Below are 72089 nucleotides of genomic sequence, written 5' to 3' on the forward strand. Positions count from 1 at the left end.
TCTTCAAGTTCAGTATCTGAATTACTTAAATTAAGCTGAAACAATGTGACTTTTTTCTTTAACTCCTCCCTCCCATTTTACAATATGTAATTCATACTAAACTACTATATAATGAAGGGAGGAAGCCAGTAGAAAGTGAACAGTTAAAGAATAAGAAAGAGGAAGACGAAGGAGATGGTAAGGATGGGGAGATAATTATCTCATTTATACCCATATACATTGACCCTTGAACAACGAGGGGGAGAGATTAGGGGTGCTGACCTCCATGCATCAAAATGTGATATAATTTTTGAGTCCCCCAAAACTTAATTACTTATAGCCTACCATTGACTGGAAGCCTTATCAATAACATAAACAGTCGATTAACATATATTTCCTAATATATATGTGTATATATACATTATACATATGTGTATATAATTTATTATATATTATATATTATATATATTATATATATATTATATGGTATATTCTTATAATAAAGTAAGCTAGAGAAAAAAATGTTATTAAGAAAATCAGAAGGAAGAATGCCTAGGTGGCTCAGTGGTTGAGTGTCTGCCTTTGGCTCAGGTCATCATCCTGGGGTCCTGGGATCAAATCCCTTTTCAGGGTCCTCACAGGAAGCCTGCCACTCCCTCTGCCTGTGTCTCTGCCTCTCTGTGTGTCTTTCATGAATAAATAAATAAAATCTTCAAAAAAAGAAAAGAAATTCAGAAGGAAATGAAAATATATGTATAGTATTATACTGTATAAAAAAATCATGTATAAGTGGATCCACACAATTCCAACTGGTGTTGAAAAGTTTACTGTATATTGCTAAGTTTATTTTATTTATTTATTTTTTTAAAGATTTATTTATTCAGAGAGAGCGCGAGAGAGGCAGAGACACAGGCAGAGGGAGAAGCAGGCATCATACAGAGAGCCTGATGTGGGACTTGATCCAGGGTCTCCAGGATCACACCCCGGGCTGCAGGCGGCGCTAAACTGCTGCGCCACCAGGGCTGCCCGATTGCTAAGTTTAAACACAGCAAACAGAATTTTAAGTTAAAAAAAAAAAGTTTATTTGGGAACAGAAGAGAAATTACAATTCAGGACAGGAAGCTATGGTGAACCATAGGTAAGTCCAAAGAGACAAAGGGAAGGTCAGTTTTTATTAGGTTTTAGGAAGAAACTGGAATGGTGGTTTGAATAAAAGTTTATAGAAAGCATAAGCGTTTGAGGTTGTAGTGGTTTCTCATGGTCTACAAGCAATGGTTAGTGTGTTGTTGCTGGGGCGGGGAGGGATCTTCCTTCTTCTAAAAATCAGGAGATATAATGTCCACCCTTGTTAAAATAATTCTTATCTTCCTTCTTCCTGCTGGTTATGTAGACTATATTGAGGAGTACATGCTTGAGAGCTCCTCTTTCAGGACTTTCCAATTCCACTTGGAATTATTTCTGCAATATAAATAGAATTTTTTACTTGATGGCTTCTAAACTTCCATCTTCCTATCCAGACCTTACAATCCCAGATAGGCATATCCAGTAATCTTTGCCATTTCCAGTGGGATTATTTTATAAATATTATAAATTATGAAGCCTGCTATGGAATTTCTTTTCCTTTTATTTTTTACAAATTGAGATTTTCCTCATTCAATCTCAAGAAAAACTTTGATTTTTTCCCTTTGGCACATCTGAACTTTTTTTGCTGCTTCAGTTCAGCAGGCATTACCTTAAAATTACTTGGTATATATACTGCCATGAAATGCCTCTTCTCCATTATAGAAGTCACTATCTTGAATTTCTCCCTAAATCTGTTTTTGCCCAATCTTCCCCATTCTAATCAACAGCTGCACCTTCCATGTGTTGGCTCAGGTCAATGATCAAGGAGTCATTTTTCACTCCTTTCCCTTACCACATTTTCCTACTCAATCCATCAGCAAATGGGGATAATCCTATCCACAACATATCTCTCAAATCCCTATATTTATCTCTCTTCCCACTTCTAACATCACCATGTTAGTCCACAGTCATGGACTATCCACAATCACAATTCCTAGCCACAATCACCTCTTATCGACTCTTCCTCAACACTTTCCATCTAGTCTTTGTTCCTTCAAACTTGTCCTACTCCAGTCCATTTTTCTGTAGCATCAAGAGTCATTGTCATAAAATTCAAATTGTATCAAGTGACTTATTGTCAATTTTCTGATGGCTTCTCAATACAGTGCAGACTCCTTTCCTCTCTAGCTCCATGTGTTGCAGTTCTCTCTTGAGCTTACTAGAATCAGCTACTCTTTGTTCAGTCCTCAAACTTATCAAGTCTTCCCTTATCTTTGAAAAGGTTCTTCCATCACTCTGCCTTTTCCAAGGATTCTCTGCACTATTCATGATTGCTGTCATTTTAATTTTGACTTTTTCTTAAGCTCTATGAGGACCAGGAGTCAGAGTCCTTGACTGTCTTGCCCACTCTCTTATCCCCAGCTGCCTCTGCACTATTCCTAGGAGATAATTTCTTTTTTGTTATTGTTGGGTCATTTTTTTTTCTAATTTAAATTCAATTAGCCAGTGTAAAGTACATACTTAGTTTCAGATGGAGTGTGCAAGGATTTTTCAGTTGCATATAACACCCAGTGCTTCCTGGCAGATAATTTCTTAAATAATACCCTTTGAGCACAGAAACAGTTGAATCAATGTAAAACAAAACCCAATTAGAAGTATTATACTGGGGAAGGACATCTATTTCAATGCTACTGGAAAGAAAGAGGAAAGAGCTGGTCTGCAGAGGCGTATAGCTTTGGGCTATGAAGTTTCTTGAAGGGGTGATTTCCTCTCTGAATGAGGGTAGGTCGCCTGCCTAGAATTAATATGTGGATTGAGGGGGTGTAGGATTAGAAGGGAACTACTGAAAAAAAATTTTTAAGATTCTATTTACCTATTTATTTGAGAGAGAGAGAGAGAGAGAGAGAGAGAATGTAAGCAGAGGGAGTGAGAGGGATAAGAAGACTCTGCATGGAGCCCAGAGCCCAGAGCCCAAGGCAGGGCTGGATCTCACCACCCTGAGATCATAATCTGAGCCAAAATCAAGAGTTGATCACTTAATGGACTGAGCCACCCTGTGCCTCAGGAGCCAGTGAAATTTGAATAACTACTAAAAGGAGTGGGAGACTTATGAAAGAAACTCTAGAAAAAATGGCAAATGGTTCAGATGGTGTTGGAGACCATGAGCTAGTCATGATCCCTCTTACTAGAATTGAGAGTTTTCTGTAACACCACTCAGCAGTGTAGGCTTTGGGGAGAAATCAATTAGCTTCACTGAACCAATGTTTAAAGTTTTAAGGACAGGTATGAGGAAAGTAAAAAGGCATTTTAAAAAAAATCAAGAACAGTTGTGAAAGTGATTGCACTGATTAACAGACATCTTAGATTGAGTAGAGAAAGAGATGAAGCCAAACGAGTGCTAATATTCTGACAAAATGGGGAGGGGGTGGGTACAGGAATGCAAGATTCCCTGTATCTGAAGAGAGCAGGGAGGCAGAAGGGAGAAGTGGGGTTGAAAGATCTCTTTAGAATAAGATACTTATAGGAGGATTCTTTTTTTTTTTTTTTTTTTTGCAAGCTCTTTTTTCTACAGGGTGATGTTTTAACTTCCTCAAGACTGTGGTACCTTGAAGGATGAATGAGCCTAGAATATTTTATGGAATGTGTGATAATGAAGTGATTCATTTGGCAGTTGCAAAACAAGGCCACCACAGGGTCTATTAACGATTCATACATTTTAACAATTTCCAGAGGCAATTTGATAAATGACACAGGATAAATTCAGATTACCAGCAGGTTATACTCGATTAGAACATTTTCCGCCTTGGGCTGAGTGAGCATTCCAAGAATGTATTTAACGAGGTGCTATACTAATCAGCCATTACCTGGGTATATGTTTCTATAAGTGCTGAAGCTAACTGCTGAATAAACGAGTTTTCTAAAATATTCCTTACCTCTACATAGACCATTTTATTTATTTTTAATTTTATTTATTTTTTCATGAGAAACACACAGAGAAAGACAGAGACACAGGTAGAGGGAGAAGCAGGTTCCCTGTAGGAAGCCTGATGCGGGACTCCATCCCAGGACCCCGGGATCATGACCTGAGCCAAAGGCAGATGCTCAACCCCTGAGCCACCCAGGCGCCCCAAACACAGATCATTTTAAAAAGAATCACATATTTTCAGTTGTTAACTTCAATCAACAAATATTTATTGATGAAATGAAGTGACTGGGTGATTGGCAAAAGGACAAGTGAGAACACAATTCTCAGTAGAATCTTGACAGGTGAAAATTAGATATCAATAGTAAGAGTATCAAATACGTGTGCAAAATACTTTATAAATCTTGTCATGTATATTTACTTTATTTGATCCTCACAACAATCCTTGGAGGTGTTGTTACACCCTATTTTACAAGTGGGAAAATTGCTTTAAAGATTTTCAATGATTTATCTAAGGACATTGGCAAGTCATTTTTTCCCCGACACACTTCACTTCCTAATTGTCCAGCGGTATGTCAGGTGGACAGCTTAGCACTACAGGGCAGGATGGTGTGACTGGAAGGATCGCTCAAGAACTGAGTTCAGTTACTTGCTCCAGGAACAGAAGAGGGGTGCAGATAGGTTCAAACAGAATACATTTTCTACCATCGCTCCACTAGGTGGCAGTAAAGGCCGCCCCACTAGTGTGTGTCACCGGGCTTTAAGTGGCCAAAGCTAGAAAGACAAAAGAAGCAAAACAGTGCTATTCTTTTAGACTTAGAAAATACTGCATATGTATGTGTATGCGTGCACGCGTGCATGTGTGTGTGCCGTGCACGTGTGTTTGGAAGGCAGAACAACTGAAAAATCAATAGAAACTGTTACTGGACTCTATGCATGGATAGGGCCAGGGTGAAGGAAAGACCTTGGTATTTGACACCTCAGTACTATACCGTGTTCTCTTAGCCCATAACTACAATCTTACTCTTGCATCCTGGATGCTCACTAAGGTATTACATGGTGTCCAAGAGTATCATTGTCATTCAGTATAAAAGTGAACATTCTCTCAAGAAGAAGAATTCATGATTTTGGTGCATTAATGTCTGTGGCTGTGCCTATACTCTTTGTTTTTCTCCACAAGTGTATTACTATTTATTCTTGTATTATAGCTGGCAGAAAGAAAAACCACTTGCAGTATTCTATGGGTAAAGAAACTCAATAGCTAGAGGAGTTCAAGATACTTTTGATGCTTTCTGGGTTTAGTAGTAATAAGCATTGCTAAGAATAACTGCAAATTTTGGTCACTGGATAAAGAATTAGAGATCCCAATTAGAGCAATTCCATCTTAGAAAATACATATGGCTGGAAAGGAAGAATTGGAACTCATCCTTTCCACTGACTACTGTTTGTCATCCTAAACCTTCCAAAAATTAGAAAAAAAAAAAATTTTGTTTGTCTACCTGTAGCAACTCTGGGGAAACCCCCACCCCATTTATAAAACCAGAGTTCCCATCAGTTCGAAGAGCCTCCTGCTCTAGGAGACTCATCCACTGGCGGTGGCTGCTTCTCTTCTGGCACTGGGGGTAGATCAGGAGCTTTCTGTCCACACCTTGCAACAGTGAAGCGACTCATGTGAAGAGCTTCTTCATACCCTGGGAGGGTGTCCAAAGAGGAGGGCAACTGGGCCAGGGGGCTGTGAGAGTGAGCCACAGCCAGGATTCTTCGAGCTGCAGGGCCAAAGATTGACTGCAGGGCTGGTGGGGAAAGAAAGAAAAGAGCCAAAGTAAACGTGACATCCTCAGAAATGAGGGGCTTACAACACATTTCCCTTCCCTTCATTTTTAGCAAGTGTCTCGATCATTGTCATTCTTGGCCACAAATGTTATGAAAATCCTGTGAAGATTGTTTAGAAACCAACTTCACTCTGCTGGAAGATCCTGTATTCTCTGGGGTCCTCAGCTAATCTAATTGTGTCCCCATGTCTCACAACCCTGTCCTTCCCTTTTATGGACTTAGGGCCCTTTATGCCAACCTGCTGATAATGCAGACTCCTTAGAAATATTTATTGCTGTCTTATTTATCTTCCCTCAAAGGACAGTAAGTGAAGCACGAAAAGTGAACAGCAATGTCTTCTCTCTCTTTTTTAAATATTTTATTTATTTACTCATGAGAGATACAAAGGGAGAGGCAGAGACAAAAGCAGAGTGAGAAGCAGAGAGGCAGCCTGATGCGGGACTTGATCCCAGGACCGCAGGATCACAATCTGAGGCAAAGGCAGACGCTCAACCATTGAGCCATGTAGGCACCCCAATGTCTTCTCTTTTCAAAAGAAACATCACAATATGGTGCCACCTACTGTTTCAAAATAGTTTTTCTCCTCTCATTTCAGGAAAGAATATAATATAAAGAAGAGAAGAGAACACATAAAAGAAAGTGTTTTCTAATCATCGAAGGGGTGTTAGGCTAACATTTAACTGTATCAATAGGTACAAATAGAACAAAGAATTGAAAGTACACATGACTAATTTCTCCAAAGATATAAAATAATGTATAGGTAATAAAAAATAGAGGTTCTTACAAAATCCAAGACATGTTTCAAAAGAGATATATTCAGAGCTTAAAATAGTTTTATCAAAATAACTTCATAAAATTCTTCCTATAAAATATTTCCAATATTTTCTCCAATAGTCTACTTCCTTCTTCACCCTATCATTAGTCAAGTCAATCTTTGAGAATACAGTAACTGTGAGAGCCCAGGTCACGACACCATCAGGCTTCTGGAAATTAAAACCCTGAGTTCTAGAATCTTTGATACTTTTCAATCCATGTTTCTACATTATTTCATCATCCTAATGATTCTTTTGTCTTATTTTTTTAAAAGATTTTATTTTAAAGAAAAGATTTTATTTACTTATTCATGAGAGATGCAAAGAGAGAGGCAGAGACACAGGCAGAAGGAGAAGTAGGCTGCCTGCTGAGAGCCTGATGTGGGACTGGATACCAGGACCCTGGGATCACCCTTGAGCCAAAGGCAGATGCTCAACCTCTGAGCCACCCAGGTGCCCCCTGATCATCTTTAACCCTGTCTCAGGTTATAATGTCAGAGTACTCACAACTGATAGTGCTCTGGAGAGTGCTGTCATGATCGAAAGCAATGACAGTCACTTCATAGGGAGGCCGGCCTTGATCTTCCCCATTTTGCTGGCGACTCAGACAGCAGCGGAAGCACACAGAAGTCAGGCCACACAGGAGCAGCAGTGCACCAATTACCACCAGCAACCTGCAAGACCACCCACCAGTAAGAGCTCTGTGCTTTGGTTTTTTTCTCAACCCTGGCAATAAGTGGTCTTCAGTGTCTGCGTTTTGACTTTGTGTGAATATTTTATAGAATGTTCATAAGATTTTAATTTAAACATTTTCACTTCACATTTTTTAAAAGATTTATTTATTTGTTCATGAGAGACACAGATTGAGAGAGCGGCAGAGACATAGGCAGAGGGAGAAGCAGGCTCCTCGCAGGGAGCCTGATGTGGGACTTGATCCTCGGGACTCTGGGATCACCACCTGAGACGAAGGTAGGCGCTCAACGACTGAGCCACCCAAGCGTCCCTCACTTAACATTTATACTTATTTTGTCAGCAAGACTAAATCAGTTCATCAATTCAGTTCATCAGAGTTAACGTGGTTTGGAGAGTGTGCTTTCTACTTTATATTCTCCTCTCTGTACAAAGTTCTCGAACTGACCCTGAAAAAATACAAAATAATTGAGGAGATGGTATGGAAGTAGGAAACCCTTGCATATTGTCACATAGTTATTGATGATGAGGTAAATAAACTTTATGCCAGGAGATGCTGAGGTAAGTAGGATGGCGGTCTCATACATTTTTTTTTTCCTGCAGTCAAAATAGTTAAAAACTAAAATAATATAAATAAATGCCCCTGAGAAATATAAATTTCCTTTAAAATATCTTTCTGGGTATGATAGCTGGAACTTACCATATATACCAGAGATGTACCCAATCTGTGGTCAGGCAACTATGGAGAAAGAATAAAGGTTTTTTGCAATGAAAATACAGTCAGTGCCTGTTGTAGTTGCAGAATCAGGAATATGAGTTACAATATAATTTGCTACCTTGTTATAATAAAAGCATCACAACTTATATATTTTTTATGTTTGCATTTTGATTCCAGTTCATTAGCATACAACAAGTTATACTGACTTCAATATAACCAGCGGAATCTATTGTGAAATGAGATGCCTTAACGTGTTTTATACTACAGGTGGCGCTGTGTAAATAATTTGTGAATCACACGACAGACCACAGTAGTGTTTATGAAAAGAGTGTTAATAGTGAAGGCGAATGGAAGGAAAGGGAGAAGAAATTTGTGGGAAATATCAGAAAGGGAGACAGAATATGAAGACTCCTAACTCTGGGAAACAAACTAGGGGTGGTGGAAGGGGAGGAGGGCGGGGGTGGGGGTGAATGGGTGATGGGCACTGAGGGGGGCACTTGATGGGATGAGCACTGGGTGTTTATTCTGTATGTTGGCAAATTGAACACCAATAAAAAATAAATTTATTATGAAAAAAAGAGTGTTAATAGAAAATGTAACCACGCCCACTGTAAACAGTTATGATAACAATTACCAAGAAAGAATGTAAATAAATGTATGAAATTTTGAAAACATATAAAAATTAAGGTTTGTATACATATTTGAGGTCAATAAATTTAAGCATAAAGAAAATTTCAGCTATAAGCATGAAAGTAATACAATGAAGTCTGTAATTTATGTTTTGCAACTTTTTTTTTTAATTTTTTTATTTATTCATGATAGTCACACACATAGAGAGAGGCAGAGACACAGGCAGAGGGAGAAGCAGGCTCCATGCACCAGAAGCCCGACGTGGGATTCAATTCTGGGTCTCCAGGATCGCGCCCTGGGCCAAAGGCAGGCGCCAAACCGCTGCGCCACCCAGGGATCCCTATGTTTTGCAACTTGTTGCAAAAAGGGCCACCATTAAGCCATAAAAATTCTCACCATAAAAAAATACCCTAAACTTTCACTTCCAAAATCAAAACTGATATGCAACTGAAGCCAAACAAGGAGGAAAAATGTAGAAATCAACTTCACCATGTTGAAAGTTAATTAAATTAACTGGATTAACTATAGCAATTATAAATTTTCAAAAATATAGGTTGCACGGAAGAAGGAGTGTGGTGTAAGCTCAGAAGCCGGGAGGGGAGAGGAGGAAAATATTTATTTTTGAAGATGAGCAAATTTAATCGTGCTTTCTGATATATCGAGATATTGAAACCCATTGAAATTCACTTCTACATTCTCTTTGGTTGCATAGTTGTAGAACATACTGTTTGCTTTTTCAATAGACCAGTGTCTCCTGTAGGTTTTCTCACATTCCCCACTTATTTAAAATCTCTTTAAGTTCTACAATGTTATGATTTGGATTCTGTTAAAAGAGACTCTTCCCTGAGTGGTGGGTGTCTAAAACCTCAAACACTGTGACAAGCAACAGAGGCCACCACCATTTCCCGTGGGTTTAACAGACTTGGCTATTGAGAAACCCTTCCCCGTGGCTAAATATGTGTTTTCCTTCAGGCTGAGCAAGTGTTTTGTTCCAATTGGCCCTGTGTTTCAATAATTTACCTCCAAGTGGAATGAATCTCTTCTCCTTTTATGTCTTTGGTGTCTGTGTAAGACATAATTGTGATAGGTTTAAATTAAGTGGTAACGACCTCAAAGTGATAGCTGAATGAAGTCTGCAATAAATATTGCCATGCCCTAAAATATGGGATATGCTTGTCATATTTCAGGTGGTGATGCTACTTTGGAATTATCCAAATATATCTGCTCCCGATGAGATTTTTAAATCCAGTCTGTCTGATGAGTCACTGAGAAGCATGGGAAAGAAAGCCTTTTGCAGATCTCTGTGACTATTACAAATTGAGATCAATCCCACTGTTTTTAATAAGAAGACTCACTTTGGAAAAAATGCTGTCAGTGATGTTATTTTAAGTACTTAGGATGACATGAGGGCATGTCTTTATTTTTGCATAACTCATCTGTGAAATTAGTAGGTTGATGCCCACTTAAGTAAAAATAAAGGGAAGTCACAGATATCTAATCACCTCTTGACCCTGTGCACTAATTTTTTTGTGTGTTTTTCCTTCCTCCTAGTTTGGTCTCAGATACTTACTGTTCAGGATTCATGCAGTTCTCCTCACATCTTGCCTGAGGAAGCTGTAGGAAGGGAAATAGTCTCAGACAGGGAAATATCTCATCTGCTCTGCTCAGTAGTCTCAACTGCTCCTCATGACTCTGCTGTTAGATTACTTGGTGAGATCCGGGAAAATATGAGGACAAGGTCATAAGGTCAGCCATGTTTAGGACTGTTTGTTTTCATTGTTCCCATGCCTGTTGATTATTATATTTAAAGTAGGAGAAACTAAGAGAGCAAATATCTAATCTGTGGGAAGGATTTTGTTTGTTTTTTTTAATTTGTTTTGTTTTTTGTGTGTGTGTGAATGAGAGGCAGAGGTGGCATTTAAATCAATTTGTCCTAGAAATTTCCTGATCTGTCCCTCAGGATATTGTTATTGCCTTCTTGATTCTTTCCCAGTTACAAACTGGATTCTACTCCGCTCCCCTTTTTTATTCCCTGAGCATATCCAATAATACACCCTATAAAAAAGAAGGAGGAAAAGGAGGGGAAAAATTTTATTTATTGAATAGCTACTATATGCTAGTCAGGCTGCTAAGAATTTTCAATATGTCATAACATTTCATCACACTAATTATGTAGGCAGGTATATTTAACCTTATTTTGAAAGGTTAAGTGACAGAGGCAAAGGGGTTTAGGTTAACATGATTAACTGTATGTTCCTATCCATTTAGCCAGAATTCAGATCAAACTTTAACAAATATATGTTCAATGAAATAATAGAAAAAGGGCTAAATCTGCCTGAACAACTCCTTGATATTGCTATCAAATCTCTTCTGCTACTAATATTAAAAACCTTTACTCCTTCTTTTCTTTTTATTTCAGTTGATGTTCTCCCTCAAATGGAGAAACTTCTGTTTAGAAACTGCATCTCTCTTTCAGTAACTTGAATGACTTAATATTCTCTGGAAATCAACAACATCCACAAAGGTCTCCCACAGGGATTTATACTCATTGAAAGTTTATGGGAAGAAGAGAGAACACACAAACTCATGACACATCAGGTGAAAAGAATTTGTAAAAGCACTAGAGCTGTCCTCTGTAGACAACATTTGAGAAACTTTTTTTTTTTTTTTAATTTAAAATGGTAGGTCACTAAAGATGACAAAATGTGTTATTTCCTCAATCCAGCCCTGGTTCTTTGTTTCTCTTTTCTGACTGAAAGATAAGAAAAGCTTAAAGTGCTAAATAGATAATAGATAAAATACTTCTTTTGGGGACTATTGCCAAAAAGAAAAGCAAAGTAAGGAAAAAGAAGGAAAGGGAAAGGCAAGGAAAAGAAGAGGAAGCAAAAGGAAAATACAAGAAGAAGAAATGAATTTACAGACATTAATTTAATGGGATATAGAATGGGATATAGAATGCAAAACAGGCAGTCCATTTGCTGCTGGGAGATGTACAGGAGTCTGATACTAGCCAGTTGAGTCATTTGCTTTCTTTCTCTCTCTCTTTTTTTCTTTTAAAGTACGCTCCACACCCATTGTGGAGCCCAGTGTGGGGCTTGTACTCACAACCCTGAGATCAAGACCTAAGCTGAAATAAAGAGTTGGACTCTTAACCAACAGAGCCACCCAGACACCATTGCTTTTTCTCTCTACTAGAGTTCATAACTATATAAACTTCTGCTTGACAGTTGTCCAGAATCATCAGTCTAACGACCCTTTTTTCAGCTCGTTAGCTGAGTTACTCAGGGGCTTCTGATTTTTGGTGGAAAGAAACAAGAGTTGTGAGGTATTTTTAGAGTTTTCCCTCTTTTAGTTTATTTCTGATCTGGAGGGCACCTAAAATACTAGAATTGTATTGGGGCTGATCTGGAAACTCCATTTAGGGGAATTATGTAATTTGTTTTGATTATTTATTTGGGATTTTGAGGGATGGGTGATAAGATGTTAAAAGAGAAATACAGATAAGCGGCACTTCTAAATTAACATAGCTATTCTGCATTTATACCCCAATTTCTGTCCCCCCATTTCACTGATGCCACCAGCCACACATGGATTGTATAACCCCATAACATTAAGGAAACATTCTTGTTATTCTTTTCCCCACTACCTCTTTGATTCAATATATGTCTTTCTCCTCATTCATTCCCCCCGTGGTTCTTCTGAGAGTTCATTTATCTGTGAAATGAACAAACAAAAGTTTTGTTTCTGAATTTTCCCAACTCACCTGAATACAATACACCAGAGCAGAGGCTGTCACGGCCTGGCCTCGCATCCCCATGGGGCTGAACTGCTTCTCCAGGATCAGGTACACAGGGTTGGTTGCCTCCTTTCCATGCTCTGTGCTAGGTCTGGCTCCTTGACCTGGAGGGACTTAAGGAGACAAACTTTTCTCAGCAATAAATCTTTTGCTCTCCCTCTCCCCCTCCTCTTACTCCTTTGGGCATTTATTTTCTGTAGTTTTTCTCTCCCTTTTCATCCTGGCTTCTTTCTCTATTTCTATTCTGTTTTTATGGTCTCCACATTTGCTTCCTCTGCCTTCTTTCCTTCCTTTCTCCTAGCAATCCTTTCTATAAGTCTTTAACTTTCTCCCACTGCCCCCAAACATTCAGGGAGGACACATCAGTCCTCAGAATTAGCTATTTTTCTAGGCAGTGGCGAGAAACTTGATTTGAGGAGATTCAAAGGCATATTGTGAGTGACGGAACAACTTCTCTTGTCTCCATCAAAAAAGGAATAATACTCATGGTCCTTCACTGCAGCACTTCAGGGGGACCGTTGAATAACTACCAATCTCCATTCACTTCCCTCTCCATGTGATTAGCCCTCCTCTCTTGCTTTTTGAAACCCTCCCTTTCACTGTGTTGATAATCAACTCTCCTGGTTCTGGGTCATTTACTCATAACCATTGCTGTAGGACTAAAAGGTTGATAAATGGACTGGAAAGTGCTCTCATCTTTGAGGAAAGTAGGTCCCCTCCACCCTGACTTCAGTTCTCATTGAAACAGATAAGTCAGACACACATATTTTTTTTTAATTGGGCTCCAAAAAATAAAAAATAAACTGGGTTCCAAGATCTATAGGTCTCTAGGTTTCCCTCTCTCTTTTTCTCTTTTTTTAAAAAGATTTTATTTATTTATTCATGAGAGACAGAGAGAGACAGAGACATTGGCAGAGGGAGAAGCAAGCTCCCTGCTGGGAGCCCAACACAGGACTCAATCCCAGGCCCCCAGGATCACAACCTGGTTGAGATGCTCAACCACTGAGCCACCCAGATACCCCCTGCCCCCCGTAAGTAAAATCTAAGGTCAGAGTAAAAATAAGCACACATGGAAAGAGAATGTTTGTAAAGGAATGTCTCTACAGGAACAAATGAATGCTATATAAATGATTTATACTTAAGTCAGTAAGTTTTTACTTAATACAAAGTATTTCCCAAAAAATTTAAAATACAAAGTATGTCATAGGAAAATTAGACATCAGTTTATGCAGCAATATATATCTCATAAGAATTGAATGAAACCACTTTTCAGATCATATCTAATCCTAAAAGTCTAATTTTACTGAGTGATTGTTGAGGGCAACTGTTGGGTGGGATTGATTCAGAGTCCTCACACAACATTAAAATGTGATATCAGCATGGAGAATATAACTTTTTTCTTTTCTCTTGGCTAAGGAAATCAAATAGTGATAGAAAAGCCTGCTATGATACTGGCGATTGGGCATCTTTATGTTCCAAAACTAAATGAGCACTACATTATTTTTTAATATGAAAAAGATATAGGCAGGATGAAGAGTATTTCACAAATTTCAGCAGAAAACTGGTGGAAGGTATTTCATAGGACAAGGAAATTTGACTAGGATCATGTTGATCATTTTGATTTCCATTCAGTTTTGCCAATGACCTTCACCTTCAATATGCTGAATAACCAATGTCTTCTCAGTTATCAGAATAACTGATGGTATACTATTACCATGACCATGTTTTAGCTTTCCTGGTATTCCAATTCTTGAGTATTTCCCCTTGCTATTCTGGCCATCTCTTCTCACGATCATACCAGCCAAACCTGCATGAACAGGTTTGCCAGTTAACATGACTTTTACCCCATTGCCCTTTCCTGCATGTGATTGCCATCATTGTTTTGCCCTCCAGCTTCCCAACAGGTTTGAACAAAATGAGATTCTGTTAATGACCTCCTTGCTACTTTTCTTACTTAAAATTACTATGGCCATTTTTTTTCCCTCACTGGATTATTCCTTGAAGAAGTAGAACTTCTTGTTTATCCTAATGGAAATAATTATGCATTGTGGCAATTTTAATGCTGAGTTCAGCCCCTATCGAAGCCTTTATGTCAGGAATGATGACAGAGGAAAGAAGATCCATGTGGGATGACTGAAGAGGGTAACTACTGGAAGGGCAGGTAGCTGAGGTAGAGGGGTATGACCTCATTGCAATCCTACACAATCTTGTTGTACTTCCATTAAGTTTGTGAATTATTAGCTTATACCCAGGTTGTTAAGGATTTGGAGTGGAACCAATGGAGTGTACATGTACATAGGCCTTTCACCTATGCCTCACGAAATTGTTATACAAAAGCTGTAACAAGTGAAGCTAAAAAATTACCTATTTCTGGCCCCTTTGATTATTCTCCTTTTGACCTTGCCTACATCAGGTGGCCAAGCATGAATTCCTTTCCTTTTTCTGCCTCAGTGAAATAGAGGTCAGGACTACCCTTACTGTGATTCATCAAGCATGAGTTATAAAGTTGAGCAATGAGTTGGGCCATACTCATGGCTTCAAAAATAGATAATAAAGCAGAAGAGATCAGTTCCATCTTGCAACTACTCTACTCCACTAGAAAGTGCCTCTATCTTATGAATCAAGATTGCAGTAGGTATTGGATGACAACCTCAGAGGTATTGACAGTCAGGATTAGATTTGAGGAAATTTAACAAAACATAAGGATTAAGTTTATCATGGAATTATTAGTTTTATATGACAGCTGACACATTACTACAAATTATATGAGTGACAATGTAAAACAACACATATATATATATTTTTCTATCTCATGGGGATTGGGAGTGTGAACACAGTTGAATTGGGTCCGTTGTTTATCATCTCATGGGCTGCAGTCAAGATGTCTACTGGATTTTGTTCTCATCAGAAGGCTCAACTGGAGAAGGATGTACTTCCAAGCTGTCTCAGGCAAGAATTAATTTCTCTGTGGCTATAGGATTCATGTAAGCTTGCTTCTTTAAATCTGACCAGAGAGGGGGAAAGGAGGGAAAGAAACTTCAGCAAGATAGGCAGTAAACCTTATGTAATCACATATACATGGTCATATACATTCCATTACCTTTGCCACATTCCAAACCACAGATAAAACCTAAACTCAAGTGAAGAAGATTATACAAGGGCATGAACATCAGGAGGCAGGGATAATGAGAACCACTTAGTCTGTGAAGTTTGCCCAGCCATCTGCTACATCAGGATTGTAGAAATTATCCTATGGATCTTTCAACACAGAAGAAACACAAATATCCATCGATGGATGAATAGATAAACAAAATGTGGTATATACATACAATGGAATATTTTTTTAGCCTTAAAAATAAAGATAATGTTACAGCATGGATAAACCTTGAAGACAGTATGCTAAGTGAAATTATCCAGACATAAAAGGACAAGTATTGTATGTTTCACTTATATGAGGTACCTAGAGTAGAAATTCATAGAATTCATAGAAATAGAAATAGAAAATAGAATGATAGTTTCCAGTAAATGGGAGAAGGAAAGAATGGAGAGCTGTATTAGTCATGGTTGCCGAAAAAAATAGAACCAATAGGATGTGCATATTTATAGAGAAAGATTTATTATAAGGAACTAACTTATGCAATTATAGAGACTGGCAAGTCCAAATCTGTAATGTGTACCAGTAAACTTGAGACCCAAGAGAAACAATGATGAAGTTCCGGCCCACAGACTCTCTGCTGGAGAATATTTTCTTATTTGGAGGAAGATTACTGTTTGGTTTCTTTTCAGGCCTTCAACTGATTAAATGAGACCCACTTTCATTATGGAGGGAGATCATCACTTCACTGATTCAAATGTTAATCTCATCCAAAAACATACTCAGAGACTCAGAAAAATATTTGATCAAATATCTGGGCACCTCATGACCCAGACAAGTTGACACATAAAACTAACCATCTTAGGAGTTATTGTTTAATGAGTACGAAGTTTTAGTTGGAGAAGAAGAATAGTGAGCTGAGTTCTTTATCTGGCATCAGATAGAGAAGAGATGTTTAGTAAATCATTTATATTTTTTGAGCTTTAGCTTCACCCTCTCAAAATTAAAAAAAAAAAAACTAAATTTCTTTGTATCTTTAAAACACAGCTTATTCTGATGATGTCTTTTTTTTTGTTGTTTATTTATTCATGAGACAGAGAGAGAGAGGGCGGCAGAGACAGAAGCAGGCTCCATGCAGGGAGCCCAATATGGGACTCGATCCCGGGACTCCAGGATCATACCCCGGGCTGGAGGCGGTGCTAAACCACTGAGCCACCCAGGGCTGCCCTGATGATGTCTTAATAGTTAAGAATCTCAAGTGTTAACTGCTTACTGTTTACAGAATATTGCAATGTATATGGTAAGCCAGGGTGATAGGAAAGAATTAGTCTATCCATACTTTTAAAGAGCTTGTGGGGATCCCTGGGTGGCTTAGCAGTTTGGCACCTTGCCTTTGGCCTGGGACACGATCCTGGAGTCCCGGGATCGAGTCCTGCATCGGGCTCCCTATGGGGAGCCTGCTTATCCCTCTGCCTGTGTCTCTGCCTCTCTCTCTCTTTCTCTCTCTCTCTCTCTGTGTCTATCATAAAAAAAATCCCAAGAGCTTGTAATTTGTTTGGAGAGATGAAATAACTTTAATGGAATTTAAAATCAAAAGAGTGTACTATTTGAATATATAAAATGGGGGGGGGGTACTGATAATGGCAGTCCTACCTGTAGAAGTTAAGTACAGAGGATAATAATAATTGAGTCACTATGGGGAATGATAAAGTGTCCTCTTCATTGTGACATAATTTCAGTATTTATTAATTCATTATTAAAACCCATTTCCTGAGATTCTATTTATGTGGAACTCAACATGCTGAATGCAGGAAGTAATCTTGCTTCCTGGCACTCACAGTCAAGGGAGATGGGGTGGGGCTTGAGTGATAAAGGTAAGTAGCAATATTACAAGTTGATTTGACTAGGAAGATATATATATATATATATATATATATATATATATATATATATATAATGAGTATTATATATATATAAGATATATATATCTTAAAGATTTTATTTATTTATTTATTTATGAGAGACACAGAGAGAGGCAGAACCAGAGGCAGAGGGAGGAGAAGCAGGCTCCATGCAAGGAGCCCAATGCAGGACTCGACCCTGGGACTCCAGGATCATGCCCTGACCCAAAGACAGATGCTCAACCACTGAGCCACGCAGGTGTCCCTGGCTAGGATATATTTGCTACAGACTTAGCTTTTTTGTGTGAACTGTGTCATGCAGTAAAACTTTATTTTATTTTTAAAATTTATTTATTTATTTACTTATTTATTGAGAGAGAGTGAGTGAGCGGGGAAGGGCAGGGGGAGAAGAAAAGAGAAAATCTTTAAGCAGGTTCCACACACTCCGTGCAGAGCCCAACAGAGTGCTGCATCTCACGACCCTGAGATTATGACCCTAAGATCATAACCTGAACCAAAATCAAGAGTCCCACACTTAACCAGCTGAGCTACCCAGGTGCCCCATAGAGTAAAATTTTAAATGACAGATGAACGATTTTCAATTTGGTCTCAGACACTCTGCAAAGAAAAAGGTAATACAAATAATCCAGGAAGAAGGAGGGAAATGAAATTAGGTTTCCAATATCAGTGTTCTTCTTTAATAGTTTCCTAGAAATTTTATTTATATATTTTTCTTCAATGTTCTTTTATGTATCCCCTCTTTTATTTATTTATTTTTCCTGGTGTATTTGAAGGCAAATTTCAGATATATCATTTCCCCATAAATACTTCAGAAAATATCTCTAATAGATAAGAATTTTTTAAAAGAGCATATATAACTGCAATGAGATATTTCTTCTCTGGTTAGGAGGCTGTGTGTGTGTGTGGGGGGGTGGGAATAGGTGAGAAGTCTATCAATGAATTCATATAGGCATCCTTATGAGGAACTCCCCAAAGACTCTTTGAGACTCCAGTCAATTATGTGTAAAATGTATCCTTTGATGGGTAATACAATTGTGCTGAATATTACTACTACTAATATTAATAACCATCATTTATTTAGTTCTTATGTTTGAAGTAGAACACTGAGCATTTTCACTCAATATTTCAAATGAATCCCTATAGCAATGTTATCAACAGTATCCAGTGGGCATTCCAATGTCCCAATTTATAGACAAAGAAGTAGGTGCAGCATATTAAGTATTCCCCAAGATTATAGACTAAGTGTACTAGCAAAGGAAAGATTTGAAACTAGCTCCACCTGGCTCCAAATTTCTCTTTCCTGCTATGTTATACTGACACTGTGTGAAAAAGTACTAATTAAGTTCTAAAATTACCCATGTCACAATGGCTGGAGATGAGTCATATAAGACTAACTCCAAAATTTCTAATCTATTGTCAATTTAAACAGTCAAAATTAAAAGGAAAATATGAGATTTATGAAAGCCACAGTATAGAGACAGTCTGCTACAGCGAATGAAATAAAGAAATATGGACACTGGAATTAAGTAATATGGTTTAAAAATGCATAGTCTTGTATAAATTTAGTGTGACTTATTCTTTTGAGTTTGTTTCCTTATCTGAAGAGAGGCTACAAAGCCTCTCCTCTAATGCTCACAGAAAATAGTTTTCCCTTTCATAAAGTATCTAGTGAAACATTCTGAAATACTAGCAGAATCACCACTTTCCCCACCTACAATAGACATAACCCAAGAATTTGCGTCAGACAACTTTCCAGTATGAAGCAAAGCCTCTTCTTCCTCCTACTGATTGAGTCATTCTTCTATTAGATAAGTGTAGCTATTTAAACACTCCAGTAGGAGCTCACAAAATTTTACTTTGGAGAAGTGCTTGACTGCTTCACTTTCTCATTCTTGGAATGAATTTGGAAATGACTTTTGATGACTTCAAGAGCAAGACTATGAAGGATAAACCTGATCAGAAGCCAAATGGAAAGAAAGCTAAAGGTACTAGGAGGGGGTGAACGTGCACAGGGACAGATTTCTAGGATTAGCTAAAAAATGTAAATTAACTGAATATAGGATTAGAAAGCTGAAACACCAGGGGATGGAAAAATATTGTAGAATTAATAACATTTACTTTAAAAAAAAAACAATTCAGATATAATGGTGATGTGATGATGATGATGCCCTGATTGAACTAACTTGGTATGAATGATGACATAGTAGATTCGGATAACTTTTATTGAGCATTTATCATAGGCTACATTCTATGCTATTCACTTTATATGCATTATTTCTCTGAATCTTTACACCTTGAGATTAGGACTATTATAATCTCCCTTTTATAGAGACTAATTGGGGGATCAGGAGAATTAACAAAACCATTAATTTCTATGCAGCTAGTGAGTAGGAGAGCTAGAATTGTATCACAACCTCCCATTTATTAAAAATCCAATCCATCAGAAGGTTAAAGAAATGTTGAATTCACCCAGTATATACGATGCTAATTTTTATAATAGTGTTCTTAGGCATCGCAAAAACTGGATATATTTTGTGAATTATCCCAAGCAGACTAAATGTTGTTCATTTAATAGCATTTTAAAATCTATTATATTTGTTTGATATATGCAGCAAGTTAAACTAATTAAATATAAATTAATTCATAATCCCAATTCTGCAGACAGTCTAAATAAATTGTCCTTTATCTTATATTCATTCTGAGAGAAAGGAACAAAATATAAATAGCGAAAGTCAAACAAGTATTCTCAGGAATGTGAATAAAGAAATTACAGGTCAGGGGTGCTCGACCTGCTCAGTCAGAGGAGCATGTGACTCTTGCATTTCAGGATCATGAGTTCAAGCCCAACGTGGGGTGTAGAGATTACTTAACTAAATAAGACTTAAAAGAAAAAAATCCCAGGTCATATTTCCATAAACAAGATAGAATTTCTCTTGGTAGGGAAAATAAGTGTGAACATGGAATAATTTAACATTTGAGCTGTTAAACTGAACTTGGTATGAAACAGTACTGCCATCTATAGATAGACATCCAAATTCATAGTAGTTTTTGTTCATTCATTCATTCATTCATTCATTCATGCCTTATTCATGTTGTAAATATTGAGTGCCTGAATTTTACTGCAATTATGAAGCTAAATCTCTCAGAATCTGATTAGATCAGTCTACTACTGCAAAGAATCCAACTGCTGTTTTAAAAATAATTATATATATGTATTTTTAAATTTCTTATTTATTTGAGAGAGAGAGAGAGAGAGAGACCAAGACAGTGACAAAGATCAGTAGAGAGCAGGAATGGGAAAGAGAGGGAGAAGCAAGCTCCCCATTGAGTAGGGAGCCTGACAAAGGGCTTGATTCTGATATCCTGACCTGAGCCAAAAGCAGACACTCAACCAACTGAGCCACCCAGCCACTCCAATTCAATTGCTTACTGATCAGAAAATCACTAATGGGAGCAGAGGTTGGATTAATGGTCTCTACCTACCAAAGAAATGGGACCAAAGGTGTCCTATAGAAAATGAGAGCATATGCCTTTCTTTCATAAGTGCAGATACTGTGTTTTTTCTTCTAAAAAATCAGGAATTTCTTCACTCAAGAGCGGCAGATATACATTCATGGTATAGAATGGAAGAAAATACTTGTTGACAGACTTACACAGATATCTACCCCCGAGCTAGGATTAGGCAATTATTTGCAAGAGACACAACTATCTTCTACTTCTCTGTCAACTTGCCACATACACTCTAGGAGCTTAATAACTTTTGAATTTGTGAATGAGCTGTATTTCTTCCTGTTAAAATTTCTATTCTGTCGATCTTTAGAGACTAACAGAAGTTCTTTTGACATAATGAGAACTCTGTGAATATATTTGACTGTTGATTGATTTGGATCATTACACATTTTCACTGGAAATTTTGTGATATAATGCGCCAAGCCATGCAGTTACTGACAGTTGGGTTAAAGACCTATGTTTGGATCTTAACATCTATGTGATCTTATACTATTCACTGAGACTTTGGGTTTCTTTATCTGCATATGGAGGATAATACTACCAGTGCCTTATTTGTTTATTGTACAGGGTGAGGAGTCCACATAGATTATAGAGATATTTTCCTATTGAACCAAAATATCTGTGCTTTTGTAGTGGGAAAGCTGTGAGCTACATGACTTATTTGTTTCTATAATAATGGTGAATTTTACTCCTGTAACAACAATGGCCACAGCTGGTATGAGTATAGGACATGACATTAATATGAGACCAATGAATATTGAAGTTTCATCCCTATTTTTCTTTGGTAATAATTTCAGTTCCAAGATATATAATTTTAGTGGAATTAAAATTAAAAGCACAAAATTATAATTCTTTGAGGCAATCTGTTAATTAACTGATTAAAGCTTATTTGCTTGGTGGCCAACATTCTTTTATGGTATGATACTTATAAAACACACTGTGTGAGACTGTGTGTGTGTGTGTGTGTGTGTGTGTGTGTATACATGCATACACATAGGCTATATTAAAAGTATCAGGCTCTGTCCTCTGTGGATGAAGTTGGTCCAACCAAGCTGGACTGAGAGTTTCTTGGAGAGTCATTATGGGGAGAGTAGATAAAGTATAAGCTTTAAAATCAGAAACTTAACATCACATATCTGGGAGTGAATCCTGGCTCTTAAATCGTGTCAGTCGTATGGCCATGGGTAAATTATTTAACTTCTTTGTATTTTTCATCTATAAATATGGACAATGAATTATTTACAGAGCCCTTAGCAGGACTAGAGGTAAGAAATGCAAAGTACAAGTTTCTAAAGAATTGTTTGATGACCTGCTTACATCTTTTATGTCTTTCTGATTCCATTCTCTGTCACTCTAGGTCTTCATTTTCTTTCTTCTCGGTGGTGGTGCCCTGCTGCTGTGACACTAGGGATCCTTTGCTTGGGATTACTGGTGACTCTTATATTACTGGCAATGCAATGTAAGTACTGGAACAGGGACATGATGAAGGAAAAAGTGAGAACTTACAAACATGGCTTATTAATTGGTTTAATAACAACTACCAACAACCTTGATTTAGATGCATTTTAGGCAAACTTTTTGGAATGAGTGAGAAGATGAATAAGTATATTGTGTTTGTCCCTCAAGTTGACTGGGACATGGAATTAAATTTAGTAATGATGAGTTTTTGTTTTGTTTTGTTGTTATAACTTCATGGAAAAGTCTGTTGAAATCCTAGAATGATGAGAAAGAAAATAATTTGAAGCTACTAAGCCACAAGGTCCCCTGAGAAACCCAAAAGGAAAAGAAACGTTATATAGTTCACATCGAGTTTTAATAGAGATGATTAAATACCAATTTAGAGTTGAGAATCAAAAACAGCATCTTAATAAATAAAACATTTAAAGTAACTGTAATTCAAATTTATAATATAGCCATTTAGAAAAGAATGTTAAGAGAAAAAGAAGTGATAAGAAGGATGTAAGTGGCCAAGAAAGAATGAAAATAGTATTGATCATCCATCTAATCTGCCCATGTATTTAGGTTGTAGATTTGAGTTATGTTGTCTATCTAGAATCTAGATGGTTAAGGCCTTTGAAGTGCTATTGGTTTCTCAGTTATTGGTTAAGATCAACAACCACTTATTTTCTCAATCTGTCAACACTTAGGGTCTTCCCTAATGACTAGGAGAAGTACCCTTGACTCAATGACTGGATGAGTCTTCCTGTGAGAAGAATCACTTTACAACAGGCTCAGATCTGGCCTTCAAGCCGAGGGGACTGTTTTGTACTGAATCATCAAGCTTCTAGAACTGAGACATTTGACCTTTAACTTTAGTTGCCTGTTGGATTTCACAAACTTTATTTCATCTCCACCCTTCCTAAAATGTGCTGTGGGGAAAAACAAAACAAAACCAAAAAAAAAAAAACAACCACCTAAGAAAAAAATGCTTGAAATTGTTGTGACATAGCAACTTAAAATAATTCTGTGGGAGGTGTCTCACAAAAGGGGTGTCACAGTTTTTAAATAAAAATAGGAAGTCTGGAAGGATAGAGAGCAGAGGAATAAAGAGAGAAATAGAGTAAATCATTAAAGACAACTCCTATTAATAGTCACTGAGTCTGGCTGACATCAGTGATGCCATTGATATGCTACTTATCTTATGATTGCTCTTAAACTTGTCTGTAATTATCAATAACAAGTAAAATCCTGTTTTGTTTTATTTTTAATCAAAAGTGTGACAGTTTCTGACATTTAAAAAAATACTGCAGGAATATCAAATAACTTTTAAATGCATAATTTCTGAGTAAATGTGGGTCATGTTCCAGTAGTTTATCTGTTGTCAAAAGAGCTTACTTGATTTAATTCTTCAATTTCCTCAAAATCCAGTGGAGGGATTTTTGTTCGGGATTGGTAATGGAGTTCTTATTTCAGCTATGATTTAGTATCACAGGTGTCTAATCTCCTAAAGCAACAACAAGCAAACCTTACTCACCAGGAAATTATACTGGAGGGACAAATCTTAGCACAGCAGCAGGCAGAAAAAACTTCCCAGGAGTCAGAAAGGGAACTCAAAAAAACAATAGAAACCCTTACCCAGAAGCTTGATGAAAAATCAAAAAAACAGATGGAACTTCATCACCAGAACCTGAATCTCCAAGATGCTCTGAGGAAAGCAGCAAACTTTTCAGGTATGGGGGATGGAAAGTGAAAAGAAGTAGTGGAAACTTCTCTGTTAATCTTACTTCTATTTTAAAAATGACTCTAGGCATGAAATTGGCGTATTGACATATATTCATAATGTTCAACACCAGAATTTTTCTATTTTTGTCACCCTCACCTTTATTTCTGCTAAATTCTTGAGATGCCTGATTTAATTAAGCACACTTTTTGGCAGATTTAAATTTTCTTTGCTTAAAAGAACTTCTTTATTTTTAAAATTCTAGCTTTGAGATTTTTCTGCAAGAGTTTTTCTACCCTTGCTCTTTGCCATGGATTCTTTCTTCTTTCCATTCCAATGTATTTTAATCATTGGTTTCTTTTCCTACGGGGTCTCCTTTGTCCCTGGGAAGCTCTATATTAACATTATTTTATACCACTATTTCTTAGTGTGCAACATGGATTTTAAATTGAATCAATAGAGGTAGGCTGACTTGGAAGTGTTGGGTAGATACTTGAGATAAGAAAGGAATATGAAGGGCCCAGGAATTCAGTTTATATAAGAAGAATTCAGTTGATCTCAGAATCTAGGAGGCAGGTAGAAATAGTAGCATCTATAAGAAGGGGATGGTTGATGTGCACTCTCATGTTATTACATAGTTATCTGTGTCATTTAGTCTTTGTACAACATGTAATCAAATTAAGCATATGCTTTTTATCATGGGATTTAAGGGATGTGAAATGGAATTATTCTCAGAGATGCATTGCTTTGTTGGAGGTGTATGAATGAGTACCCTATTCTCAGCATTAGTAACTAACTGCCACTAATAAACAGAGATTTCTCCGGTTTATTGCTTGAACATCTCATTTAATCTCAACCATGTAATTTATTTGAATAAGGGTTATATAATAACAGTTCACAAATACCCACAGTTCTTTATTTTATAGATGAAAAAAGTTAATAGCCAGAGTGGTTAAATGATGATAATAATGATAGGTAGTTTTTTTATAAAGTTTTGGGAGTTAACAAATTCCTTCAATACTTACAAGGTTATTTAAATTTCCAAAAGAAGCAGAGATTTTTAGATAAACTGATTTTTAGCAAGGGTGAAACCTGTATTTAATGTCTTTATTAAGGATGGAGCAATAGAGGAGATAAAGGAATACACCATCTCCAAAAAAATGTTAAGGAAGGAATCTATCTATTAAGGAGAGGCATGTTTACATAAGCAGACATAGCTACATACCAACCAATGATTTATTCCCCAGATGGGGTGGTAAAACAGGGTTTTTTTTATTCAGCTGTATGACATTAAATCTATGTCAGGACCATCTCCCACAGATTCCAGGCATGGGCAACCAATCAAAAATATTAAGTAATATGTTTTTCACTGGCAATTATCCCAGGTAACATATTCCATTTCTTGACAATGTCAGATAAAGACCAATTAGTAGAGATAGCAAGTAAAGTACTGCTTTTCATCAAGCAGCTTTGAGAAGATTCTCAAAAACATTAATAATAAAATACCACATGGAATAAAATAAACCAGTTTTCTCAAGTTTGAGGCAAGTTTTATCTTTCTTACTAACAAGTCTGTGGTCCATAGTGTATATATGAAGAGAGAGAGAGACTCTGAGAAGTTACAGAACATAGTTTGTAGGAGATAGTCAAGCTAGAAAGGTGCAGAGTCTTCACACTCAGGAACTTTACATTTAGCACTGAAATTCATGCTGGTTGTCAACCTTTGGAGTACAACATTATCATTCAAGTAGCTTTTTTAAAAAAAATGGCAGTATCCAGGTTTACCAGGAGATTCTGTATCAAAAAGTCTTGAAAGCCACCAAAAAAATATTTCCCCAGTTGATTCAAACTCGGAAGTTTGAGAGTTAATGCCATGTTGTGATTAAACGCATGGATGCAAGAGCAAGGCTGCCAAGGTTCTCATTCCCATTTCCTCTATCTGCCAAATGAAGAAAATGAATGAAACTTATTTCATTGTCTTGTTATGAAGATTAAATGAGTTCATGTGTGTAAAGTATTGCCAACAGTTTTTGGCACATAGTAATGTTATATTCATTAAAAAAAAAAAATTAAAAAGGGCCCCAGCCTGGTTCAGTCAGTGGAGCATGAGATTCTTGATCTTGAGGTCGTAAGTTCAAGCTCCACCTTTGGGACTTGGGAGTAAGGTTAACTGAAAAATATTTTTTTAATTAAAAAAAAAAAACACAGGTAATTTGAGTACCACATATGGTTATCTATTGGACAGCACATGTCTAGAAACAGGAAGCACGATATTTGAGCCAAAATTCATTATTTGAAAACCTAAAGTTTTAAAATAACAAAAACATACTTCTTTTTTAAAGATTTTATTTCTCCATTTAAAAGATTTATTTATTATTTTAGAGAAAGTGTGCAGTAATGAGAGAAGGCAGTGGGGGGTAAGGCAGAGGGAGAGAGAATCCTGAAGCAAACTCCCCACTGAGCAAGGAGCCCAAGGGGCTCCATCCCAGGACCCTGAGATCATGACCTGAACCAAAATTAAGAGTAGGTCACTTAACTGACTGAGCCATCCAGGGGCCCCAGATTTTATTTATAAGTAATTCTATACCCAGTGTGGGGTTCAAACATACAACCCCAAGATTAAGAGTCACATAGTCCACTGACTGAGCCAACCTGGCACCCCAAGCATACTTTTTAATTGCAGTGTGGCTATGACATATCAATTCCCTGAGCTCTTACTTCCATTATTCCAAATGTGATTTTAAAATTTAGATCAGATTCTGAAGTTACAGGGATCCCTGGGTGGTGCAGTGGTTTGGCGCCTGCCTTTGGCCCAGGGCGCGATCCTGGAGATCCGGGATCGAATCCCACGTCGGGCTCCTGATGCATGGAGCCTGCTTCTCCCTCTGCCTGTGTCTCTGCCTCTCTCTCTCTCTCTCTCTCTCTGTGTGACTATCATAAATAAATAAATAAATAAACAAATAAATAAATAAATAAATAAATATTTTAAAAAAAGATTCTGAAGTTACATCTCAGCTCAAGTTTTGTTTTTAACTTAGTTTACTAAAATAAGAATACCTTAAGAGAAATAAAGACTATAGGTCTATGGGCATCTTTGAAGAGTCTGAATATAATTCTAATTAAGAAGAGATGATATGCATGTCACAGTCCTGAGCGGAGAATTGTCTTAAGAATTGTAGAAATATTTTTATGCAAGCCTCAATCACTGATTAAATATGCTATACTTTCTAGGTCATTGTCCCCAGGACTGGCTCTGGCATGAAGAAAACTGTTACCTATTTTCCTCTGGCCCATTTAATTGGGAAAAAAGCCAGGAGAACTGCTTGTCTTTGGATGCCCAGATGCTGATAATTAATAGCACAGAGGATCTGGTGAGTTTTTATGGTTGTATTTAAGGCTGGAGTAGTGCCTTATAGGGAAATTAATCAGGTTTGCATCCTTGGTAGAGGAGTACATGTTTGAGAGTCAGAATACTTATTTTCTAGCCTCATCTGGTTGCCAGTTATGTGCATGACCTTGGGTAGAGAGGTTACATAGTATCTCTAGGCTTCAGTAAACATTTTTGTAAAACCATGGAAAACAAGAGATTTTCTCTTTCAGTTCTTTAGTTTTCTGAATCTAGTCTAAAACAATCACCTGGACTTTATCATCACTTTAGATAAACATTCCTCCCCACAGGAATTCATCCAGCAAGCAAGTGCCCATTCCAATTTCCCATTCTGGATGGGGTTGTCTCTGAGGAAACCCAGCAGCTCATGGCTCTGGGAGGACGGCTCTCCTTTGATGCCTCACTTGTAAGTTTCTATGCTCGCGAAGTTGCCTCCACATTTTATTTTATTTTTTAAAGATTTTATTTATTTATTCATGAGAGACACAGAGAGAGAGAGAGGCAGAGACACAGGCAGAGGGAGAAGCAGGCTCCATGCAGGGAGCCTGATGTGGGACTCGATCCCAGGTCTCCAGGATCACACCCTGGGCTGAAGGCGGCGCTAAACCGCTGAGCCACCTGGGCTGCCCCGCCTTCACATTTTAGTACAAAGTCCTCTTGTTGCCAGGGAGAAGCTTGGGGAACTTCTGAACATCTCCTTCTCCACCTCTGTCACACAGAGACTTGCCCATGTAGCCATTCAGACCTTCTCTGGAATTTTCCTTCCACTTTTATTACTGGTTTGAAACTTTAAGACAATGTTAAATTTCTGACACAAGGTGGCAGTAAATCAGTAAAAACTTCCCCCCTCCCCCCCTCCTTTTTCCCCTTCCCCACTTGCAGGTTTAGACTCCAGGGTCCTGTTTCCCACGTCTATCCTTCAGGCAGCTGTGCGTATTTACAAAGAGGAGCTGTTTTTGCTGACAACTGCATTTTAAGTGCGTTCACTATATGTCAGAAGAAAGCGAATCTATTGAGAGCACCATGAAGCCAAAGACTGTGGAAGAAGAGAAGAGGGAGAGTTCTCTTCTGGAATTTAAGTTGTTTTTCGTCACTAGGTGCAAACCATGAGAGCCCTGAAAACTGCGTGTTGTTAGTTGACTGCAGAACTTCTTAGCAGAGAGCCTGGGCTTCCAGCTGCCTGGCACCTTGATAGCAGAAATTTGGATTCTGTCTGTCTCTGTTTTTCACCTAGGCTGTCCCAAGTTTCCCTGCCAGCCCTTCAATCCCTGTTGCCTTTTTTAGTTTAAAGCCTTACTCTTCTGTAAGTCTTAGGAGCCCTTTGTACTCAATCCTCTACCTCAGTACCACCTTCCCCTCACCCTCCTAAACCACATAGGAGATTGAAGGAACTTGGAGAACTGGCCCAACCGCAGGCAGAGGGAGGAAAAGGGGAAATATGCATGCCAACAGAGCCCATGAAGGAACAGAAAAGGGGAAAGGCCATACTGGGATCCAGAAACTTGTGTTCTCAATGTTAAAAGCTACCCTTTGTTGGTCTTTTAAATTGTGATCTTTCTCCAGATTACACGTGTGCACACACAACACACCCACCCATGCCACATCATCACATTTTGGGGCAACAGGGATGTCCCAGGAGGTAGTTACAAACTGAATGATCTTGCCAGTCAATTAATCACAATTCATTATTAGTTTCAGAATCTGTATTTCTTCACCCTTTCTCTATCAAAGGACAGCTTCAATGCCTTAGCCCTTCAGAATAGTATTTGTTAGAATCACGGGCCTGAGGCAAAAATAGCTTTTTGTTTGTTTGTTTAACTGAAATACACACCATTTGTAGATTTCTTCTCAACTCTGTTGTGCTGTGCTAATGTGGAAACATACAGGGACAAAATATGAAAGCATTCAGTTAAAGAACAAACTGAGCCAGGTATGGAAATAAAGATGAATAGAAACAGATGGAATTAGAAGCATTCCCTTATTTCCAGTATTTCTACTCCCTACCTCCCTTCACAGGTTATTCTACTTTAAAGGAAGCCTTTATATTTTGTTGCACATAATCTAGCACAGACTTTTTTGTTTTAAAGAGAAACCTGTTTTGTTCCTAGGAAGACAAAGAGATTTTCTTTTATTAACATGTTCATTGAGGTTTAATCAGCATATAACAAACTGAACCTATTTAAAGTACACAGTAGTTAAGTTTTCATATATATGAACATGTCCTCTTGAAATCACTACCACAATTAGGATAGTGAACATTTCCATCATCTCTCTGACTTTCATCTTGCCCCCCCCCACCCCCATGCTTTCTCCTTGGACAACCACCAATCTGCTTTCGGTTTGCGTTTTGTAGCATTTTACCTGAATGAAGTCAAACAGTATGCCTTTTTGTTTATTTTTGGTCTTAGCATAATCATTTTGAGATTCATCCATCTTCTTGCTTGCATCAATTGTTTCATTCCTTTTAAATGTTGAGTATTATTCCATTGTATGAATATACCCAATTTTGTTGATAAATTACCTGTTGATAACCATTTGGTTCTTTTCAGTATTTGTCTATCACAAATAAAGGTGCTAGAAACATTTGAGCGCAAGTCTTTGTATATACATGGCATTTCTGTTGGGTAAATGCTTAGGAGTTTAATGTCAGGATCACTCAATAGGTGTATGTTCAGCTATTTGAGAAATTGTCAAACTATTTTCCAAAGTTTTTCCATTTGATATTTCTACCAGCAGAGTATGAATGTTCCAATCCCACCTATCCTTTCTAACACTTGGTATGGTCAGTCTTGTAATTATAACCATTATCATAGGTGTATGGTGGTATATTGCTGTGGTTTAACTTGCATTTCGTAAGTGAAAAAATAATCTTGAGGTCTTTTTACCTACTTCTATTGCTTATATACTATCTACATATTTTCCTTGATAACGTAATGTACAACTCTTCTGAGAAGTTTTGAGTTGTATGTTTTTTATTGTTACATTTTGAGAGCCCTTTGTATATGTCGGGTAAAAGTCCTTTATCAGATGTCCTTTGATCTTTTTTGTTTTTGTTTTTCAGTTTATGGTTTGACTTTTCATTCTCTGGAAAAGCAGTTTTAAATTTTGATAAAAGCCATTTTCGTGTTTTTAACTGGTGTTCCTAAGAACTTGTTGCCAAACTCAAAGTCACAAAATTTTCTCCTGTATTTTCTTATAGATATTTTATATTTCCAGGTTTTACATGGCATGGAAATCTAGAACTTATTTTGGGTTATGTATTTGTTTTTCAGTCATGTATTAGTCTAAGTCATGTATTAAAGTTCTCTCTCTCTTTATTGTTGTACTTATTTTGCATATGGATATTCAATTGATTTAGCAACATTTGTTGAAAAGACTATCCTTTCTTCACTACATTACTTTTGCACTTTTGTCAACAATCAGTTACCCAAACATGCATGGGCCTATTTCTGTCTCTATATTCTGTTCCATTGATCTCCTTATATATTTTTACAATACGACTATGAATGTTGCAGTTTCTCAAAATCATGCAGTGATAATTCTTCAACGTTGTTCTTTTCCAAGTTTGGTTAATCTATGTCTTTGTATTTCCATGTTAACTTTTGAATCAGCTTATTAACTTCTAAAAACAAACGAGCGAACTGTTGAAATTTTAAATGTGATTATATTGAAACTTTTAGAAAAAATTGGGCAAAATTGTAATTTAAAAAATACTGATTTGTTCAACTAATAAACAAGATATATCTCTCCATTTACTGAAGTGTTCTTTCATTTCTCTAAACAATATTTTATCATTTTCTTTATATAGGTGTTTCAAATAATTTTTTTAGATTATCACAATATATTTCATATGTTTTATTCTATTGGAGATGGTATTGTTATCATTTGTAATTTTAATCTCCAAATGTCTCTTGATGGTATATAGAATTATAATAATTTTTTATAATAACCTTAAATCCTGAAACACTTACTTTTTCTAGTACTTTGTTTATGTGTGTGTGTGTGTATTCCATTGGATTTTTTACACAGATAATCATGTCATCTGCAAATAAAAACACTTTTATTTTTTCCTTTCTGGATAATTTTTATTTCTTTTCCTTGCTAGATTTCATAGACTAGATAGACCCTCTAGTAAACAATAAAAGAAAGTGGCAAGAGTGAAAGTCCTTATTTTTTCTTGATCTTGGAAGAAATATTTTGTTATTATCATTTTAATATCTCAAGGATTTGTATCAATGCAATTTCTCTCATTCTTGACATTGTTAATTTTTGTCTTCTTTTCCTAATTAGTTTGGTTTAGAAGAAAAAGTTCATTTTTCTTCTTGTGAAACTTTTTTCATTGAATTTACTTTTTTTTATAAAAAATAATCTATCGCCTGTTTTCTATTATTAATTTCTGCTTCAATTGATATATCTTTTTCTTTCTTCTCCTTAATTATATTTTAATGTCTTCTTCTTTTTCTAGTTTCTTAAGATGAAAGCTCAGTTCAGGGGCACCTGGGTGGCTCAGTTTGTTAAGCATTTGCCTTTGGCTCAGGTCATGATCTCAGAGTCTTGGGATCAAGCCCCACAATGGGCTTCCTGCTCAGAAGCCTGCTTCTCCTCCCTCTGCCTGCTTCTCTCCTTGCCTGTGCTTTCCATCTCTCTGTCAAATGAATAAATAAAAGTCTTTTAAAAAAAGATGAAAACTCAGTTCATTGATTTCAGATTTTTTTTTAAATGCACTCATATTGTGTTATACATTTCCCTTTAAGCGCTAACTGTAATGGTATACAACAAATTCTGATTTTTTTTCCATATTCATTCAGTGCAAAATATTTCCTAATTTCCCTTTAATTTCTGCTATTTCATAACCGCCTTGGGAGCTTCTTATTCCTGTGTGAAATCTGAAACTGCTCCCTCTTTCTTACTCAAAGAGCAAGAAAGCCATTTCTTGCAAAGAGAGACAGGCTACTCCAGATTGGGAGGTGGCAGGTTTAATAAGCAAAGGGAATTTAGAGACAAGGTTTGTCTCAGGTATCAACAAGACTAGTTAATCCCCTACACACCTTCCAAATGTTAAAAAATTTCTACAGAAGCCTTAACTGGGCTCAATCATGAACACCAGGCAGATATTCTCATTACCACAGCACTATGTCAAGACTATGTCCTTGGAGCAGCTCCTGGTAGTAGGAAAGGCTGACAGAACCCATATTTGGAAGACAGGGGAGGGAACAAGGAACCTCTGACTCCTGGTCCAGCTCATAGGTCAATTGAAGGTCATGTCTTTTTTGATGACCTTCCCCAAAACTCTACCCATCATAACTGGTTCTTAAAATCTCATGTACCCCTTCTTCTGCAATGTGCCATGAGTGGTCAGTATGGAGGTGACTCTTTGGGTAGGTATCTGGCTGCACTGGAGGCAGATACCACAGCAGTAATATAGGTATATGTAAGAGAAAACATAGATTCAAACAATGATTCAAAAAAAAAAAATCAGTGACACATTTTTTTTTCTACCAAGAGACCCATGATCCCAACCACTGATTAACTCATTTTGTTAAAAAATTACCTGTTGATAACCATTTGGTTGTTTTCAGTATTTGTCTATCACAAATAAAGGTGCTAGAAACATTTGAGCGCAAGTCTTTGTATATACATGGCATTTCTGTTGGGTAGAAAAGCCTTAACTGGGCTCAACCATGCACACCAGGCAGATATTCTCATTACCACAGCACTATGTCAAGACTATGTCCTTGGAGCAGCTCCTGGTAGTAGGAAAGGCAGACAGAACCCATATTTGAAAGACAGGGGAGGGAACAAGGAACCTCTGACTCCTGGTCCAGCTCATAGGTCAATTGAAGGTCCCTTAGGGCATTTATTTGTGTTATTCTATCATTTAATAAAGATGATACATTCTCAGATTTATTAAGTATGAACACATAACTTTCTGGGTGGATAACACCACAGGTGCCTCCTTGAGAGACAGTAATAATGTCTAAGGCCATTCTATTTCTGAAGACTCTCATTAGAGTTATTTCAGCATTCAGTAAGGACAGGTTGTGTTGACTATCATTTAAGGCTTGATGGGTGAATTTAGTAAGAGCTTCTTTTTGTGATGTAACATCCTCTAAACCAATGGGAAGCAAAGATAGTAGCCAAATAATGAACCAGTAGAAGACAGAATGTGCTCACCTGGCCTTGAGAAGAAAGTTGGCAGTTTTAGGAGCTGACATGTTTGTACATACCTCTGGGTGAAGCAGCGTTGTCAGGCATAAGGAGATGGACTAGAGACAGGATATGCCAGACTAGTACCCTATCTTTTCTCTTTCAATGATGCATGTTCCATTCCATGTATATATTTCAATAGGTCCATCTTGTATCGGGACAACAGAATTTCAGCAGAGATTGAATAGTTTCCCCTCACCCAGAAGGTGCAAAGTAATTCATCCATCTTGGGAGGATGTCTCATTGCAAATTCCAGTAGATATCTTTTTGGACTTTTTGCCCTCAGCAGCATGGAACATTAATCTTTAGTAAGAATCAGGTCAATGACTGTTTCCCAAGACTTCCATACTTTTCTGGGATTTGTGCCTCAGCCAGGGCCCCTAGTCTGGCATATGGAGTGACAGACCCTAGTCGTTGATCATTCAAATGTATTAAAGTCTAGGGTGGTACATTAGCCCACCCAGTCAAAGTGATTTTATCTGGTAATAATTTAATTTGCTGTTTTGATATTTCATTTTTCCTTTCTACCAACCCTGCTGCTTGCCATTTACAGAGGAGATGGAACATCCAATATAAATTCTTTTTGCCCAGTGTTATACATCATGAACTTTGGAATGTGACTCCTCACTACTGTCTATTCATGGTACTCAGCTTCTCTCATCCCCTAATTGTTGCAGCCTGGTTTGCCCAGTGGCAGGGGAAAGCTTGGGTTAGGTCAGACTCAGTGTCCACACAAACCACGGCATATTTAGAACCCTCACTTAGAGAAAGGGAGACAATGTAATCAATTTTTCAATCCCTATTGACTGAGAACTTTAGTGGATGGTCCCAGATTCTTTTGGCAGTTGTCCTGGGCAGTAACAGGATATGCTGTTACTTGATTAACCAAGTCACTACACTTCAAGGGCAATCCAGCATCCTTGACAATATGCTCTCCCACCCAGGCACTGTGGTGGTCACTCTTTCTATGCTCTATCTGCTCCAGCTATTGAAGGGTAAGTAGATAGGGTTGGTAACTGAGCTAGAGTATCAGCTTTCTGACTTCCATGGGTGTCAGTGATTTGTGAGCTGGGGCAGAGAAGACAGTGAAGAGTACCTCAGGCTCTTGCAGATGGACCCAAATGTCTTTTACATATCCTGCCTCCACAAGGGCTTATTTATGATCATTCATCCCCTAGCTTCCCATTGTCCAAGCCATAGGATTATTCCCTCTGGAACAGCCCAACTGTCAGTGCACAGGGATAATGACCAGGACTCATGAGTGATTATCAGACAGACTGCTTTGAGCTCAACCCACTGGTTACTGCACTGGTGGCTGCATGAGAGTCTACCTGGAGGAACACTGTGTGCATCATTAGGAGCTGTTGCTCTAGGAGTATATTGGGTTTCTACCCCCTTCCAGAGCTGGAACCAAAATCCTGGGAATACTCTCCCTATTTTGGGTCTCTGCCATAGTGCTCAACCCATCCCTTCTGGAGTTATACACACATGTAACTCAAATGGTAGCCCTGCTTGAGAGACACCCAGAACTTTAATCTACTTAACTAGAACTTTGGCTTTTTGCTCTGATCCTTAGTCCCATATACACCCTTTCTTTATGAGGCAGCATAAGGAATGGAGGCACTGAGCCAGGTAGAGAATAAAAGTCTTCCAAAACCCCATAATCCCTAGAGAGGGTTGAACCTTATTAATGACAGCTTTTGGGGCAACATGGGTTTTATCTGACCAAACAACATCTAAAACCTGACAGCAGTGCCTGGGCCTTGAATTTTCTATAAGTCCATTACCCATCTTCTCCTTTACAGATACTCCAGGAAAATCTGCAGAGTGTCCTGCAGCAGAGGCAAGTCTTCCCATGTTAACATTGTATCATCAATGTAAGGGGCTCATCTTACTGATATGGGGAAGGAGAACAGGGACAGGCTCCAGCTACTATCCCATGACACAGTGGGGATGTGCAGGCAGCTTCGGGGGAACACTTGAAAGGTTCATCACTGTCCCTCACACATGAAGGCAAATTGATCTTAGTTATCAGAAACGTGTGCTTGTCAAAGTCTTTTTAATGAATCACCCTGAATACAAAATGCTTTCCCAGGATTTTTTAAAAATTTATTTTATTTTTTTGCCAAAGCATCAGAGTAAAACAGTAACTGTTTGAAAATGACAAAAGACTTAAAGATGGCTATGGCTAAAGATTTGATGAAAGTTCATCATAATGAAATTGACAAGGAATTTGGTTATTTCTATGACATACATTTAAAAATTGTGGTTGGTAACATTATACCAGGAGATATCAGATATTAGGAATTTTTTACAAATGTACCCTCAAGAAAGTTTAGCATCACTTTTCAATGCTTCTCATGAAATTTAACATAGACAAAAAGTTACATAGTTGTTAAAAAAAACTTAGCTCTTTTAATAGAGAAGAAAAAAAGAAAAAAGAAGACTCAGTTTCTTAAGTAATAAAAAACCTGATAAAGACAAAACATGGAATCTTTATTTTCAAGGCAGATCATATTAAACGTAAAGGAAAATCTTCATTTATAATTTCATATTCAGAGAAGACCGATAATAAATGAAAACTTTGTCCTCCTACCAGAAAGAAAACCAAATTTTCATTTTCCTATGGTTACTTTTGATATCAAAACTCTTTTTTAAAACAAGCCTTACATAAATCAACTCCAATCTTAACTTGATTATTATTTTCTCAATATTCCTTTTCCAGAAACCTTCCACAACTTTCTAAACCCATTTAGTTGTCATTCCAAAATTCCAGCCATGTGTCGGGTGCCCAGCTTTTCACTGATATTTGTGATCTTTTGGAGGCTATGGACTGGATTTGGGCTAGGGAACTTCTACAGCATTGCATATTTTTAAAAGCCTTTCTCCCTCTTTTTTTTCCCTTCAGTCTCTTTGGGCAATAGTTATCTCCTGGGTGTTTACATTTCAAAGACACGGTAAGATTTACAACTCAAAAGGACACAGAAAGAATGTAAGCTTTCTCTTGGAAGTTTTGGGGTAATTGCCATTTAAAATTTTCTTTGTATAAAGAATCCCAAGTCATGGGGTATCTTATCCTTTCCTTCATCAATCACCATAATAGCCTCCTCTTCATTTTTATCACTTTCCCAGAAATTCACCTCTTAATCAGGCTTTGTCACCAATGCCCGGATCTCAATCAGTAGCAGCCTGCACCCTCCTAGTTTTGCAAAACAGTGGGCTAAGCACTCCAATTGATTATCCTGCTCCCCCACCTTGGCTGCTGGCCCTCAAGCCAGCGGACTAGTGGACACCCACACATCCTCTTTAATGTCAGCTCTAATTTCTAACTCAAGTTGCAGCCTCTAGTTGGGCATTTGAGGCCAGCTGAGCTGCTCACAGTCAAGGCCAGCCCACTGCGGCAACCATAGGTTCCTCCTTCCCTTCTTTGCCAGAGCGTGATATCCACAGTTTCTCCAATAAGCACATTACAGCAGCCAGAGCTTACGGGGTGTCTCTGTAGTCAGGCGGTGGTCCACAACATCTGACATGTGGATAGAAGACCCCACATAGAAGTCAATGGATTCCCTGAGGGTCCCTCTTGCCTGTGGTTTGTTTCTTCAGTCTCCTGGCTAGCTCTACAGTTGTTGGTTTGAAATCTTCTTGGGAGTTTCCTCCACGTAGTCTGAAACCAGTTTAATAATGCTTATTAATCCTCACGCCTACCAATTTAAAAGTTTATGTAGAGACCTTAACTAGGTTCAATCACATATGCTATACAGCCATTCTCAACACCACCTCATCATCTCAAGCCTATGTCCTTGGAGCAGCCTCTGGCAGTGGGAAAAGCAAGAGGAATCCACATCCAAAAACAGAGAAGGGGGTAAGGAGCTTCCCAGAGGTTAGTTCACAGGCAACCTGGCAATTACTTTTTTGTTTTTTTTCAAAGACCTTCCCCAACAACCTCTTTGATTAATTGCTTATTCAGGAAAGTGTTATTCAGTTTCCAAATATTTGGGGATTTCCAGAGATCATTGTGCTATAAATTTTCAATTTAATTCTATTCTGGACAGAGAACAAACTTTCTATGACTTGATCATTTAAATTTATTGAGACCTGTCATTAAATTTGTCATGTGTACCTAAGGAGAATGTGCATCCTTCAGTTAAACCGAGTGTTCTAAAAATGTACATCAGATATAAGTGGTTGATGACTTAGTTCAAATCTACTATATCTTGATGATTTGGAGGCCAATTGTTTCATTAATTGAAAAAGAAATATCTAAACCTCTGACCATAATTACAGTTTTGTCTGTTCCTCTTGTAGTTCTATCAGTTTTTGCTTCATATATTTTAAAGCTCTGATAATAGATACATAAATATTGTGGATTGTTATTCCCTCTTGGTGAATTAACCTCTATATCATTATGAGATGAACTTCTTTTTTTAAAAAAAGATTTTATTTATTTATTCATGAGAGACACAGAGAAAGAGAGGCAGACATAGGCAGAAGGAGAAGCAGGCTCCCCAGGGGGAGCCCAATGTGGGACTCGATCCCAAGACCCCAGGATCACAACCTGAGCCAAAGGCAGATGTTCAACCACTGAACCACCCATGTGCCTCGAGATGAACTTATTTATCTCTGTTAACAATGTTTTCTATGTATCTATCTGTCTGAAATTAATATAACCATATAGCTACTCCTGGTTTTCTCTAAGTAATGTGAACATGATATATCCTTTTCAGTCCTTTTACTTTTAACATATTTTTTCTATATATACTTAGAATATGTTTCTTTTACGTAAAATATAATTGAGTCTTGCTATTTTATATAATTTGACAATTTCTGTCCTTTGGGTGTTTATTTTTATTTATTTATTTATTTATTTATTTATTTATTTATTTATTTATTTATTTTTTATTGGTGTTCAATTCACCAACATACAGAATAACCCCCAGGGCCCGTCACCCATTCACCCCCACCCCCTGCCCTCCTCCCCTCCCACCACCCCTAGTTCGTTTCCCAGAGTTAGGAGTCTTTATGTTCTGTCTCCCTTTCTGATATTTCCCACACATTTCTTCTCCCTTCCCTTATATTCCCTTTCACTATTATTTATATTCCCCAAATGAATGAGAACATATAATGTTTGTCCTTCTCCAACTGACTTACTTCACTCAGCCCTTTGGGTGTTTAAACCATTTACATTTAATGTGATTTTGATATGATTAGATTTAAATCTTTCTAATATTTGTTTTCCATCTGTCTCAACTTACCTTTGTTCCCTTTTCCTTTTCCTGTCTCCTTTTTTGTTTTTTAAGATTTTATTCATTTAGTTGAAAGAGAGAGAGAGAGAGAGCACGTATGCACACAGGTGGGGGAAAGGGCAGAAGGAGAGGGAGAGGGCAAGACGCAGACTCCCTGCTGAACTCAGAATGAGGAGAACAAAGCCTGATGCAAAGCTCAATCCAAAGATCCTGAGATCATGACGTGAGTTGAAATTAAATGCCTAGCAGATGAGCCACCCAGCCATCCTTCCCTACCCCCTTTTGTATTAACTACACCATTTTTATCTCCCTATTCTCTTATCAGATTTTTCTCTTCATTTTGTAACTTCTATAGTTGTTTCAGTATTTATTATACACATGATAACTTATTATAGTTTACCTCGAAGTGATTTTATATAATTTGATGTTTAGGAATAGAACCTTACAGCAGTATACTTCCATTTCTCTTCTCCTAACTGTCATGCTGATGTTATCATACATTTTGTTTTTGTATTTGTTATAAACCAAAATACATAGTTATTGTTTTTGCTTAAGGAGTAAACCATATTTTTTTTAAAAAATATTTTATTTCTTTATGAGAGAGAGTTTGTATGTTCAGGGGAAGGTTGGGGAGAGGGAGAGAGAATCTCCAGCAGGCACAGGGCTTAATCCCACAACTCTGGGATCATGACCTAAGCCAAAACCAAGAGTTGGCTGCTCAAGGGACTGAGCTACCCAGGCACCCCAAGAGTAAATCAGCTTTTAGAGACATTTAAATAATAATAAAAAAAACTATGCACTTACCCATGTAATTACTATTTCTGATGCTCTTCATTTTTTTTTCTAGATCGACATTATCATCATGTGATATTTTCATTTGTCTTGAAAGATTTCCTTTGTCATTTTCTGTTTCAAAGGTCTGCTTGTGACGAATTCTTTTTTGCTTTTTGCTCAATATTGGCAAAATTTAAGCTATTAAGTTATTAACTATTCAAATATGTATTCTGCTTCACCCTGGACCCCTCTCTCACCCTGGACCCCCCACACACTGTTCAGGGACTCCGATGACATGTATATTAGGTGACCAGAAGTTATCCCACAGTACCCTAATGCTTCTTTCTTTCCTTTTTTCCTTCCCTCCTTCTCCCTTTCCTTTCCTTCTTTCTTTCCTTGCCTTTTAAAGTTCTTTTCTCCCATGTTTCACATTTGATAGTTTCTATTGTTATATCTTCAAGTCCATTTATCTTTTCTGCTATCAGTCATTAATATCTTCCAGTGTGGTTTTCATCTTACACTTAATAGTTTTCATTTCCAGAAGGGTGCTTTGTTGTTGTTGTTTTTAAAGATTTTATTTTTATATAATCTCTATACACAAGGTGGTGCTCAAACTCACAACTCAGAGATCAAGAGTCATATGCTCTATCGACTGAACCAGCCAGATGCCCTTATTGCTTTTAAAAATATTTTCCATGTCTTTATGCAGCTTTTTAAATATATGAATGTATTAAGAACATATTAGCTATTTTCATTTGTGCACCTTTTAATTCTAACTATTTTAAGTCTGTACCTTTTAGTTCTAACCTCTGGATTGGTTTTGGTTATTTTTTTCCTCACAATCTCATCTCCCATGAGGGTCATGTTTTTCTTTTTTTTTTTTCATTTCATTTTTTTTTCTTAAAGATTTTATTTATTTATTCATGAGAGACCCAAAGAGAGAGGCAGAGACATCGACAGAGGGGGGCCCAATTTGGGACTTGATTCTGAGATCTCAGGATCATGCCCTGATCTGAAGGCAGATGCTCAACCATTGAGCCACCCAGGCATCCCTAGGGAGTCATGATTTTCTGACCCTTGGTATTACAGTTAATCTTCATCTGAAAGCCAGACATTGTTAATTTTACCCAAGTCAATGCTAGATATTTTTGTATGCTAGAAATATTCCTAAATTTTATTGTGAAATGCATTTAATTATATAGAAACAGTGTTATACTTCTGGTTATTCCTTTTATGACTGTTGGGCAGTGCCAAGGAAGTTTTCATCCTGGAGTTAACCGTTCTCCATAATCAAGGGGAGATTTTCTAAGGATTCTTCTTAGTGATCTATGAACTGTGCTCTTTCCCAGGGTGCTGTTGAGAAAGGGCACTATTGCTTAGCCTAGGTGAACACTGCGTATTACTTCCCCTGTTCTTTTTGGAGGATTCTTTTTCCCAGTTCTCCAGCAATTCCTTACATGCATGCTCTGATTTGTCCCCTGCTGATTGCTCATGGAGGACTCTCTGCAAATGTCTTGGGTTCTCTCTCTGTGCAGCTGATGGGGGAACACAGGGCTAGCTGAGGACAAAGCACAATCCTGGGGCAGCATATTGAGAAGTCCTTGAAATAAACAGAGGGACATTCCTCTACAGACTCAACTGCCTTGATGTTCATATTTTGCTAAGGGCAGAAGGCAATCTTAGCCCAACCCCAGGACCCTGTACGTCTACTTTAACATATAAAAATTGCTTTAGAAGTTTCCTTTATCTCTGAACCCCCCCCCCAAGATACACGCTGGCAATCATCCCCCCATGCACATGGCCCACTGATATACATCTGAAGGCTCTCATGACTCAAGTTTTATTAGATGGTAATAAGTGACCTTTTCCCAATAATAGCTAGCCCCCTCAAGGTCTTGCAAACCTGGCTTCCAAAATTCCTTAGAGAGTACACTATTCTCAAACCCCTCCCAACTCCCAGGTATATAATCAGCCACCCCTCACAGTCCTGGGTCAGCAGCTCTTCCTGTGCATGGGTCCTATCCCTATACTTTAAAGAAACCACCATTTACACCAAAGATGTCTCAAGAATTCTTTCTTGGTCATTGGCTCCAGACCTCAGCCCATCGGACCTCACCTATATTCCAAAACTGCATCACTGCTGTTTTCTTGTGCTCTTCCCTGAACTCCTGCTGCCTTTGTCTTTCTCAATTCAGGTTTTTTCTAGTGTTGTCCTCAGTTCCTCTTCCTTGTGTGTGGCCTGCAAACTGTAAACATGACAGGCTGGGGCAATCACAGAACTCACCTTGTTTGTTTTCCATCTCCCATGAATCATGGCCCCTTGTTGTCTGATAAGCGATGTTTTAAAAATTGCTGCTTTATTATTTGCCTGCTTTGTTTGTTTCAGGCTTTCTTTCTTTCTTTCTTTCTTTCTTTCTTTTTTTTTTAAGATTTTATTTATTTGACAGAGAGAGAGAGCGTAAGAAGGGGGAGTAGCAGAGGTAGAGGGAGAAGAGGGAAAAGCAGGCTCTCCATTGAGCTGGGAGCCAGACTCAGGGCTCCATCCCAGGACCCTGATATTATGACCTGAGCCAAAGTCAGACACTTAACCAACTAAGCCCCCTAGGTGCCTCTGTTTGTTTCAGGATAAAGGTGGGTTTCATAATTAAGTACTTATGTTTTTCCTTCTGTTGGAGCTACTGATATCTCTGAACAAAAATAGGTTGAGCTGAATGGATCTCTGGAAAAAAAAAATTCTAGTTCAAGACCAGAACATGAATTTCTTGCCTCTGTTTCTAGCAGTTTCCTTTTCAAAGCTGATGACAGAGCTGTCCCTGTATGCCAAGCCGACAGTGCCTATGAGTCACCGTCCAGTCACACTTGCTATTTCTGTCTCTAGTTCTTACAGGCATCGGTGGTTTGTTTTCCTGAACCTTAGATTTAGAGGCAATTGACCTAATCTTATCAATTTTGGGGATCTCTCTCTTTTACTTAGTTTACATTACTGTTTCTTGATCCCAGTCATCAAAAACACATTCTTATCCTAGTTATTGTTTAAATCAATTTAAACAATAAAGTTATTGTTAAACCACTACAGCTTTTGGTCTGTAGCCTATTTATGTATAACCTGAAAGCAAAGGCTGGTTTTTACATTTTTAAAACTTTACTTAAAAAAATATGCAGCAGAGACCGTAAGTGATTTAAAGATTTATTTATTTATTTTTATCCATGATAGACAGAGAGAGAGAGAGAGAGAGGCAGAGACACAGAAGGGAGAAGCAGGCTCCATGCCGGGAGCCCAACACGGGACTCGATCCTCGGACTCCAGGATCGCTCCCTGGCCCAAAGGCAGGCGCCAAACCGCTGAGCCACCCAGGGATCCCCCTGTAAGTGATTTAGAGTCTAATATTTACTCTCGTTCTTTGCAAAAAAGTTTGCTGAATCCTAATGTAAATAACTTATTATTTATGCCATGTTTATTTCTCATCAAAAAAGTGCACAAGGCCCCTGAAATTGGACTACCTAAGGTCAAATCCTAGTCTATTACTATCTCTGTTGTCAAAAGCAAGTTTTTAATATCTTATTATCTTGATTTCCTTAATTGAACTCTTTAATTGGATATCTTATTACCTTGATTTTCTTTATAGAAAGATATGAATCATGCTAGTAACTCATAGATCCTCATATCACATCTAGTAGCTCATAGATAGATAATTTAATGGGATAATGTTTATACAATTCTTCATACAGTGCCTAAGATTTGTTAAGAGATCAATAAATGTTAGCTATTTATAGTATTAGTTCATTTTCTTCCTGTCTTTATAAAGTCCTACAAGTGTTTCTGTTTTAAGAGTAGGTCTCAACCTATTACAACAAATTGGCCAAATAACAAGACTTTCTTAACCTACATTTAATGTGTTTGTAAGTATTATTTAGAACTTTTTGTTGTTGTTGAAATAGTTGCTGTGGAATGTACCCTGACTTGGCACTTGTTTTCTTATCCATAACAAAAATTACCGTTCAAAGTTTCTTCATTTCTACTTTGTAGAGATTCTTCTGAGAGAAGGGCTCTGCAAGGCATTTGGATCAGTATGAGAATAGATGGTATTTAAGTGAATATTATTTCAAATACTGGGTTACCTTAGAATATTTCAGTTAAGCTGTGCTGGTTTGGAAACATGAGCAGAGTCTGCATGCTTTCCTAAATGTATCATTTAAGTTTTTACATTTTCGCAAGTAAAATGAGCAAATTTTAAATGTCCAATCTTCATATGTGCTTTCTTTGCACCTACATTTACTTCCAACCTCTGCCTCTCCATGACCATTTATTCTCATCCTCAAAGTATGCATGGTATTAACCTGTCAAGGATTCCATGGACCAGAAAATTGATGGACCACTAGTTTCCTGGGAGCAAATTTTTTAAATGAGAGAGAAATAAGTGGTTCTGAGCATTTGCACAGTTGGGAAACTCAGAATTCTAAGTAGAAGTATTAGCCATTTGGCTTGTACCTGGACCATAAGAAAATCTAAATTATTAAATTGGCTCTTGGTTAGAACATATTTAAACTTAATGGTCCATGTTATATGTCAGTGAATAGTTACATGCTTCAACTCTTCCCTGGTTCTTTTATTCCATTAAGAGCACAGCTGTCAGATAATATATAACTCTACCATTAGAGAGTAGACAATCCAATAGTAGTATAAATTATTTAAGTTCAGTAAAGCAGCCTTTAAGACTGATTGCAGAAATCTACCTGGATATTTTCATAAATGTCAAATGATCTGCCTTTGCTAAGCTCTTTTTTCTGAGATATATAGGACCAAGTCTTTTATTTCTTTATAACAAATCTTGAACTTTAACAAAAAAATTTAAATGAGTATTTTTAAAAAATATGACCATAATATTAAGCATGTGTATTACATTTTGGAAATAATGTAGGATACCTACTTAATATATAATTTTAAAATAGCTAATTATATATTTCAGTAACTTAATTACCAAAATAACAGTATTGGGATATTTTGTTTTCTCCAAGTTATTCTAATTTACTTTCACAGAGAAATGTGGTTTAAATCTTCTTCTCATTACTTTTTTCTTTTTTTCTTTTTTTGGTTATTCATTCATTCAACATCTCTCTTGAGTGCCTTCTTTCCTTAATACTAACAGCATAAATACTAATGGATATACACAGAGCCTATTTTCATGATGCTTACAATCTAGTGTGGAGGAAGAAAGTCAACAATTAAGTAAAAAATAACTACATGTATAAAATTTTATTCATTTATTTAACATGTGCGAGTACAACTTTGGACTTTGGGAATTAGTAGTGAGCAAGACAAGGTCCCTGCCCTCTGGAAACTTATGATGGCCAAAAATTAAAATTTAGTGGTGTCTGGGTGGCTCAGTTAGTTAAATGTCCCACTCTGTTTCAGCTCAGGTCATGATCTCATGGGTCATGAGAGCTGGGCTCCGTGCTCAGCTGGGAGTCCACTTGAATATTGTCTATCTCTGCCCTCCCCCTCAACTTGTGCTCTCTGCTTACTCTCTAAAAAATAAATAAATCTTTTTCAAAAATTAAATAAACATATATGGCAATAATATATATGCCTTTAAGCAGAATGAAAGTCGTATTTTTATTATGAATCAAGTAAAGCCTGCAGAAATTCTTCAGTTTTACTCATGAGTGAATAAAATAGATTAACTTTCTCTAACTTGTCTTGAAATTCCTATTGAAACCAGCAGATGGCACCATCACCTCGTTCTTTCCGGCCTAATTTTGCTAAATGTTTTTAATTTACACTGACTACTCAGATCACACACCCCAGGAAATCTGCTTTTAATTTTTAGTTATCCTATACCGCTCTCATTCGCCATCCAAGGTTCCCAACAGAGATTTAAGACCCATCATCCCCATATTACTGGTGAGGAAATAAGCAGGAAAAAAAATTAAACGACATATCTAAAGTCAATCAGTGACAGAACAGGAGCAGCCAGGCACCATGATGGGAAAAGGTCACTTATTACCGTCTAATAAAACCTGAGTCATGAGAGCCTTCAGATGTATATCAGTGGGCCATGTACATGGGGGGATGATTGCCAGCATGTATCTTGGGGGGGGCGGGTTCAGAGATAAAGGAAATTTCTAAAGGAATTTTTATGTTAAAAAGTAGACTTACAGGGTCCTGGGGTTGGGCTAAGATTGCCTTCTGCCCTTAGCAAAGTATGAACATTGAGGCAGTTGAGTCCATAGAGGAATATCACTCTGCCTGTTTCAAGGACTTGTCAATATGCTTTGTCCTCAGCTAGTCCTCTGTTCCCCCATCAGTAACCTAATGAAAATAAACAAATAAACATACAAAAAATGTCTCCCACTTGAAAATGACACCAACTGTCCTTTGTTTTCCTTTGTTCTCCACGGAAAATTTAAAGACAACTTGGTCGTGATTTGGGACTAGAAATTAGGATTGCCAATACTTGGGTTCTTTCAGAAGGTATATAATTGCTTGTTTTCTTTTTTCCCCTTAATTAGACATAACTCTGGAAACACCATACTAGACATTGGACAAAGAATGCCTATAAAGACAGAATTCTTGTATTTTTGGAATTTATAAACAAGCTGGACAATAGATTTGGATAATTTTAGGCTACATGTGAAGGTGCATATATACATTTTACAAATATATTATTACTTTTAAAAGTTTTTAAGTAATTTATACATTGACCTAAATATATTTATTGGTAACATGCAATGAATCAGAACCTAGTGAAAGGAAAAAAAGAAGAAGCTAGTGTAAGTTTTTGAACTGTTTCAATGAACAAGACAAACAAAATTCTGAACTCATGGAGCTTACAAACGTGAACAGGAGGAGTCTAATTATAAAGATGAGTGATATTCAAATAGTGTGAAGTGCTTTTGATGAGGGAACAGAGGACTAGCTGAGGACAAAGCATATTGACAAGTCATTGAAACAAGCAGAGGGACATTCTTCTACAGACTCAACTGCCTTGATGTTCATACTTTGCTAAGGGCAGAAGGCAATCTTAGCCTGACCCCTAGGCCCCTGTGAGTCTACTTTTTAACATATAAAAATTCCTTTAGAAATTTCCTTTATCTCTGAAACCCCCACTTCCCCCTCCCCAAGATATGTGCTGGCAATCATCCCCCAAGCACAAGGCCCACTGATATACATCTGAAGGGTCTCATGACTCAAGTTTTATTAGACAGTAGTAAGTGCCCTTTTCCCATCAATAGCTAGCCCCCTCAAGGTCCTGCAAACCTGGCTTCCAAAATCCCTTAGAGAGTATGCTATCCTCAAACCCCTCCCAACTCCCAGGTATATAATGAGCCACCCCTCACAGGCCCGGGGCAGCAGCTCTTCCTGTCCATGGGTCCAATCCTTGTGCTTTAATAAAATCATCTTGCACCAAAGATGTCTCAAGAATTCTTCTTGGTCGTTGGCTCTGGACCTCACCTATATTCCAAAACTTTATCACTTTGAAGATAAAAACAAAAAATTAAAAAAACAAAAAAACAAAAAAACCTATATGATGTAATTCAGAATAATTTAAAGCACCCTAGTTGTATTCTACTGTGGAGGCCGAGAAAATTAAGGCCATTCCACCTTAAGTTCAGTGTTAGCACAAGTACAGTCATCCCAGGCCCCTGTGAATAGGAGCTGAACTTTACCTAACTTCAGTTAAGCCCCATATTAGAATGAGAACAGGGCTCAATGCCCTTGAAAGCCCCATATCAGCATGTAAACAGAACTTGAGAAATTCCTCCACCCCTTCTGGAGGTCCCCTAGACCAGCCCATAAAACTAAGCTGGAACCTATCTCGGGGTCCAAGTCCCTGCTCTGCTGTGTCGGGTATACTTGGACCCAAGCTTGAACTTGTAAATAAACCCTCGTGTGTTTGCATCGGTGTCGGTTCCTTGGTGGTTTCTCAGGTACGTAATCTTGGGCACAACACTACTTCTGCCTGGGTAGAAGTAGCTGGACTAGAATCAACCCGGAAAGACTGCCCAGAGAGAATGATGTTTGAACAGAGAACTGATTATCCAGAAAAGTCTCTCATACAGAGTTCTGAAAGAAAAGCATGTAGTCAAAGTGTAAGTGCAAAGTCTCTCAGACAGAAGCAAATTGGTGTATTTGCGTGATAAAAGAGAAGGCCAGTGTTTAAGGACCTGAACAGAGACAGGGAGATGGTTAGGAAATAAAACTAGAAAGATAGTCTGGCATCTGATTATTTAGATCCTCACAGGGCCGGAAAATATAGCCAAGCAGGTGATGTGGGGAGTAGCGAACTATCTGCAGAAAATTAAAAATATAACAAAATTTATTAAGAGTCAGTCTACTTTTTATTATCACCCATAATCCTTAACAATGCCAATGATAAAATATTCCCGGAAAATATCTTTTGTGATTTTTTTTGTTTAGTTTTAAATTTTTATGGTTATTATTTAGTTTTAGAACTCTGTTTATCCATTTCTCTATACAATAAATTCTTGTTATTCATGGTAGTTACAGTCTGTGAAGTGTCAGAGAACACCAAATAATTATTGCTTCTGTGGGAACTACAGGGTTAGGTTTCTGTAATGTCTGATCACAACAATTTCTGTCAACAGATTATTACATAACCTTGTTTTATATATGTTTCTGTTTCAATGCCCATTAGCAAATATATGTTGATTCATTAACATTGATCTCAGACAACAGCACTATAACTCATGCCTGAATAAAGCTTACCTAATAAACATATTTTCTTTGTAAGGCACATCAATCTTCTTGAGCTTAGGAACACCAGACTGTACTTCAGCACTATGCTTGAGGGCATTTTAGGCAGTGAAGTAACCAACAAAAAGTCAAAGCACACACACACACAAACAAAAAGCACTACAAAGACAGTGAAAAGGACATTTCTTCTTCAGTTAGGAGAGCTGGAACAAGAGGGCAGTGTCACTTTGTTCAAACTCCTCTGAAATCAGGCATGTTAGGTTGTAGGGGCCAGAGTAAGTTACTCTCGGATTGACCACTCTGGCATAGAGATTATTCCCAATTAAAAGTCATCAAAGCCCAGCAGACTCAGGAAAAACTCTGCCTCTCCCACAGCTGTTTAAATTTACATTGGAAAGGAGAGCCTGCCACAGGCAGGGGAGTATTAACAGAGACCAACGCTCCCTTTACTAAAGGAATTTATCTACTTAATAAGGCAACCTTGTTTTCCCAAACATCTCCTTTCCCCTTCCTGCTAAAGCCCTTCCTTCCCTTGGTGTCCTAGGACCGGTCTCCCTCACCATCCCACATCAGCTTCTTGTTGTCTCCTTTAGAATCTCCTGTCCCCTCTGTACACCTATTACATTTGATTTCCTCCTGTTAGTTCATCTCCTGTCAGTTTGATTCTAAGTCCAGCTAGAAGAACCTTAGGCAGGAAGAAGATCTTCCTTTCTGACAGTGGGTCTCCAACTTTTCACCGTTCTGCGCATGCCTGTGAATGATCATGAAAGAGCCCTGATTGATTTGGGATTATGATTAAATTTTAGCACTTAAGCAAATTTGCAATCCTGGAATCCATGAATAATGAGGATGGAGTTATCTCTGTGTATATCAATATATCTATATGTTCTTCAAATTATCAGGTTTATGTCTTTTTTCCTTTTGTAAGTACTGTATTCTACATGGAAGTTCATTCACAGAACTCCTAGTTGTTGTGGAACAATTTGGAATGGTTTGGAATTACTGAAATTCACTCAGTACCACTTGGTTTGCATTGCTTGCATTATAGAATGAGTAATTTCTGTGTTTAAAGTGTAGATTTGAAATCAATATCGATAGCATTGCACAGTGATTATCAAATCAAAAAGACAAAATTTGAGCTACTTTCTCTTCATTCTATGTGACAGTTTGCAATTTTTATTTGTCCTTATACAATATTTCAACTGCAGAGAAATCTGAAAATTACTAAAATTGATCCTGAGAAAATAAGGACATGGACAATATTGTAATTTCTGGAATCACTGTGAAATAGGATTTTTGTAAATCTTTGCCACATATATACTATGTATAAGTCTTTTTCTCTTTACATATCTGTGGCTTCGGTTAAAGAATTTTAAAAATTAAGTGAAGAAAAAATTATCTTAAATCAATTTTGAGCAAAGATGAATTGGTGTGTCTGGATACATAGTCAATACTTAACACAAACTTGTAAAAAAGATTAATTTTGACAATATCATTAACAAATTTGGAAAAGGTTAAGGAGCTCAAACAGAAATTGTAATATTATTTATTACTGTGACATACCTATATATAGGTATAAATTCCCCTCCCTTTCAAAAAAGGCATTAACATAATTGATAAGATTTTATCCATTGATTTAAGAGTGGTTTGTACAATATTTATTTTTACTTTACTATACATATTTATACACACATTTTAATTTCTTTTGACATTATTTTATATACAACTTTTTAAAAGAAGATTAGATTTAATTTAATTTATTTGAGAAAGAGAAAGAGCATGCACACAAACTGGAGGAGGGGTAGAGGCAGAGAATCCCAAGCAGACTCCATGCAAAGGTGGAGCCTCACACTGGGCTTTATTACATGACCATGAGATCATGATCTGAGTGGAAACTAAGTCATCTAACGACTGAGCCACTCAGGCACCTCTATTTTATATCCAACTATCAACAAAAAATATTCACTATGTACATTTGTTTTCTGACCTTTATTATCATTCATTCTATTTCTTTTTTTTTTTTTCATTCATTCTATTTCATAATTATTGCTGAAAACTACTTTGTTGTGTAAAGGAGAGGAAAGTAAAAAACAAAAATAAAACAAAACAAAAATAACAGTCTGGGTCTTAAATATGTTAGGTACACTGCTGCTCAAGAACTCAAGAATTAGTGAGGAAAACACTTACAAGGATCTAACAATAAGAAAATGACACATAAATTCATCTCTTTCTTAGGGAAATTGGACATTTCAAATACATGTGTCATAAGAGAGTGATGTATATATACTGAAACCATGAAGCTACTGGAGCAGAAGGGTAGCGAGAGCATAGATTCAGAAAAGAGAAAGTGGATTGGGAAAAAGAGTTGAAGGCACATTTTAACCTGAAAGATTTACTGATTGTAAGGAGAGCTTTGTACCTCACTTATAATAAGCATTAAAACTGGAAAGAGTAGTGTGAATAAAGCAAAGGAATTTTTATGGTCCACCCAAGCCAGAGGTAATTAAACAATTTAAGTAATTTTTTGTCTCCTTGTTCTCCAAATATAATGTGAAATTGAGTAGAATGGGATTGGGTCTCATGCTTCTTTGTATCTAGGCTTCTGAGAATATGGTAAATGTTTAATAGATGTTTAATTGCTTAATGGATAGAAAGGGAGGGAGTGGCAGAAGGATAGAAAGAGGGAGGAAAAGAGGGTAGGAAGAAGGAGACCCAAGTTAGCATTCAAATTAGAGATGAAATTTGAGGAATTTTTTTTTTTTTTTTTTTTTTTACATTTTGAACATTATGGGGAAGGTACTTTGAGATACTGTTATTTCCTAAAGACAATATTTTTTTTCTACAACAGTTTTAAGTGAATGCTAATTTGTTTTTAATAATCTTGTTTTCTGTTTAATTCATTTATTCATCTATTTATGTCTATTTTTATTCACTTATTTATATAAATTTTCCAAAAAGTCACACTAAACATATGTCTCAGGCTCTCCTGTGTTTCATTTTGCTGGTTTAACAGTCATTCTAGTAAACCTAACAAAATAGATATTTGTTTAGGAAAGATATTGTTTTTGAGCTTTAATTCTGGGATCAAACACTACTTTTGACAACAGCTAAATATATGTAGAAATGAAAACATGACCAGGCTGATTCAGCTATTCTGAATGTGGTGCCTTATTGATGTAACATTTAATCTGACTCTTGATTCAACTAATTATAATTTTAGTTTATAAAATGTTTTTCATTTTTAAGAATTCTTTTCAGATTCTTCATTTTTCTTTTTTTCCTTTTTTTTTAAAAAGATTTTTTATTTATTCATAGAGACAGAGAGAGAGGGGGACAGAGACACAGGCAGAGGGAGGAGCAGACTCCATACAGGAAGCCGGACGTGGGACTCCATCCAGGGTCTCCAGGATTGCACCCCAGGCGGCAGGCGGCGCTAAACCGCCGCACCACCAGGGCTGCCCAGATTCTTCATTTTTCTTTCAAGAAAAACTTGCTGTATCAATGCAATTTTTCATCAAATTTAATTTCACTGACAATATGAATTAGATATTTGTTGTTTTTTGTTTTTGCTGTTATTTGTTTGTTTGGGTTAGATTGATTTGTTTTCCACCTTTTTCTTACATTAATATTTAACAACAGGTATTTTTCTGAATGTATAGATTGCTCTCCCCACTGCCTCCTGTCCCTTGAAATACTGATTTTTTTTTCTAGTTCATCAATGATTTGTGTAATTACTCTTCAATTGTTTTAATCCCAGAAAAAAAAGAGAAGACTAAAGTTTGTATTTATTGAACATCTCTTTGACAACATAGTGAGCCAATTCTTTTTGTACAATTGTGATTAAATAAAGGAAGAGGTGCATAGAAAATAAAACTTGTTACACATAATTCTCCCAGTGGGGGGCCTGGATTGACACTATAAAGCCAGCTTCTTCTTACTGCCTGGAAGGTGCTCACCTCATTACTGTTCTGTTAGTAGGCTGACCTTTCTTCCTTAAACCAGATATGTAATCTGTGAAAAATCCCTAGTTTTCCAAAAACTTCATTAGAGAACCAAGAGGCTGATGGACAATTGAGATTACAATCCACGTGACTACTTTGCAATATGTTTATAAAAAGTTAGCAAAACTTTCGTGACAGGCCTAAGTAAGGGGGAGAAACTCATTTACTCTCCATTGAACCTTTTTATTTTGGTATGTGTTAGTAAGAACTGCAGAGCTCTTGGTCTATAACATCTCCATCCAAACTTCTGCACAAAGAGATGACATCATCTACCATGGCTTCTAGCACTTTAGTGTCCCTAGAATGATATTGAACTCTGTGAAATTTGCCTGCCTGAGAAAGCTCAGTGCTGCCAGGAAAATTTACTGTTTATTCCAATCAAAACTTGGTGCTAGACAGGTCTCTAAATCCCCTCCAAGAGCAGTTACCTTAGAAAACTTGCAATTATAAGCCCTTTCTCTGACCTTTGAAAAGTAAATCTACCACCTGAAACTATTTCTTCAAGAACCTCAGAGCCATATCTCTGAAATGCAAACATTCAGGAAGTTGAGATAACTCTCACTATCCCAGTCCCTGTGAGGGGATGAGGCTCTAACTTCAGTGGGGCATCTCCTTGTTTCAATATACACCTCTGCCATGGTCATTGCCGCGGTCATAAAGACAGGAGAAATTTATTTCTCTCCTAGATAAGTACAAACTAACAAATCTTCACATGGATTAACACCCCTTAATACCACTCAGTGTCTTTCCCTTACCATACCTTTTAAAAGTTTTTAGTATTTTGTTTTGGGGAAGTGGTCTCTCTTTTCTATTATAATAGTATTTCATGATGGTACCTGTAACGCTATCATGAAATACTTTTCTATTGTAACATTATCACTGGTTGAAATCTGTCCTTGTTGCTTTAATAAGTGTCTGGCTTCATTTCAGATACCTCCTTCATTCTGCTTGCTTTATAGTCTTGTAAGTGGGTTGGGTACCTTTCTAGTTTCCAGTAATGATGTTTTCCCTATCAATTAATTTGGTTATTTTGCATAGTATTTCTGTCCCAGAATTCTTCATAAGCTGACACACTAGTTTCTTTTTGTCTTTGGGAGTTATCTTCCAAGATCCCAGTGGATGCCTGTCCACAGATAGTACTGAACCTTATATATACTGTTTTGTTTTCTTTTCTTTTTCTATACATACATACCTATGAAATAGGCCTTGTGACATAGGGTTAGGCTACTATTCGACTTTCTGACAATACATCAGGAGGATCATCAGCTTCCTGACAGCAGTTGCCTGGGGATAACTGAAATCATGGAAAGCAAAACCGCAGATAAAGGAGGGGGGGTATGTATTTGTTATATGAATGTATGAAAAGATCACGTATTTTGCAGCCAGAATATGCCTTGGTTTGATTCTTTGCTTCAATATTTTTATTAGTGTCTCAACACTGGGTAAGGGACTAAAATTTCTACATCTTATTTTCTTCATTTGAAAATAAAAATATATATATACCATTAGACTTGTTGGAAAATTGAGACTGAATGAAAAAAACATGTGCAATGTGTACTATCTGGCTCATAGTAATTGTTCAATAAGTAATTACTACTTTGAATTATCAATCCCTGGCAAATCCTAAAGAGATTTGTTTCTCCTCTCTGTTGTTACAATGTCTCCTTATAGCATCCTTCAATACCTATCTGTAGGTTTCCTCTCTTAGGCAATGAGATTCTTTATAGATATGTTATCCTTATATCACCGGCTCCTGCCAGTTGAAAGGATGGGCTTTTGATAAATGTTTGGTGAATGAATGAGTACATGAATAAATTAATGCATGTGTGAATTCATGCTTCATTTTTCTTATGTTTGGTCTGAAACAAAGATTTATGTGTTGTGCTGTCTTACAATTTTCTTAAGAATCATCCGTCTTAGAAACAGGATCTAAAGATACAAATGGGAACTTATAGCATAGTTTTCATTTCCTGCCTTTGGCTATATCTGATTGGACTGCTTACTTAAGCTCAACCTGTTAAAACTCAGTAAATGACTACTCCACATGATTTGACTCATACATCCTCTTTTGTCCACAGGCAGTTGTCTTAAAAAAAAGAGAGGGAAGAGTTCTCAAATGCTGTGTCAATTCAGGAACTCAGTAGAACAATGGAATACCATTCTGGGGTAGAAAATTTGGATGAAGATGGTTATACTCAATTAAACTTCCACTCTCAAGGCATCACTGGGCGACCTGTGGTCTTAGAAAAAGGTATCTTTTCTTTCTGCCTTCAACATTCTTGTTCTCATTAACTAAAATACTTATCTGGAGGAAATTTGAGACACTTATGACTTGTAGGCTGAAACCCTTTTAAAAGATTTTCAGAAGTCACTGAAGATATTTTGAAATATCTTTCCTCATGGCAAGCATTTGGTGACTAATTATTAGAATTTAAATTAATTATTAAGATGGCAGAAAATACAATTTCTCTGTCCCATAGGAATAGACACCTCAGCAGTAAGGAACTATAAATAAGTTTGATGAAATGCAAAGATGAAAGAATTTCAACAGGAATGACTTGTTACTTGTTTGTTAGAAAGGAGTAAATCATAGAATGGAAGTCATGGAAACTTAAAGAAATATATATGAACAACATCAGGATATGTGAGATAAGAAAGAGAAGAATGAAAAGAAAGAAGATAGGTGAGGGAAAAAAATGGTGATTTTGTAGTAAAGAGACTTCAGAAGTCATAGGGTTTGGAATCATGAATCTGATGTCTTCTTTGGCATAAGATGTTGATTTGGATTTTTTTTTTTAATCAAATGGGAATCCTTTGTATACTAGTGAAGGAAAACATATGTGCTAAATGACAAGATTCATTTGTAGAACATGACTCTTAAACACAATAGAAAAGGAGTAAAATAGGGATGCCTGGGTAGCTCGGCGGTTGAGAGTCTGTCCGCCTTCAGCTCAGGGCGTGATTCTGGGTCCCACATCGGGCTCTTTGTGAGGAACCTACTTCTCCCCTGTCTATGTCTCTGCCTCTCTCTCTGTGTGTCTCTCATGAATAAATAAATAAAATGTTTGGAAAAAAAAGAGTTAAGTATGGAGAAAGGCATTACAAGATGTCTCTCTTCATTGAATGAGTCATGTAGTTTCCTCTATGGTTCTCCTATTTGACAATTCTCTGATATACTTGTACTGCTTATTCTCAAAGACAGAACTGTATCCTTGATACCACGGAATTAACATAAAGTGAGTTTCTGGTTATCAAGAGAAAGATTATTCACAAGATTTGACATGAGAATTTGCTTTCTTCTGCTTTATGGTAACCTGCATTGCACAATTATTTTCCCTTTACCACTTATGCAATTCTTTTCTTGCTCAACCAGCTGAGGAGGACTAGAAAAACTGGGTGATGCAAGAGGTAGGGAGGCAGATGTATGTTTCTGCATATTTGTTGACCAACAAGGAGTTAAGTATAATGTACTAGTAGTCTCCAGACTAGGTGCTTTATGTGTTAGCTCATTTAGTTCCTACAATGATCCTCTGAGGTATTATTACCTCAGTTTTTTTTACAAAAAGAAATAAACAGAGTAACTCACCCAAGGTTATACAACAAATAAGTGAAAAAAAAAGGTTGTCCTTAGTGTCCAGTGCTATTTCTCCTAAATAAAGCTGCCTTTTATAAAAATGAGTGGGATTTCAGAAACTCTGGTAGTGTCAGGACCTCTAGACATCAATGTGAACCTGAAATTAGGAGTGTGCAGGTATCAGGGCACTGTGCTGAAATTATAGTTCCAGAATCTGAAGAGATATACTAAACATGAGGGAAAATTCAGATAATCCTAGATGACTAGATTATCTGTTTATCAGTGATTAGTATTTCACTTTAGAATTTTCTAGATTTTGATAAACTGGAGAACTGAAGTGCTTTGTGATTTATCATATTTCTTCATTTTAATTTCTGTTCCCTCTGGCTTCCTAGTAACTTGTGCTACCTCTCCTCATTGGCGTCCCATTGCTGTGACTTTGGGAATTCTATGCTTGCTAATGCTGGTGATAGCTGTGATACTGGGTACCACAGGTGAGTATTGGTACTCAACAACAACACCACTACCACCAACAGATATTTGTAAGTATTTATTATGTGCCAGGCACTCATTTAAGAGCTTGAACAGTCATAATCTGATTGAATCTATGTAAAGGTTGAATCAGTGTTATTAATTCTCATTTTATTTGTAAGAGAAGTAGAAGTGGGTATGGTGTATTTTACTTTTACTTTTCTAAGGTCATAAACTAGTTAATGGTAAGACCATAACTAGAAATTTAGGCAATCTGACTAAAAAAATGCATGCTCCTTTTTTTTTTTTTTTTAAAGGAGAGAGAGAGAGAGAGCCAGCATGAAATGCGGGAGGGGTGAGAGAGAGAGAATCAAACCTGCTCCACCATCAGCACAGAGCCTGACAATCGGACTCAGTCTCAGGGCCCTGAGATTACGGTCTGAGCCAAAATCAAGACTTGGAGGCTTAACCAATTGAGCCACTCAGGAGCCCCTAAAAAAATGCACATTCTTAACTATATTTCTTTACTATCTTCCCTGAACAGTTGTTTCAAAGTTGTGAAATTCCTAAATATACTAATGGAAGGAAACCATTGGAGGTGAAGAAGGAAGTACACTATAGTGCTTATCTTCCTAATTAAATAAATTCTTTAAAGAGACTATGAATTATTTTTATAAATCTTATGATTTAGAGAGTTTTATACTTGATCTTTAATCTAAACTCCTCTAAATAATATCAGGAATTACCTGAGGTACTTACTAAATAGATATTTTTTGATGGGTGAATGAATTCCTTTAGATTTTTTTTTTTTTTAGATTTTTATTTATTTATTCATGAAAGACACAGGGAGAGAGAGGCAGAGACATAGGCAGAGAGAGAAGCAGCCTCCATGAAGGGAGCCCGTTGTAGGACTCGATCCTGGGACTCCAGGATCACACCCTGGGCTGAAGGCAGGTGCTCAACTGCTGAGCCACCCAGGTGTCCCTCCTTTAGATTTTCTATATCACACATTCTATTGTCAATAAAGTATTATTGTGTCTTTGGAGTCTTCTCAAGGACCTCTCCCTCTCTCTCTCTCTTTCTTTTTGCTTTTTTTAGATTTATTTATTTATTTATTCATGAGAGAGAAAGAGAGAGAGAGAGAGGCAGAGACACAGGCAGAGGCAGAGGGAGAAGCAGACTCCATGAAGGGAGCCTGATGTGGGACTTGATCCCGGGTCTCTAGGATCACGCCCTGGGCTGAAAGCAGACGCTTAACCAGTAAGCCACCCAGGTTTCCCAAGGAGCTCTCATTTTTAAATAACAGAAGAAATATAAATGATTTATTACTATTTCAAATCTATCTTGGCTCCAATTGATGCCTCTTACTTTCTCTTTCATACTCTTTCTTCTCTATCTGCTTTATTTTTCTCTTTTTTACTCACCATCATGGAAGTAATTTTTTCTTTCCATCTATCTATTATTTATTCTATCATCCATCCATTTATCTATATATCATCTATTTTTACCTCTCAATCAGCACTGTTATCTATTTATCAATAATCAAAAGTATACCCCTCTGTATTCCAACAAAAATATGGATTTTGGAATTATCATTTCAAATATAGTAGAATGACTTTTTTTTTTTGTCACTATAATTGTTGTTGATAAATGAAGCTTTTTGGAGATTCAATTCAGGCAGCAACCCATTGAAGAATGACAACTTTCCATCAAGAAATAAAGAGAACCACAGTCAACCCACACAGTCATCTTTAGAAGACCATGTGGCTCCTACCAAGGCTCTCACAACCACAGGCAAGGGCAGGATTAAAAGCTGAATGTAATCCTTGATCTAGGATGGTCAATTACTGGGGCGAAGGCCTGAGTTAGGGTGGGTACAGGTAGTGCTTTTACATGTAAGGATTGTGCATTCAAGGAAAGCACATATCAGTATTATGTGTATGCCCCTGTCATATATACAATAAAGTGATATAAATATCCCAGGCATTGGGCAGCCATTTCTAAATTGGATTTTTTTCTTCAAATCAGTAACTAATTTATCATTCTCCACCTTTTTAGATCTATAGGAAATTGTATAATTTGATGCAAAGGAAATGTACTCTCTCCTTTGAGAACTGATATTTTAAAGTAACACAGATAGGATAGGAAATTAGATGTCAAAAAGGAAGAAAGGGAGAGAAAAGGAAAGAAGGGAAATGTGCTAAGAATTAAGAATTGTATGTTAATTAAACACATACAAAAGATATAGACCTAATAGACACATTCCTGAAAACTCTGGTTATATTTGTTTTTCTTTAATTATATAATTTCATTAATTTATTTCAATTTTATACACAGTTGACCTTTATTCCTAATTGCATCATAACTATGACAATATTTTAACTTCAGTTTTTCATCTCTGAACCCATACGTCCTCACTATTTGTATCAAGTAGCTAAAGATACAAAACAGAGATACTCTATCATGTGAATAACTGCTCTTATTTCTTTTTTGAAAAATTACATTCTTAAATGGATCTCGTACCTCTAAAATAACATGAAATTACTGTTTATCTTGAAGATTGATTTTTGAATTGATTTATTTTAAGAATTATCATGAAGAAAGGGAATTCTGGACTGAATGTGAAAGAATGGAAGACAGGCCAAGAAGGAAAGAGGGTTGATGGTCTTAAACAGTGTTTATATACTCTATTTTCATATTTTAAATGAATGAGGGCATTTCAATGTGATCTCTTCTGTAAAAATCATATCCCTATAATTTGAACTGAAAATGGAATGTATTACTGGCAATTCATTGATTACTAAGTATCCTCAGGATGAATGTGCTTGAACTGAAGGAGCAAATTGGTATGATATGAACCTCATTGTTTACTTTTGATTTCCAGGAGCTTTTTCCAGCTCTTGTCCTCCTAATTGGATCACACATAAGAACAACTGTTACCTATTTAGCACATCATTAGCTTCCTGGAATAGAAGTAAAAGACACTGCTCTCAACTGCACTCTAATCTCCTGAAGATAGACACTGCAGAAGAACTGGTAAGTGTAGCCTTCAGTTATAATTACCTGTGATCTATGTTAAGCAGAAAAATAGAGGTAGAGGGAGAGATGGAATCTCAAGAAGACTGCACTGAGTGCAGAGCCTGATGCAAGGCTCGATCTCAAGACCCTGAGATCACAATCTGAGCCAAAATCAAGAGGCAGATACTTGAGCAATTGTGCCACCCAGGGGCCCCCATATGTTTCACTTTAAAACAAATCTATTCAAACACACTCCAAATTTTCAGGACTATAACAATCAGGCCACTACTCATTTTTGTGGGTTTGAATTTCAATTCTTAAATTTGTGGAGGAAAATAGAAAATTCTCTTCCTTGTCATCATTATTATCAGGGAAAATAGCAACAACAATCATATACATTTATAAATCATTTACTCCTTCTAAGATACTGGGAAAGACAAAGAGGTTTAAAAAGGAACCTTGCTATTTCAATGCTTATATAGTTTGTAGGAAGAAACAACTCAACAGTTGCCTAAAGTTAAATATTTGGTATTGGCAATAATGACAAGAATTCAGAGAAAGATCCGTGAGTATATAAAGTTTTACATAAAAAGTGGGACTTATTACACATTGTAAATGAAGGCTATAACTCAGTTGGTCTATAAGAAGGGATTAATAGTCAGGAAACACTCTACACTATAAATCTAAACTCCTATATTTACTTTCGCTTCCTCTCAAATTTTGTATTTCTGTCATGTGTTACCCAACAGTTGTAGCTTGCAAGAAAATGAATGGAAGTAGATTATGACAAAGAAAGAGAATGACATCAGAAGTATGTCTGGCTTTTCAGTGTTCCTGTAATTTGTCAGCAATTTAAATGTCATCATTAAATCTCAAGCTACTTATTTATAAAACGTGCACTGGAACTAAGTTATTTTCATATTTTTATCTAACTGCAAAGCATTCCTTGACAAAAGTGTTATAAATTCATATATTCAATTTGAGAATATAGTGGCCTGTTGTCCATGAAAATTGCTTAGGGACTCTGTTACTCTTAGATCTTGTCAGGCAGGTTGCATGGAGGCATTAAAATTTTGACATTATAGATCTATTCTTCATTGGAAATGTAAACAATAGTGACTCTGAAGAAATAAAATATACTCTGACACACTCAATGGATTCAGTAATTGGCACTTCTCCCTAGGTTGATGCCAGGGTATGTATGCATTCTTCACCAGGATAATTCAACCTGTTGGTTCTTTCTCAATGTCTGTAAGAATTTTTATCTCTATCTTTTTATCTCTATCATCTCTGTCTGTCTCATTGTCTCTGTCACTCTTCGACATGCATTTGTATTTATGCTTTCCTACAGGAATTTATAGTAAGACAAGTGTCTTCTCAACCTGATAATTCATTCTGGATAGGACTTTCTCGCCATCAGACCGAAGGACCATTGCTGTGGGAGGATGGCTCAGTGTTCTCATCGAACTTGTAAGTATCTGGGAAGACAAAGCTTCATCCCCTTTCTCAGAAAGCTAAGAGAATGCCAAGAAGTTAAGAATCTTATTTGTGGGCCATTAAGAATCTTATTTGTGGGCCATTTATGAGAAAGGAAGAAAGAAATGGTGACAGAGAAAAAGAGTGAATGGGGGGGGGAAGAAAAGAAGGTAGAGGAGAACTTTATAGTCAAAACGAGTTGAGTGATGATCTAGTGCTGTCAGCACAAATGTTCTTCAGCTTTCTTACAAGGAGGGCATCTGGCACCTATTTGAAGTAGTCCAGTTGGGAGCCATCACTGTAAGTATAAAACTGTGATGAGGAGAATGACTTTGGAGTCAGTTCTCAGCTTGAGACAACGATTGGTCTACTCTGTGTGAAATTGGATAAGTTACACTGTTTATCTGAGCCCCTCTTCCTTCATTTGTAAGTGAGAATAAAAATTGTACTTATCTGTTTGGATTTTAAGATATAAAGGAGATAAAAGTCAAATCACTTAGCATAGTGTCCTTAGCATAAGTGATACATGCTATTATTAATTTTGGAAGCAATCACATTTCACATTTTATAAGGTTCTTTTAAACATATTTCTCATTTGCATAACTATAGATTCTCCCTTATTGTATGTGGATCAGTTAGGGTTAGAGAAGATATATATAGATCTCCTATTGGTTCTAAAGGACACTGACTGATCCATACACAATGAGGAATAATTGACACATGGAGATTTATTATGAGGAATTGGCTAGCATGATTATGGAGGCTAAGGGGTCCCACAATCTACCATCTGCAAACTGGTGACCCAAGGAAAGCCTTCAAATATGAAGGGCTGGGAACCAGGAGAGCTAATGATGTAAAACCCAGAGTTCAGGTAGAAGATGAACTACACTGAGATGTCTCAGTTCACAAAGTGAGGCAGGAAAAGGCAAATTCTTCCTTCTGAGACCTTTTTGTTCTATTTAAGCCTTCACCCACGTTGGGCTGAGCAATCTAGTTTCCTGTGTCCACTGACTCAAATGTTAGTTTCACCCAGAAACACCCTCCAGACGTAATTAGTAATAAAGTTTAATCTGGGTATGGCTAGTCAAGCTAACACATAAAATTAACCGTCACAAAGTATTGAGATTTTCCTCATTGTAGTTGTCATTTATTTTCTTCTTTATATCTGAAGAATATGAAATTAAATTCTTTTAAAAATTTTCTATTATGAATGTGTGTGTATCCATGCAAGTGCCTCTTTTTTGTTGGATTGTTTTCCCATTATTCTCAGTAGGTGTGCTTTCCAATTCAATTTCTGGCTTTGTTGATTCTCTTTCCTCTGTGTCTTTTTTTTCTTTAAAAAACTCTTTTATTTATTCCAGTTCTCATCTTTATTACTTCTTTCCTTTCAATTTCTTTGTTTTGAATTTGCTATTCTCTCTCTAATTTCTTGTATGGATGCTTGACTCTTGAAATCTCCCTTTCTTTTTCTCAAGTATGTTCATTTAAGACTATAACTTTAATGTATTTTTATTGTCATTCTGTTCAAAATATTTTTAATTACCATTGGGAGCTGTTCTTTGACCTGATTTATTTAGAAATGCATTTCTTAATTTATAAATATCTATATGTTTATCCCTTTGCTTTAGGTTTCAGCTTAATTCCATTGTGGTTGGAGAATATACTTCCATGTGATTGCAATTCTTTGACATTTATCTGCTTCTTCTTCCCCTACTGAAAGAAGTATATGATTCTAGTTACAATTCTGTAACTAGGGGATCCCTGGGTGGCTCAGCAGTTTAGCGCCTGCCTTCGGTCCAGGGCGTGATCCTGGAGTCCCGGGATCAAGTCCCACATCAGACTTCCTGCATGGAGCCTGCTTCTGCCTCTGCCTGTATCTCTGCCTCTCTCTCTTTCTCTCTCTCTCTTTCTCTCTTTGTCTCTCATGAATAAATAAATAAAATCTTAAAAAAAAAAACAATTCTAACTATTTTGATGTGCTGATGCCATATTAGGCACATATAGATTTAGAATTTATATGATCTACAGATGTATAGCCCATTCAAAGTACTTTTTCTTTTCTGTCTTTCTTCTTTTTGAACTGGTTAGTGATTTTATTACTCCATTTTTTCTTATATTAATTTAAAATTTATTCTTTACTAATTTTTTTGTACTTGCTCTAAAGATTACAACACCTATTCTTCACTTATCAAAGTCCAATAGTAATTAATTTTTAATGTTCTTCCTGGGCAATATAAACACATTAGAATATTCCTTTAATCTGTGCTCTCCCTCCTCGATTTATATGCTATTATTTTTGTGTACTTTAATCTCACATCTTTTCCCACATTTTATTTTATTTTATTTTTTTATAAATTAATGTTTTATTGGTGTTCAATTTACCAACATACAGAATAACACCCAGTGCTCATCCCGACAAGTGTCCCCCTCAGTGCCCGTCACCCATTCACCCCCACCCCCTGCCCTCCTCCCCTCCCACCACCCCTAGTTCGTTTCCCAGAGTTAGGAGTCTTTATGTTCTGTCTCCCTTTCTGATATTTCCCACACATTTCTTCTCCCTTCCCTTATATTCCCTTTCACTATTATTTATATTCCCCAAATGAATGAGAACATACACTGTTTGTCCTTCTCCGATTGACTTACTTCACTCAGCATAATACCCTCCAGTTCCATCCACGTTGAAGAAAATGGTGGGTGTTTGTCATTTCTAATGGCTGAGGAATATTCCATTGTATACATAAACCACATCTTCTTTATCCATTCATCTTTCGATGGACACCGAGGCTCCTTCCACAGTTTGGCTATTGTGGCCATTGCTGCTAGAAACATCGGGGTGCAGGTGTCCTGGCGTTTCATTGCATCTGTATCTTTGGGGTAAATCCCCAACAGTGCAATTGCTGGGTCGTAGGGCAGGTATATTTTTAACTCTTTGAGGAACCTCCACACAGTTTTCCAGAGTGGCTGCACCAGTTCACATTCCCACCAACAGTGTAAGAGGGTTCCCTTTTCTCCGCATCCTCTCCAAAATTGTTGTTTCCTGCCTTGTTAATTTGCCCCATTCTCACTGGTGTGAGGTGGTACCTCATTGTGGTTTTGATTTGTATTTCCCTGATGGCAAGTGATGCAGAGCGTTTTCTCATGTGCATGTTGGCCATGTCTATGTCTTCCTCTGTGAGATTTCTCTTCATGTCTTTTGCCCATTTCATGATTGGATTGTTGGTTTCTTTGGTGTTGAGTTTAAGAAGTTCTTTATAGATTTTGGAAACTAGCCCTTTAACTGATACGTCATTTGCAAATATCTTCTCCCATTCTGTAGGTTGTCTTTTAGTTTTGTTGACTGTATTCCTTGCTGTGCAAAAGCTTCTTATCTTGATGAAGTCCCAATAGTTCATTTTTGCTTTTGTTTCTTTTGCCTTCGTGGATGTATCTTGCAAGAAGTTACTGTGGCCGAGTTCAAAAAGGGTGTTGCCTGTGTTCTCCTATAGGATTTTGATGGAATCTTGTCTCACATTTAGATCTTTCATCCATTTTGAGTTTATCTTTGTGTATGGTGCAAGAGAGTGGTCTAGTTTCATTCTTCTGCATGTGGATGTCCAATTTTCCCAGCACCATCTATTGAAGAGACTGTCTTTCTTCCAATGGATAGTCTTTCCTCCTTTATCGAATATTAGTTGACCATAAAGTTAAGGGTCCACTTCTGGGTTCTCTATTCTGTTCCATTGATCTATGTGTCTGTTTTTGTGCCAGTACCACACTGTCTTGATGACCACAGCTTTGTAGTACAACCTGAAATCTGGCATTGTGATGCTCCCAGCTATGGTTTTCTTTTTTAAAATTCCCCTGGCTATTCGGGGTCTTTTCTGCTTCCACACAAATCTTAAAATAATTTGCTCTAACTCTCTGAAGAAAGTCCATGGTATTTTGAGCGCGATTGCATTAAACGTGTAAATTGCCCTGGGTAACATTGACATTTTCACAATATTAATTCTGCCAATCCATGAGCATAGAATATTTTTCCATCTCTTCGTGTCTTCTTCAATTTCTTTCAGAAGTGTTCTATAGTTTTTAGGGTATAGATCCTTTACCTCTTTAGTTAGGTTTATTCTTAGGTATCTTATGCTTTTGGGTGCAATTGTAAATGGGATTGACTCCTTAATTTCTCTTTCTTCAGTCTCATTGTTAGTGTATAGAAATGCCATTGATTTCTGGGCATTGATTTTGTATCCTGCCACGCTACCAAATTGCTGTATGAGTTCTAGCAATCTTGGGGTGGAAGCTTTTGGGTTTTCTATGTAGAGTATCATGTCATCGGTGAAGAGGGAGAATTTGACTTCTTCTTTGCCAATTTGAATGCCTTTAATGTCTTTTTGTTGTCTGATTGCTGAGGCTAGGACTTCCAATACTATGTTGAATAGCTGTGGTGAGAGTGGACATCCCTGTCTTGTTCCCGATCCCAGTGCTTCCCCATTGAGAATGATATTTGCTGTGGACTTTTCGTGGATGGCTTTTAAGATGTCGAGGAAAGTTCCCTCTATCCCTACACTCTGAAGAGTTTTGATCAGGAATGGATGCTGTATTTTGTCAAATGCTTTCTCTGCATCTAATGAGAGGATCATATGGTTCTTGGTTTTTCTCTTGCTGATATGATGAATCACACTGATTGTTTTACGAGTGTTGAACCAGCCTTGTGTCCCGGGGATAAATCCTACTTGGTCATGGTGAATAATTTTCTTAATGTACTGTTGGATCCTATTGGCCAGTATCTTGTTGAGAATTTTTGCATCCATGTTCATCAGGGATATTGGTCTGTAATTCTTCTTTTTGGTGGGGTCTTTGTCTGGTTTTGGAATTAAGGTGATGTTGACCTCATAGAACGAATTTGGAAGTACTCCATCTCTTTCTATCTTTCCAAACAGCTTTAGGAGAATAGGTATGGTTTATTCTTTAAACGTTTGATAGAATTCCCCTGGGAAGCCATCTGGCCTTGGACTCTTGTGTCTTGGGAGGTTTTTGATGACTGCTTCAATTTCCTCCCTGGTTATTGGCCTGTTCAGGTTTTCTATTTCTTCCTGTTCCAGTTTTGGTAGTTTGTGGCTTTCTAGGAATGCGTCCATTTCTTCTAGATTGCCTAATTTATTGGCGTATAGCTGTTCATAATATGTTTTTAAAATCGTTTGTATTTCCTTGGTGTTGGTAGTGATCTCTCCTTTATCATTCATGATTTTATTAATTTGAGTCTCCTCTCTCTTCTTCTTAATAAGGCTGGCTAATGGTTTATCTATCTTATTAATTCTTTCAAAGAACCAACTCCTGGTTCTGTTGATCTGTTCCACAGTTCTTCTGGTCTTGATTTCGTTGAGTTCTGCTTGAATCTTTATTAACTCTCGTCTTCTCCTGGGTGTAGGATCTATCTGCTGTTTTTTCTCTAGCTCCTTTATGTGTAAGGTTAGCTTTTGTATTTGAGTTCTTTCCAGTTTTTGAATGGATGCTTGTATTGCGATGTATTTCCCCCTTAGGACTACTTTTGCTGCGTCCCAAAGATTTTGAATGGTTGTATCTTCATTCTCATTAGTTTCCATGAATGTTTTTAATTCTTCCTTAATTTCCTGGTTGACCCTTTCATCTTTTAGCAGGATGGTCCTTAACCTCCACGTGTTTGAGGTCCTTCCAAACTACTTGTTGTGATTTAGTTCTAATTTCAAGGTATTATGGTCTGAGAATATGCAGGGGACGATCCCAATCTTTTGGTATCGGTTCACACCCAATTTGTGACCCAGTATGTGGTCTATTCTGGAGAAAGTTCCATGTGCACTTTAGAAGTATGTGTATTCAGTTGTTTGGATGTAAAGTTCTGTAGATATTTGTGAAATCCATCTGGTCCAGTGTATCATTTAAAGCTCTCGTTTCCTTGGAGATGTTGTGCTTAGAAGACCTATCGAGGGTAGAAAGAACTAGAGTTAAAAAAAAAAAAAAAAAAAAGCTAGAGTGAAGTCACCAAGTATAAGTGTATTATTATCTAACTATTTCTTCACTTTGGTTATTAATTGATTTATATATTTGGCAGCTCCCACATTCGGGGCATATATATTGAGGATTGTTAAGTCCTCTTGTTGGATAGATCCTTTAAGTATGATATAGTGTCCCTCTTCATCTCTCACTACAGTCTTCGGGGTAAATTTTAGTTTATCTGATATAAGGATGGCTACCCCTGCTTTCTTTTGAGGACCATTCGAATGGTAAATGGTTCTTCAACCTTTTATTTTCAGGCTGTAGGTGTCCTTCTGTCTAAAATGAGTCTTTTGTAGACAGCAAATAGATGGGTCCTGCTTTTTTATTCAGTCTGATACCCTGCGCCTTTTGATGGGGTCATTAAGCCCGTTCACGTTCAGAGTTACTATTGAGAGATTTGAGTTTAGTGTCATCATGATATCTATTCAGTCCTTGTTTTTGTGGATTGTTCCACTGAACTTCTTTTTAAAGGTGAATTTTAAGAGTCCCCCTTAAAATGTCTTGCAGAGCTGGTTTGGAGGTCACATATTCTTTCAGTTGCTGCCTGTTTTGGAAGCTCTTTATCTCTCCTTCCATTTTGAATGAGAGCCTTGCTGGATAAAGTATTCTTGGTTGCATGTTCTTCTCATTTAGGACCCTGAATATATCCTGCCAGCCCTTTCTGGCCTGCCAGGTCTCTGTGGAGAGGTCTGCTGTTACCCTAATACTCCTCCCCATAAAAGTCAGGGATTTCTTGTCTCTTGCTGCTTTAAGGATCTTCTCTTTGTCTTTGGAATTTGCAAGCTTCACTATTAGATGTCGAGGTCTTGAACGGTTTTTATTGATTTTAGGAAGGGATCTTTCTATTTCCTGGATCTGAATGCCTGTTTCCCTTCCCAGATTAGGAAAGTTTTCAGCTATGATTTGTTCAAATACATATTGTGGCCCTCTGTCCCTTTTGGCACCCTTGGGAACACCAATTAAATGTAGGTTTTTCTTCCTCAGGCTGTCGTTTATTTCCCTTAATCTATCTTCATGGTCTTTTAATTGTTTGTCTCTTTTTTCCTCAGTTTTCCTCTTTGCCATCAACTTGTCTTCTATGTCACTCACTCGTTCTTCCACCTCGTTAACCCTCGTCGTTAGGACTTCTAGTTTGGATTGCATCTCATTCAATTGATTTTTAATTTCTGCCTGATTAGCTCTAAATTCTGCAGTCATGAAGTCTCTTGAGTCCTTTATACTTTTTTCTAGAGCCACCAGTAGCTGTATAATAGTGCTTCTGAATTGGCTTTTTGACATTGAATTGTAATCCAGATTTTGTAACTCTGTGGGAGAGAGGACTGTTTCTGATTCTCTGTTTTGAGGTGAGGTTTTCCTTCTAGTCATTTTGCTCAGTGCAGAGTGGCCAAAAGCAAGTTGTATTGGGAAAAAGAGAGGAGAGAAAGAAAGAGAAAAGGAAAAAAAAAGGAAGAGAAAAAGAAAAGAAAGAAAAAGAAAGGAAAAAAAAGGGTGGGGGAAGGAAACAAATCAAAAAGCAAAACAAAACAAACAAAAAAACACGGGGGAGTGTCTTCTGATTCTGTGTACTTAAAGTCTCTTGGCTTCCCCTGGAACTTGTCCGTCTAGCTGGTCTTCTGGGGGAGGGGCCTGTTGTGCTGATTTTCAGGTGTTAGCACTTGGGGGAGCTGCTGTGCTCCCTGCCCGGTGCAGGGCTCAGTCGGGGTTGTTTACCCCGTGAGGCCCCACAAGGAACAACCGCAGTGGCGAGGCCAGCTCTGGAGCCGTGGAGTCAGCTCCTGCAGTAGCTCCGGAGCTCTCCGTCTGCAGGGCCTGGAGGCTCCGGGCAGGGCCGCTGATCTGCTCAGCTCGGGGCAGGAGCGTCCTCGCTGTCCTGGGCCCTCCCGGCCCCTGCCTGTCCCGGGGGAGGCCAGATCCTGGCTGTGTCCCGGCGCCCTGCCGGGGCCTGCGCTATTGGATTCGCGCTCCCGGCCTGCAGCCCCCTCCGTGGAGCCGCCCCCGAGCCCCCCAAGCCCCTCCGAGCTGCTCCCGCCCCGCAGCCCCCTCCCCGGAGCCGCCCCCGAGCCCCTCGAGCTGCTCCCGCCCCGCAGCCCCCTCCGCGGAGCCGCCCCCGAGCCCCCCCAGCTGCTCCCGCCCCGCCGCCCCCGAGCCCCCCACCGAGCTGCTCCCGCCCCGCAGCCCCCTCCGCGGAGCCGCCCCCGAGCCCCCCCGAGCTGCTCCCGCCCCGCAGCCCCCTCCGCGGAGCCGCCCCCGAGCACCCCGAGCTGCTCCGGGCCCCGCCGTGCGCGCTGCAGCCCTTAGGGAGCTCGGCGCACTCCCCCGGGGCGCAGGTGTCTGTTAGTGTCCCCGGGAGCCCGAGGGCATCCCCGCCCTCCTGGGTCCTGCTCCAACTCCCTGCGAGCCCCTTTCCGCCCGGGAAGGTTGGTGCAGCTCCTGCTCCTCCGGGACGGGGCTCTCCTGTCCTGGGGACACTCGCCCTGGCCTCAGCCCGGCTCCTCGCGGGGTCCCTCCCCCTTGGAGGCCTTTTGTGTCTTTATTTCTTTTTTCCGTCTTCCTACCTCGATAGAAGCACGAACTCTTCTCACTGTGGAGTTCCAGCTGGTCTCCCTTTAAATCTCAGGCCAAATTCGTAGATTTTCAGGATGATTTGAAGGTTGTCTAGGTAATTTGGTCAAGACAGGTGATTTGGGGTCCCTGCTCTTCCGCCATCCTGCCCCTCCTCTTTTCCAACATTTTAAATCTCTACAACTGGCACCTGTCTTACAACTACTGGCCTTTTATAATCACTGTAGGTCTGAACTGAAGTTGAGCTCTGTCAAGAAGGATGAATGTTCATTTCTGCTGGTCAAAGTGAGGCACCGTAAATCTGAGATTACTTAAACACTCTGCTTAGTTTTTTGTTTTGTTATTTTTATTTTTAAAAGATTTTATTCATTCATTTGAGATAGATAGCATACCATTGTGTGTGTGTGTGTGTGTGTGTGTGTGTGTGTGGTGGGGGAGAGGCAGAGGGAGAGGGAGAAGCAGACTCCCCACTGAGCAGGGAGCCCGATGCAGGTCATGATCCCAGGACCCTGAGATCACGACCTGAGCCCTGAAGGCAGCTGCTGAATCACCTGAGCCACCCACGTATCCCTGTTTTGTTTTTCTAAATACACTAGTATTATGGATTCAAATAGAAGAACTGTGTTAAGTACCACATTGTGGTTCAACTTCTCAGGGAATATAATTTTTTCCTACCATCTTCCACTTGGTGGCAAGATTGAGACATGCACTTCTCACTGTTACTCTTCTGGTTGTAGTTTTAGTTTTCATTTACTCCTACACCAGACTAGTCCTTTGTTCTCCAGCTTCTGCTGGGTTTTCTACTACATTCCCATCTTGCGTGAATTTATTTCACAGTATTAGTTAAATTAAATGGTCTCTCAACAATTGATGGCATCTCACATTTAGTAAAGAAAAAAAATACAGGGGGTCCCCGGGTGGCTCAGTGATTTAGTGCCTGCCTTCAGTCTAGGGCGTGATCCTGGAGACCCGAGATGGAGTCCCGCATCCGGCTCCCTGCATGGACCCTGCTTCTCCCTCTGTCTGTGTCTCTGCCTCTCTCTCTGTCTGTGTCTCTCATGAATAAATAAGTAAAATCTTTAAAACAGAAAAAGAAGAAAAATACAGCCCTAGAAAACATTAGGTGTATAGATTTATACACAGTTCATCTAGATTTTCCCACATATTTGTGGTTTGCATTGCTTGTTATTTATTTCTGCTTCTTCTACCTTCCGTTTCAACCATTTATTTAAAGCTGAAGAATACTCTCTACTATTCCCAGTAGGGTGGAAATTTTAGAGTTTAATTCTCTGTGTTTGTCTAAAACTGTTTTTATTCCAACTTTTCTAAAAAATATTTCCTTTGGGTATAAAACCAACTAGTATAAACCTAGAAATGTGTACTTTGTTTCCCTCAGCCATTCAAAGATATTGTTATAATGTTTTTCTATTTTTTTATTATTGTTTTTGAATGGTCAGCTCTTTGAAGGTAATATATGTTTTAAATCTAATATCTTTGTATATAGCTTTGGAAAATTCTCATCGAACTTGCTTCAAATGTTGCTTCCACCCTATCTTTCTTCCCTTCTTCTGGGATTTCAGTTATATGCATTATGGACCCAGTCAAAACATTCTGTATGTCTTGTTTGCTTTATCCTTCATCCTTTTTTCTTTATAAATTTACTTCTAATACATCTTCCACTTCACTATTTTTTTCTCATCTCTGGCTAATCTGGAGTTAAAAGCCTCCATTAAGTTTTTAATTTTCTTTAGTGAATTTTTCAGTTCTTTGTCAAATCTACTCAGTCACTATAATTCCTAGCTTTCTTCCAACATTCTCAAATTTATCTTTCAACTCATAGTATACACTGAATATAGGTGTTTTAACATTTGTGCTTGATAATTCCAGTGTTTTATATTCATATATGTCTGTTTCTATTATGTTTTTCTCCTATTTTTCATTCATGTTTACTTTTCTTATTGGTCTGATTATTTTGTTATTCAGTTTTAAAATTTTAATTTCACTATAATGAACATATAGTATTATATCAGTTTCAGGTGTGATAATGTGATATTCATCAATTTAGTGCATTACTCAGTGGTCTTCATGATAAGTGTACTCTTTAATCCCCATCACCTATTTTACCCATTCCTCCACCCACGTCTTTTTGGTAAGCATTTGTTTGTTCTCTATAATTAAGAGTCTGTTTCTTGGTTTGTCTCTCTATTCCTTTGTTCATTTCTTACTCTTAAATTTCACATATGAGTGAAATCATATATTTGTCTTTCTCTGACTGGCTTATTTCTCTTAGCATTATACCCTCTAGATCCATTCATGTTTTTGCAAATGGCAAGATTTCATTTTTCTTTGTGGCTGAATAATATTCTATTGTAACATATACCCTCTCTTCTTTATCCATTCATTTGTCAGTTGCCATGTAGGCTGCTTCTGTAATATGGCTACTATAAGTAAAACTGCAATAAATAGGAGTACATGTGTCCCTTTGAATTAGTGCTTTCATATTCTTTGGGTAAATACCCAG

At 37.6% G+C, this 72089-nt stretch overlaps 3 protein-coding genes and 1 long non-coding RNA gene across 10 annotated transcripts in view; 3 read left to right on the forward strand and 1 right to left on the reverse strand.

The window, feature by feature from the left end:
- Positions 1–4201: 4201 nt before the first annotated feature.
- On the reverse strand, positions 4202–13085 carry TMEM52B (transmembrane protein 52B). Of its 2 annotated transcripts, none has more exons than XM_077871093.1 (6): positions 12974–13085; positions 12411–12556; positions 10218–10261; positions 8000–8038; positions 7117–7283; positions 4202–5757 (listed from the first exon to the last, which is right to left on the reverse strand). In XM_077871093.1, exons 1-6 carry the CDS (start codon positions 12981–12983, stop codon positions 5516–5518), a joined length of 648 nt encoding a protein of 215 aa, XP_077727219.1. In that variant the 5' UTR covers positions 12984–13085; the 3' UTR covers positions 4202–5515. The 2 variants fall into 2 exon arrangements, with proteins under 2 accessions (XP_077727219.1, XP_077727220.1); XM_077871094.1 differs by having other exon boundaries at positions 12927–13066.
- LOC144297248 (uncharacterized) lies at positions 6816–11453 on the forward strand. Of its 3 annotated transcripts, none has more exons than XR_013364321.1 (3): positions 6816–7301; positions 7464–7578; positions 11067–11453. It is a non-coding gene; the product is annotated as an uncharacterized LOC144297248 (long non-coding RNA). The 3 variants fall into 3 exon arrangements; XR_013364320.1 differs by lacking the exon at positions 11067–11453 and adding an exon at positions 10199–10557; XR_013364319.1 differs by lacking the exon at positions 11067–11453 and adding an exon at positions 8285–8446.
- Positions 13086–19274: 6189 nt separating the features above from the next.
- OLR1 (oxidized low density lipoprotein receptor 1) lies at positions 19275–31272 on the forward strand. The gene is made up of 6 exons (XM_077871091.1): positions 19275–19444; positions 22327–22428; positions 23894–24139; positions 27361–27500; positions 27808–27923; positions 28400–31272. The coding sequence occupies exons 1-6, from the start codon at positions 19357–19359 to the stop codon at positions 28542–28544; spliced, it is 837 nt and encodes a 278-aa protein (XP_077727217.1). The 5' UTR covers positions 19275–19356; the 3' UTR covers positions 28545–31272.
- Positions 31273–42964: 11692 nt separating this feature from the next.
- Positions 42965–72089, forward strand: part of CLEC7A (C-type lectin domain containing 7A) — a 32623-nt gene continuing 3498 nt past the window's right edge. Inside the window, exons 1-6 of one of the 4 annotated variants that reach the window (XM_077871101.1) lie at positions 42965–43106; positions 54537–54709; positions 56428–56574; positions 58160–58297; positions 59388–59539; positions 60873–60991. In XM_077871101.1, the coding sequence (XP_077727227.1) occupies positions 54607–54709; positions 56428–56574; positions 58160–58297; positions 59388–59539; positions 60873–60991 (659 nt within the window). In that variant the 5' untranslated portion in view covers positions 42965–43106; positions 54537–54606. Of the gene's footprint in view, positions 43107–47578; positions 47671–54536; positions 54710–56427; positions 56575–58159; positions 58298–59387; positions 59540–60872; positions 60992–72089 lie in introns of those variants that run through there. The other 3 variants (XM_077871100.1, XM_077871102.1, XM_077871103.1) reach the window with 3 other exon arrangements.

The sequence above is a fragment of the Canis aureus genome, chromosome 25 (genome assembly GCF_053574225.1).
Source record: "Canis aureus isolate CA01 chromosome 25, VMU_Caureus_v.1.0, whole genome shotgun sequence".
Lineage (NCBI taxonomy): Eukaryota > Metazoa > Chordata > Mammalia > Carnivora > Canidae > Canis > Canis aureus.

Coding starts and splice junctions, on each gene's coding strand:
- TMEM52B (XM_077871093.1), bottom strand. Junction 8,039..10,217: donor AACTGCATGAATCCTGAACA/GTAAGTATCTGA, acceptor CTTTCTCCATAG/TTGCCTGACCACAGATTGGG. Junction 5,758..7,116: donor TCTCCAGAGCACTATCAGTT/GTGAGTACTCTG, acceptor TTTCCCCACCAG/CCCTGCAGTCAATCTTTGGC.
- OLR1 (XM_077871091.1), top strand. CDS start 19,357: ATGAATTTGGAAATGACTTTTGATGACTTCAAGAGCAAGACTATGAAG. Junction 27,501..27,807: donor TTAATAGCACAGAGGATCTG/GTGAGTTTTTAT, acceptor TCCTCCCCACAG/GAATTCATCCAGCAAGCAAG. Junction 27,924..28,399: donor TCTCCTTTGATGCCTCACTT/GTAAGTTTCTAT, acceptor CCCCACTTGCAG/GTTTAGACTCCAGGGTCCTG.